Below are 72,089 nucleotides of genomic sequence, written 5' to 3' on the forward strand. Positions count from 1 at the left end.
TCCAATCCCTCAGCCACGCATTTATCCTCCACCTCATCACATTCCTACTCTCACTGTCGCGTAGCACAGGCAGTAATCCCGAGATTACTACCTTTGCGGTCCTTTTTCTCAACTCCCTTCCTCGCTCCCTATATTCTCCTTTCAGGACCTCATCCCTTTTCCTACCTATGTCATTGGTACCTATATGTACCACGACCTCTGGCTCCTCACCCTCCCACTTCAGGATATCTTGGACACGATCAGAAATATCCTGGACCCTGGCACCAGGGAGGCAAACTACCATCCGGGTCTCTGGACTGCGTCCACAGAATCGCCTATCTGACCCCCTTACTATCGAGTCCCCTATCACAACTGCCCTCCTCTTCCTTGCCCTACCCTTCTGAGCTACAGGGCCAGACTCTGTGCCGGAGGCATGGCCACTGTCGCTTCCCCTGGGTAAGCTGTCCCCCCCAACAGTACTCAAACAGGAGTACCTGTTGTTAAGGGGCACAGCCACCGGGGTACTCCCCATCACCTGACTTTTCCCCTTCCCCCTCCTAACCGTGACCCACTTGTCTGCCTCCCGTGGCCCCAGCGTGACCACCTGCCTTCCACTCCTCTCTATCACCTCCTCACTCTCCCTGACCAGACGAAGGTCATCGAGCTGCAGCTCCAGTTCCGTAACGCGGTCCCTTAGGAGCTGCATCTCGATGCACTTGGCGCAGATGTAGACGTCCGGGAGGCTTGGAGACTCCAGGGCCTCCCACATCCGACACCGAGAACAGCAAACTGCCCTCACAGTCATAATGCCCCTCTCCTCAAATAACAGCAGAAAATGAATGTCAAACCTTCCTCGCCTCGCCCGCTTCCGCCTTAGCCCGTTGAGCCGAAGCCCTTAAGCCTTCACTCTGCTCCCGGCTCACTCCGCCACCCGCAAACTACGCTGCCCGCTCTATGAGGCTTTGTTCCTTCTAAATCTGCCGCGCTGCACAGCCCGACGTCACACGCCTGCGCAGTCCCGCCTCTCAGAAAGCCGTTGGAGGAAAAAAAATAACAAAAATTTCAAAAATATCTTTCTCGGCACTCCCACTCAGACTCTCAGACTCCTTCGAAATGTTTAATCACATCTGATAATGTTACAGCAGAATATCTTTTATTGCTTTCAGTACAGTCACAAGCAGATAGTTGGACTGTGAAAATATCCATTTGTCATAAACTGTGAGAAACAGAGACAGATGATTCCATTACTGTTACTGTCCTCATGGTAATAATGACGATCCTTTTAGTTGTGACATTCTGGATTTCTACATTTTAAATTTGTTCTGTGCCTTGCTATTCTGTATAAAATACACCCGCAGGTGCAAAAGCATATTTCCTGTGGAAATCCGCCTGATGTCCATGTCAATCCTTACGGCAAAAAACCATCTTTCTAACCGTAAATAGTGAGATATTATGATTGAATACTCATGTTTGTTAGGGGAAATATTCTGCTTTGGAGCCCTGAAGTGTAGGCGTTCGTTCTTATTGGGGCATGACTTTCCTCTTAAAATGAAGCAATGGTTTACGACATCCTATCAATATCCCAAACAGCATTCTCTCTAACTTTCTTTTACAGCTTCACGGACCAACCATTGCACTGAGCAGGAAATTTTTACACGGCCTGAAATCTGTGCGTCACTTTAAATGTGTTTTTTTTTTCCTTTAGTAATGCACACTATGAACATTTAGAATGAAAACTGAAAAATCAATAGTTTTGATTTTATTTATTAACTGAAGGGAATAATGAAATACAGTACAACAAAGAAAAATACTTCATGTTTCGTAAACTCTTTCTCATGTCTTTATTCCAGCTGTGCGGCGGCAAAGGCTATGTACACGGGAGCATTTCAGTTACTGTGTGGTCGCACACTCCCGCAGCTTAGAGGGAACAGTGAAAAGAACAAGATAGATTAAAATTGCTCCCAGATCCACCCTGTTATATTGTTTATCCCAATGCAAAAATAATGTCTTATCCACAATGGCCCCTTTATTGATTTGTCTACTCCTTATTGCCGTACACCTCACAGGTAGAAGCTCTTCATTGACAATGGACAGAAGACACAGATAATTTTTATTTCAAAGGATGAGGTTCAACATCTTATTAAAGTATGATCCCCAGTGGATTTACCTTAAATGTTTCCTAAATTGGTGCGTGGCTAAGTGGTTAAGGCATTTGTCTAGTGATCTGAAGGTTGCTAGTTCAAGCCTTGGCTGAGGCAGTGTGTTGTGTCCTTGAGCAAGGCACTTAACCACACATTGCTCTGTGACAACACCAGTGCCAAGCTGTATGGGTCCTAATGCCCTTCCCTTGGACAACATCAGTGGCATGGAGAGGGAGGGACTTGCAGCATGGGCAACTGTCTTCCATACAACCTTGCCCAGGAAACCTTCCAAGGTGCAAATCCATGTTCTCACGAGACTAACGGATGCCTATAGAAGATGGCTAATGATGATGTTGTTAGTCCAACAGGAGAGGCCAGCTGAGGTGGTGTGAGGGTTCATGCAGATGGACAGTGGGAGGGTTTTAAATGGCCAGCTCTATCATGGTCACTAGCCTCCCCACCATCGAGGACATCCTCAAAAGGCAGCATCCAAAAATGTGGTCTCCAGCATTAAGGACCCTCACTACCCAGAACATGCCCTCTTCTTATTGTAACCATGAAGGAGGAGGTATAGGAGCCTGAAGACACAGCCAATGATTCAGGAACAGTTTCTTCCATTCCACTATCTGATTTCTGAATGGACAATGAACCCATTTAACACTACATCACGATTTTGCTCTCTTTCTGAATTATTTATTTCACAAACTAGGTATTTATTTTAACTCAGTATATTTTATGCAGTACACAAATTGTACGACATTTGTCAGAGATATTAAACCTGATTCTGACTCTGTTTCTGACTTCTGAAGCTGGCATTTGGCAGGAGGGTTAGTTGGGGTGGGGAGTGATATTTTGATGATAGGGTCTTCAAAATGCAGAGTTAGATGGAGTAAATACCTTTAAGTTAAAGGCTGGCCATTTCAGATAAGATGAGGTATGATTCTGCCAAAGCAGCTATTTGGAAATTCATTCAGTTTCAAGCATTCATGAACGTTCAGGGTTGTCGCAGTCCTAAGAAATTGATTTAGATTCTACAACCCCTTATCCCCACCCCCCCCCACCACACACACTGACTCTCCCCTCCCTCTTGCCAAGGGGCTCCCAATCAGGGGTCCATGGACCCTTGCTTAATGGTATTGTTCCATGCATAAAAAGGGTTAGGAGTCTAGCTGGATGTCATGACCACAACGGGGGAGGTAAAAAGGATAGATTCACAACAAATCACTGGGACAGAGGATTTTTGCATAAAATGGAAGAGGTAATTGTCACAAGTAATATAAAGTAAATTTTGGGAAAGCCAACAAAATAAATATTTTTCACTTCATCGTGAAGGACATGAAAATAACAAAGAAAAGAGTTCATTGGTGACAAAAAGGGTTCACAGGCGATGATAAAGGTCCACTGGTGATGATAATGTCCACTAGTGATGATAAATGTCTATTGGTGATGATAAATGTCTATTGGTGATGATGGAAGTCCACTGGTGATGATAAATGTCCAATAGTATCCACTTTTCGGCACGGACTAGAAGGGCCTAGATGGCCTGTTTCCGTGGTGTAATTGTTAATTGTTATAGTGATGATGAAAGTCCACTAGCGATGATGAAGGTCCATTGGTGATGATAAACGTCTGCTGGTGATGATAAATGTCTATTGATGATGATAAAGGTCCACTGGTGATGATGAAGGTCTGTTAGGGATGATAAAGTTTTATTGGTTTTGATAAACGTCTTTTGGTGATGATAAATGTTTATTGGTGATGATGAAGGTCCACTGGTGATCATAAATGTCCATTGGTGATGGTAGATGTCCACTGGTGATGATGGAGAGCCACTGGAGATGATAATTGTCTATTGGTGATGATGAAGGTCCACTACCGATGATAATAGCTCTCTAGTGTTCAATTAAGAGTCCTGGTTCAGGATCTCCATGGTTACCTTGCAACAGTGATACTCTGATTGTCTCTCTGGTCCCAACTATGGTGCTGGGGACCAGAAGATCGATGCTTATGGGGAAAATGTCATCATTTTAAGGAACACATCCTTATTTACTGCAGTAGCATCTTTTGAAAATGTAAAATAAATGGCCAGAGAGGCCAGTTGGCTTCATCATATGAAGCATGATAATTTAGGGCAGATTAAGTGAGAAAGTAAAAGGAAAGTGGCAAAAGCAAAGCCAGACTGAATGAACTGTGTGGGGGAGAGGTTCCATTGGGGTCAGTGTTTTACATGGACTGTTAAATGTTACACGTAGGCTCCCTCAATCCAGAATCGTTCCCTTCCGCGTCCTGTGGTGAATCAGCATTTTTGCCATTCCCGTGGCATTTGACTATTTTTCACGAGCTGAGGATGAGTTGCTAGCTTGACACTCAACCCAGCACAGATGGAAAGCGTGCATGGGGACACTGCTTCCAAGCCCAGTGCTGATGCCACTGCACCGCCGGATGGTGATTTAACTCAGACTATCGTGGTGAAATGGACTTCAGCTGCGGTTCACATCGAGGACAGCCAATATCGATGGCTTGGCCCTCTGACTGGGCTCACAGGTGGCAAGCAGAGACCAGTCTGGGTAGTGACTGGACTCACAGGTGGCAAACAGAGACCAGTCCGGGTAGTGTGGGGGTTGCATTGGGTGGGGGGGGGGAATATAAGGTCAGGGTAGTGTGGGGGTTGCATTGGGTGGGGGGAATATAGGGTCAGGGTAGTGTGGGGGTTGCATTGGGTGGGGGGGATAGAAGGTCAGGGTAGTGTGGGGGTTGCATTGGGTGGGGGGGGAATATAAGGTCAGGGTAGTGTGGGGGTTGCATTGGGTGGGGGGGATAGAAGGTCAGGGTAGTGTGGGGGTTGCATTGGGTGGGGGGGGGAATATAAGGTCAGGGAAAGTGTGGGGGTTGCATTGGGTGGGGGGGAATATAAGGTCAGGGTAGTGTGGGGGTTGCACTGGGTGGGGGGAATATAAGGTCAGGGTAGTGTGGGGGTTGCATTGGGTGGGGGGAATATAGGGTCAGGGTAGTGTGGGGGTTGCATTGGGTGGGGGGGCAATATAAGGTCAGGGTAGTGTGGAGGTTGCATTGGGTGGGGGGAATATAGGGTCAGGGTAGTGTGGGGGTTGCATTGGGTGGGGGGAATATAGGGTCAGGGTAGTGTGGGGGTTGCACTGGGTGGGGGGAATATAAGGTCAGGGTAGTGTGGGGGTTGCATTGGGTGGGGGGAATATAGGGTCAGGGTAGTGTGGGGGTTGCATTGGGTGGGGGGGCTATAAGGTCAGGGTAGTGTGGAGGTTGCATTGGGTGGGGGGAATATAGGGTCAGGGTAGTGTGGGGGTTGCATTGGGTGGGGGGAATATAGGGTCAGGGTAGTGTGGGGGTTGCATTGGGTGGGGGGGCAATATAAGGTCAGGGTAGTGTGGGGGTTGCATTGGGTGGGGGGGAATATAAGGTCAGGGTAGTGTGGGGGTTGCATTGGGTGGGGGGAATATAGGGTCAGGTAGTGTGGGGGTTGCATTGGGTGGGGGAATATAAGGTCAGGGTAGTGTGGGGGTTGCATTGGGTGGGGGGGAATATTAGGTCAACGATGTTTGGAATAACTGAACATGAAGGCTGGAGGGAGATCTGACAGGGGTTTATAATATTATCAGAGATATAGATGGAGTAGACAGGGAGTATCTGTTTCCAGGGTTGAAATGTCTAATACCAGAGGGATTACATTGAAGGTGAGAGGGGGCAACTTCAAAGGAGATGTGAGGGGCAAGTTTTTTTTTAAGAGAGTGGTGGGTACCCGGAGCACGCTGTCTGGGGTGTGACAGAGGGAGATACATTAGGGATTTTTAAGAGACATTTAGACAAGAACATGAATATGAGGAAAATGGAAGGATGTGGACATGATGTGGACATTTTGTGGACACTGTGATAAGACTGCTGAACGGATCCTGACCCGGATCTGGGCCGTACCCTCCAAATATCCGGACCTGCCTCGGTTTTTTTGCACTAACTTACTTTCCCTTTTCTATTTTCGATTTATGATGTATAATTTAATTTAAATTTTTAATATTTACTATCAATTTGTACTCCAGGGAGCACGAAGAGCAGAATCAAATATCGCTGTGATGATTGTATGCTCTAGTATCAATTGTCTGGCAACTATAAAGTATAAAGTATAGAAGGGATTAGTTTAGTTGTCCATGTGGTTACTAACTTAGGGGCTCAGCATAACATTGTGGGCTGAATGGCCTGTTTCAGGGCTGTACTGTTCCATGTTCTAACAAATAAATGGGAGTAATGGAATGTGTAAGAATAAATATGACACACAGGACACGCCGCGATCTGGCCACAGAGCGCTGGATCTGGGGGAGAGCTGCCTCGGGGATCTAACGGTGCTGACGGAAGCTGGACTGTAGAGCCTTTTCTCAGTCTGTGACACTAGAACTACACCCCCTACCTCCCCGCCACCACTCCCAGTCCCGTCTATGCACCATTCTCCCTTTATGTCCCAGGTCTTCCTCACATCTTTCCCTCTCTGTCCTTTTACTCTCGTTTTTCTTTTTCTCTTCCTTCTCAACCGATTCGCCCATCTTCTTTTTATTTGGTTTAGATGGGCGGTGGTGTGGAGATACATCTGTAGCAAATGAGCTGTAAGGCACTCCTTCCCTCCGCTAGTCCGCAGGTCACCCGTGGGCAAGGTGTAGCACTTGCTTAGCCCCCCCGATCAGGGTCACGTGAAGCTGAAGGATCGGACAGTGGATGGTCATATGAGCTGCCAGTGCAGACCACAAGTCCTGGTTATGTGACCACAGGCGCCAGGCAGACAATCCCTAAAGAGCATTGTTAATGGCTGGGGTCACCTATCTTGTAAAGACACTGCCCAGAAGGCGGCAATGGCAAACCACTTCTATATAAAGATTTGCCATGAAAGACCACAATCGCCTTTGTGAGGTACATAACAAAAGAACAGTGCGGAACAGGCACTTACGGCCCATCGAGCCACATCATCCATCATCCCACTCATTTAATCCCATCCTAATCACAGGACAACTTACAATGACCAACAGGCACATCTTCCGACTGTGGGAGAATACTGCAGCACCCGGAGGATGCTGAATGGAAGGATTTCTCACAGAGGATGCTGGAATTGTACTCCGAGCTCTGACAGCTCGAGCTGACTGCCATGCTAGTGTGGTGTCTTCTCACTGTGTTCAGCCTGTCCCTGCTTTTCATCCCAGGGTCCTCCATTTGTGCAATTGTACATTTGTTATAAGTCCAGAGGGAGCATTTCCACCCAACTTCTCCAAGTAACATTCCGACTAGTTCTCTGGCGGAAGCCGCAGATTTCCCACCAGTCTTGTCCTCCCAGTTTTCCCTCCTCTCCACGAAACCCCCTCTTGAAGACCTGGGTGAATTGTTTATTCCTTCTCGCAATCGAGTCCCCAGTCTTACGACAAGAGCGTGGAGTTCTGAATCTCACCCAGAACTTGTCACGGTGCATGAACTTTTACATGAAACACCAGGAAAAGTGGAGATTTGAATTTCACACAGGCTTAAGGAATCCAGGTCTTAGTTGAAGCTATTGCCAGACTTGGGGGGATTTTTAAGGTTGATTTTTAAGGTGGATAGGGTCTTTTAAGAGACTTTTGGATAGGTACATGGAGCTTAGAATAATAGACGGCTATGGGTAAGCCTAGTAATTTCTAAGTTAGGGACATGTTTGGCACATCTTTGTGGGCCGAAGGGCCTGTATTGTGCTGTAGGTTTTCTATGTTTGTATGTTTTGATTATTGTATTTATATTCTGATTTGTCACCAGATCAAAGTTTAAGCAACATCAGCAACTTATAGCACAAACAGGCTGTTCTTGTCTGCAATTTCAGTTTCTGCTGTGCTTGCAAGATGGGCTATTTGGCCCATCGCGCCTCTGTCATCCAAACAAGAGCCTCCCAACCCGCAGTCCTTCACATGGTCACCCTGAACCTGCTTCACTGCGGCAGGGTTCGTGCCCCCGTTCAGGACCTGCAGACCATCACCACCCACAACCACCCCCCCCCCCGGTTAAAGGGAACTGGTGGCCGGATTTACAGTGGTTACACAGGGCTGCACACTCCCACCCCTTAGAGCAGGGGGTTCCCAACCTCTGGTCCACAGACCCCTCAGTCAATGGTAGGGCTCCGTGGCACAGAAAGGGCTGGGAACCCCTGCCTCACAGATTCACCAGCAGGCATGACTGCAGGTGGAGACGGGAGCCAAGCAAAACAGCTCCGACTCCTCTCGTGTCAGGAGGGTGTGCGTGAGCTGGGAGGGAGAAGGGAGAGCTGGGGTGGGGGGACAAAAACAGTGGTGGAGCCTGGAGCGCAGAAACTGAATGATTTTAGGTTTGGGATTATCACACAGAAACACCAGCAGGTAAAACAGCGCCGAAGGCTTAAACAGTGATTGGTGAGTGGCTGTTAATGGTTTTTGAACTGAACGATAGTTAGAGGCTCGGAGTTTTTCCTGTCCTCGTTTGTCCCAGGACTGAAGTAAGGGTACACTTTGCCCGTGAAATTGTCAATGAATGTGAAGAGGGGATTCATGTTGCTCGCGTTATAGAAGGACAACTGTCCACCTTCATAGTCCAGATAGATCCCAACCTTCTTGGGTTTGGAGCTGACGGAAATGCGAGTGGGCGTAGCAGTGGAAAGCCAATATTCACTCCCATTCTTCAAGGTCAAGACCCAGTATCCGGTGTCCTGCGCTGACCTGGAGCCGCGCTTTCGAATGACGTCTTTGACCACACCCAGATCCCACGTCGTCTTGTTACCCACGTGCACCTCCCAGTAGTGGCGCCCCGACGAGAATCCCATGGCAGCCAGGACACTTGGCTCGCGGTCGGATGCTTCCAAGCCTTCCGACATTGAGCGGGCCTTGTCTACCAGCTTGACGCTGGTGCGGTCGTCGGACAGGATGAGCAACGGGTGGGCGGTGCTCGGGTCCAGGGTCAGAGAGGCTGGTGCTGGGGAAAGGATTAGATGCAGAAGATTGTCAGTCAATTGGACCTGGATAACGGTAACTGGTATCTGGGTGCTTGCTGACTGAAGACAGGCATAGAGTCATAAAACATTACAGCACAGAAACAGGCCATTCGGCCCATCGAAGCCATGCCAAACTGGTATTCTGCCCAGTCCCATCTACCCGCATTTGGACCATAGCTCTTCTTACCCTACCGGTCCGTGTACTTATCCCAGCTTATTTTAATCGAACACAAATCTACCAATTCCATTGAGGGAAAGAGCACATCTTTCCCTCCCCCCCTGTTTTCCGCAGGGATCGCTCCCTACGCGACTCCCTTGTCCATTCGTCCCCCCCATCCCTCCCCACCGATCTCCCTCCTGGCACTTATCCTTGTAAGTGGAACAAGTGCTACACATGCCCTTACACTTTCTCCCTCACCACCATTCAGGGCCCCAGACAGTCCTTCCAGGTGAGGCGACACTTCACCTGTGAGTCAGCTGGGGTGATATACTGCATCCGGTGCTCCCGATGTGGCCTTCTATATATTGGCGAGACCCGTCACAGACTGGGAGACTGTTTCGGTGAACACCTACGCTCTGTCCGCCAGAGAAAGCAGGATCTCCCAGTGGCCACACGCTTTAATTCCACGTCCCATTCCCATTCTGATATGTCTATCCATGGCCTCCTCTACTGTAAAGATGAAGCCACACTCAAGTTGGAGGAACAACACCTTATATTCCGTCTGGGTAGCCTCCAACCTGATGGCATGAACATTGACTTCTCTAACTTCTGATAATGCCCCACCTCCCCCCCCCCGTACCCCATCCATTATTTATTTATATACACACATTCTTTTTCTCTCTCTCCTTTTTCTCCCTCTGTCCCCTTGCCCATCCTCTGGGCTTCCCCCTCCCCCTTTTCTTTCTCCCTGGGCCTCCTGTCCCATGATCCTCTCATATCCCTTTTGCCAATCACCTGTCCAGCTCTTGGCTCCATCCCTCCCCCTCCTGTCTTCTCCTATCATTTTGGATCTCCCCCTCCCCCTCCCACTTTCAAATCTCTTACTAGCTCTTCCTTCAGTTAGTCCTGACGAAGGGTCTCGGTCTGAAACGTTGACTGCACCTCTTCCTAGAGATGCTGCCTGGCCTGCTGCGTTCACCAGCAACTTTGATGTGTGTTGCCTGAAATTCCATTGGCAGCTCGTTCTACACTCACACCACCCTCCGAGTGAAAAAGTTCCTCCTCAGGTTCCCCTTACATATTTCACCTTTCACTCTTAACCTGTGACCTCTAGTTCTAGTCTCACCCAAACTGAGTGGTAAAAAATTGCTCACATTTACCCTATCTATACCCTCTATCAAATCTCTTACGCTCTGTGGAATAAAGTCCTAACCTATTCAGCCTGTCCCTATCATTCAGGTCCTCAAGTCCCAGCAAAACCTCTGTAAATTTTCTCTACACTCTTTCAATCTTATTGATATGTTCGCTGACCAGAACTGAACACAATACTCCAAATTAAGCCTCACCAATGTCTCATACAACTTCAACATAACATCATACTCTTGTACTCTAAACTTCGATTTTGAAGGCCAATGTTTGAAAAGGTCTCTCCGACCCAATCTACCTGTGAAAACACTTTCAAGGAGTTCCTTCTATTCCACAGTCTGGGCAGTGAACCATGAAACAGTGGGAAGCGTGCATCAAGATCATTGCTATAACATTTCTGTACTGACCTTGAAAAGCTTGACATCATTGGGATCAGATTTAGTGACGATCAGATCGCCAACCCAGATCCAACTTTCTCTCTTCTCCTGTTTACACCTTGTCTGGACCCATCTTAGCCAGCACCACCCAACTCTGCCATTCAGAGTCTCCTGATATCCATGGTACCCCAACATCTCCTTCTCTTCTCTCTGCCACAGTTAATTCCCCAGAAAAAGCAAGAGAATTGGGTTGGTTGCAAAATTGGCCTTTCTTTAAAACAAACTGATTACGGAATCATTTTGTGATGGTCTCGTTAAAGATCAGCTTGCTTCACCCTTCGCCAGAGTTCCTTTACCTGGTAACTGTTCTGCTTGGACTTTGCAACAGACATACACCTTGTGTGACCTGTCAGGAAAGTTTCACCAATGGAGACAGGAAGGTTTAGAAAAAACTCTTGCATTTACATAATCCTTGTCCGGGATGTCCTGATGCACTTAACAAAAAAAAAATAATAAATGCAAGAGATGCTGCACGTTCTGGAAATCTAGAGCAACACAGGCAAAGTGCTGGAGGAACTCAGCAGGTCAGGCAGCGTCTACGGAGGGAGATAAAGAGACATTTCAGGCCGAGACCCTTCATCAGGACCTGCTCATCCCCCTCCATCGAAGCTTCCTGGCTTGCAGCATTGTGTGTGTGTTGTAACGGGGGTAAAAAAAAGTGGCTTTTATCTGTCCACAGGGTGCCCTGCAATTTCTCGTTAATCTCCGGGCTCAGTCACACAGGCAGTTATATCAATAGACAGAGGCCACAGCCTCAGAATAGAGTGACGTCCATTTAGAACAGAGATGAGGAGAAATGTCTTTAGCCAGAGGCTGTGAATCTGTGGAATTCCTTGTCACAGACGGCTGTAGAGGCCAAGTTTAAAGCGGAAGTCGATAGGCTCTCAATTAGTCAGGGTGTCAAAGGTTACAGGGAGAAGGCAAGAGAGCAGGGTTGAGAGGGATAATAAACCAGCCGTGATGGATTGGTGGACAGACTTGATGGTCAAAGGTCTGAGTTCTGCTCCCATGTTTGACGGTCTAACTGATGTTGAACCTTCACAAGTCACCAGTTTTGATCGCCACGCTGTTGACCTTGTGACAACAAGAAAACTGAAAGGGAGGTTCACATCAAGGAACAAAGAACTGTCACATGGAGAGGCTGGAGAGGATGCAGTGGTGTTCCTTAAAGAAAAGAAAATTAAGTGGATATTAATTAAGGCCTTCAGTATCATGAACTGTTTTGACAAAGTATGAGGCAGAATTTCTAATGGCATAATGGACCTGGACAAGTCGGGCAACATTTAAGGAAATTAGTAAACAGTCGATGATTAGGGCCAAGACACTTCACCAGGGCTGGAAAGGAAGGGGGGGGGAGGGCAGACGAGCACAAGCTAGAAGGTGATAGGTGAGATCAGGTGAGGGGGAAGAGGTGATGAAGTAAGATGCTGGGAGGTGACAGGCGGAAAAGGTAAATGTCTGAAGAAGACGGAATCTGATAGGGGAGCAGAGTGGACCAATAGGCGGAGAGGAGGGAGGAGGGAAATCAAAGGAAGGTGCCAGGTGGGTCATGAGGGATGGGACAGAGAAGACAAGGGGTGAGAGGGTCACCAGAATGGTGCAAAGGAGGTGGGAGGGTGCTGGCAGAGGGAAGTAGTCACCTGAGGTTAGAACATTTGATCTTCACACCATCTAGTTGGAGACTACCCAGATTATTTTGCCAGATGGGATGGGACACCTGCCTTTCCTGTCCTGATGAAGGGTCTCAGCCTAAAACGTTGACTGTTTTTTTCTCCTCCATAGATGCTACCTGACCTGCTGAGTTCCTCCAGCATTTTGTGTGTGTGTGTGTGTGTGTGGCTCAGGACTACCAGTGTGAGCAGAATCACTGTGTATGAGGCATCTCACCAGTGGCCATTGCCCTTATGGGGCAGCCGATCCAACATCACAATGCTCCAGTGACGGAGGCAGGCTAGCACCTTCGTTTTCAGAGTTTGCTCCATTGGTGCACAGAGGGGACTTTGAGAGCTACGGGGAGCAGATCGAATAACTCGCCGCTGGGAGAGTGGGGTGAACTGGATTAATGGGACTGTGCCATCAGAATGCCAACACAGCATGGACCGAATGGCCTTGCAGTATCGTTGTAAAACTTTAGAAACACTTCTACATGAAGTATATATTATGAGTGCACCAGCCAGATGACTCCAACACGCTAATTTCGGTGCCGTCACCTTCGTGTTTATGACAACTGACAATGTATTTAGCCGGTTGACCCTCAGGTCTGGGCACAATAGGTGCTCGCGGTTCTACTTGTGCCCTGCACTGCTCCAGTGACAGGGTAATCTTGCACGGTGGTTCTTTCATTTCCTGTATAAAATTAAGCATACAAGTTTGAAAATGTGACGTGAGGAGAAGGCAGGAGATTGGGGTTCGAGAGGGGACAATAAATCAGCCACGTTGGCAGAGCAGACTCAATGGGCCAATTCTACTCCTAACTCTCATGGTCTTACAGGACCTGGCTGGCGTTTCTGTTGTCCTGGCAACGCTATGCCGGCCTGAACCCCTGTGGTTACTCTGCTGGAGGTAAGCCCAGTCCGTTGTGGAAGGAAGTCCAGAAAGTGAACGCAGCAGTGAAGGAAGGTGTGTGACTGGGGAATATGCTGACTCCTGGAGATGGAAGAAGTAACACTGTCAAAGCAATTGGAAATATTTGTGGATATTTAATCCTTCCTACTTATTTATTTTAGAAATACAGTGAGGAACAGGTCCTTCTGGTCAACGAGCCGTGCTGTACCGATTTAAACCTAGCTCAACCGCAGGACAACTTACAATAACTGAATAACTAAAAAGCTGGTATGTATCTGGACAGTGTGGGAAAACCAGAATAACAGGAGGAAACGCACACAGTTCACCGGGAGAATGTACAAACTCCTTAGAGATGGTGCCAGATTTGAACTCTAATCTTCATTACACCCTGAGCTGTAATAGTGTCGCTACTCACTATGTTACCATTACTCCAAAACCCGGAACAACCTGAACTGTAATAGTGTCACACTAATTGCTACGTTATCAGTACTTCAAACCCTGGAACACACTAAACTGGAATAGTGTCACTAATCGCAATGTTACCATTACTCCAAACCCCAGAACACCCTGAGGTACCATGATACTGACGTGCAATTGTATTGGCCTTCATCAGTCGTGGAATTGAATTTAGGAGCTGAGAGGTAATGTTGCAGCTATATAGGACCCTGGTCAGACCCCACTTGGAGTACTGTGCTCAGTTCTGGTCGCCTCACTACAGGAAGGATGTGGAAACCATAGAAAGGGTGCAGAGGAGATTTACAAGGATGTTGCCTGGATTGGGGAGCATGCCTTATGAAAACAGGTTGAGTGAACTCGGCCCTTTCTCCTTGGAGCGACAGAGGATGAGAGGTGACCTGATAGAGGTGTATAAGATGATGAGAGGCATTGATCCTGTGGATAGTCAGAGGCTTTTTCCCAGGGCTGAAATGGCTGCCACAAGAGGACACAGGTTTAAGATGCTGGGGTGTAGGTACAGAGGAGATGTCAGGGGTAAGTTTTTTCACTCAGAGAGTGGTGAGTGCGTGGAATGGGCTGCCAGCAAAGGTGGTGGAGGCGGATACAATAGGGTCTTTTAAGAGATTTTTGGATAGGTACATGGAGCTTAGAAAAATAGAGGGCTATAGGTAACCCTAGTAATTTCTAACGTAGGGACATGTTCGGCACAACTTTGTGGGCCGAAGGGCCTGTATTGTACTGTAGGTTTTCTATGTTTCTGTGTTTCTACTCCAAACCCCAGTACACCCTGAGATGCAATAACAGGGTGCAATAATAACAGGGTTGTTCTGATGGGAGATTTTAACTTCCCAAATATTCATCATCTCCCTCGAGCAAGGGGTTTAGGTGGGGTGGAGTTTGTTAGGTGTGTTCAGGAAGGTTTCCTGACACAATATGTAGATAAGCCTACTAGAGGAGATGCTGTGCTTGATCTGGTATTGGGAAATGAACCTGGTCAGGTGTCAGATCTCTCAGTGGGAGAGCATTTTGGAGATAGCGATCATAATTCTATCTCCTTTACAATGGCATTGGAGAGGGATAGGAACGGACAAGTTAGGAAAACATTTAATTGGAGTAAGGGGAAATATGAGGCTATCAGGCATGAACTTCGAAGCATAGTTGGGAGCAGATGTTCTCAGGAAAATGTATGGCAGAAATGTGGCAAATGTTCGGGGGATATTTGTGTGGCATTCCAATGAGACAGGGAAATGACGGTAGGGTTCAGGAATCATGATGTAAAAAGGCTGTTGTAAATCTAGTCAAGAAGAAAAGAAAAGCTTATGAAAGATTCAAAAAACTAGGTAATGATAAAGATCTAGAAAATTATAAGGCTAGTAGAAAGGAGCTTAAGAATGAAATTAGGAGAGCCAGAAGGGGCCATTAGAAGGCCTTGGCAGACAGGATTAAGGAAAACCCCAAGGAATTCTACAAGTACGTGAAGAGCAAAAGGATAAGATGTGAGAGAATAGGACAAATCAAGCATGACAGTGGAACTGGAGGAAATAGCAGAGATACTTAATGAATACTTTGCTTCAGTATTCACTACGGAAAAGGATCTTGGGGATTGTAGGGATGACTGATAGCGGACTGAAAAGCTTGAGCATATAGACATTAAGAAAGAGGATGTGCTGGAGCTTTTGAAAAACATCAAGTTGGATAAGTCACCAGGACCGGACAAGATATACCCAGGCTACTGTGGGAGGCACGGTAGGAGATTGCTGAGCCTCTGGCAATGATCTTTGCATCAACAATGAGGATGGGAGAGGTTCCGGAGGATTGGAAAGTTGCAGATGTTGTTCCCTTATTCAAGAAAGGGGGTAGAGATAGCCCAGGAAATTATAGACCAGTGAGTCTTACTTCACTGGTTGGTAAGTTGATAGGGAAGATCCTGAGAGGCAGGATTTATGAACATTTGGAGAGGCATAATAGGATTAGGAATAGTCAGCATAGCTTTGTCAAAAGCAGGTTGTGCTTTACAAGCCTGATTGAATTTTTTGAGGATGTGACTAAACACATTGATGAAGGAAGAGCAGTAGATGTAGCGCATATCGATTTCAGCAAAGCATTTGATAAGGTACCCCATGCAAGGCTTATTGAGAAAGTAAGGAGGCATGGGATCCAAGGGGACCTTGCTTTGTGGATCCAGAACTGGCTTGCCCACAGAAGGCCCACAGAAGTGGTTGTAGACGGGTCATATTCTGCATGGAGGTCAGTGACCAGTGGTGTGCCTCAGGGATCAGTTCTGGGACCCCTTCTCTTTGTGACTTTTATAAATGACCTGGATGAGGAAGTGGAGAGATGGGTTATAAATTTGCTGATGATGGGTGTTGTGGATAGTGTGGAGGGCTGTCAGAGGTTACAGCAGGACATCGATAGGATGCAAAAACTGGGCTGAGAAGTGGCAGATGGAGTTCAACCCAGATAAGTGTGAAGTGGCTCATTTTAGTAGGTCAAATATGATGGCAGAATCTAGTATTAATGGTAAGACTCTTGGCAGTGTGGAAGATCAGAGGGATCTTGGGGCCTGAGTCTATAGGATGCTCAAAGCAGCTGCACAGGTTGACTCTGTGGTTAAGAAGGCATATGGTGTATTGGCCTTCATCAACCGTGGGATTGAGTTCAAGAGCCAAGAGGTAATATTGCAGCTATATAGGACCCTGGTCAGACCCCACTTGGAGTACTGTGCTCAATTCTGGTCGCCTCACTACAGGAAGGACGTGGAAACCATAGAAAGGGTGCAGAGGAGATTTACAAGGATGTTGCCTGGATTGGGGAGCATGCCTTATGAGAATAGGTTGAGTGAACTCGGCCTTTTCTCCTTGGAGTGACGGAGGATGAGAGGTGACCTGATAGAGGTGTATAAGATGATGAGAGGCATTGATCATGTGGATAGTCAGAGGCTTTTCCCCAGGGCTGAAATGGCTAGCACGAGAGGGCACAGTTTTAAGGTGCTTGCAAGTAGGTACAGAGGAGATGTCAGGGGTAAGTTTTTTATGCAGAGAGTGGTGAGTGTGTGGAATGGGCTGCCGGCGATGGTGGTGGAGGCGGAGGTGGATACGATAGGGTCTTTTAAGAGACTCCTGGATGGATACATGGAGCTTAGAAAAATAGAGGGCTATGGGTAACCCTAGGTAATTTCTACAGTAAGTACATGTTCGGCACAGCATTGTGGGCCAAAGGGCCTGTATTGTGCTGTAGGTTTTCTATGTTTCCATAATATTGTCGGGCTGATCACTACCTTCACAATATTCAAACTCCGCAACACCCTGAGCTGTAACAGTGTCACCATATTACCATTACTCCAAACCCCAGAACACCCTGAGCTGTAATAATGTTGTGGTTGTCGGTACGCTAACGTTACCTCAAACCCTGCAACACCCTGAGCTGTAATTGTGTGGTGATAATTGCTACATTACCGTTACTGCAACCCCGGTACACTCTAAGCTGTAATAATGCCACACTAAATGTTACATTACTGTTACTCTCGGCATAGCTCAAACACCATCTGTAAATTTGCTGATGACACAACCATTGTTGGTAGAATCTCAGGTGGTGACGAGAGGGCGTACAGGAGTGAGATATGCCAACTAGTGGAATGGTGCCACAGCAACAACCTGGCACTCAACATCAGAAAGATGAGAGAGCTGATTGTGGACTTCAGGAAGGGTAAGACGAAGGAACACATACCAATCCTCATAGAGGGATCAGAAGTGGAGAGAGTGGGCAGTTTCAAGTTCCTAGGTGTCAAGATATCTGAGAAACTAACCTGGTCCCAACATATTGATGTAGTTATGAAGGCAAGACAGCAGCTGGACTTTATTAGGAGTTTGAAGAGATTTGGGATGTCAACAAATATACTCAAAAAGTTCTATAGATGTACTGTGGAGAGCATTCTGACAGGCTGCATCACTGTCTGGTATGGAGGGGCTACTGCACAGGACTGAAAGAAGCTGCAGAGGGTTCTAAATCTACTCAGCTCCATCTTGGGCACTAGCCTACAAAGCATCCAGAACATCTTTAGGGAGCAGTAACTCAGAAAGGCAGCGCCCATTATTAAAGACCTCCAGCACCCAGGGCATGCCCTTTTCTCACTGTTACCATCAGGTAGGAGATACAGAAGCCTGAAGGCACACACTCAGTGATTCAGGAACAGCTTCTTCCCCTCCGCCATCCGATTCCTAAATGGACATTGAATCTTTGGACACTACCTCACTTTTTTAAAATTTACACAGTATTTCCGTTTTTGCATGTTATTTTTCAACTATTCAATATACGTAATTGATTTACTTGTTTATTTTTCTTGCTAGATTATGTATTGCATTGAACTGCTGCTGCTATGTTAACAAATTTCACGTCACATACTGGTGATGATAAACCTGATTCTCATTCTGATCCAAACATGAAAATGCCCTGAGCTGTAATAGCGTTGTGCTAATCACTACCTTAACGTTACTCCCACCTCGGAAAACACTGAGGTAGGAATAGTCTCGTGCTATTTGCTACATTAATGTTACTCCAACCCTGGAAAATCCTGAGGTGTAATTGTGACATGCTAATCACTACATTAACGTTCCTCCAAACCCCCTGAACTGTAATAGTGTCACACTAATCAGTACGTTACCATCATTACAAACCCCGGAACACACTGAGCTGGAATACTTTCGTGATAATCACTACGTTACCATTACTCCAACCTGGAACACCCTGAGGTGTAATAGTGTCCCGTGAATCATTACATTACTGTAATTCCAAATACTGGAACGCACTGAATGGTAATATTGTCACAGTAATCGCAACATTACCATTACTCCAAACACCAGAACACCTTTGAACACCCACAGCTGTAACAGTGCCATGCAACTTACAACGTTATCATTACTCCAAACCACACAACACCCTGAGCTGTAATAGTTTTGCACTAATTGCTACGTTACCATTACTCCAAACCCTGGAACACATCAAGCTGTAATATTGCTGCGGTAATCACTGCATTATCGTTATTCCAAACCCTAGACCACCCTGAACTGTAATACAGTCACGATAATCCCGGCGTTACCATTACTCCAAAACCCAGGAAATCCTGCGTTGTAATAGTGCTGCAATAATCAATATGTCACTGTTGCTCCAAACCCTGGAACACCCTGTGCTGTAAGTGTCGTGCGAATCACTACATTATCGATTCTCTAAACCCCAGAACACCTTGAGCAGTAATAGTATCATACTATTAGTAACATTGCTGTTACGCCAAACCCTGAAACACACTAAGCTGTAATACTGTTGTGCTAATCAATACGTCACTGTTACTCCAAACAACAGACACCCTTAAGTGTAATAGAGTCATAGTAATTACTACATTACTGTTACTACAACACCCTGAGCTGTAATAGGGTCATGCTAATTGCTACATTAATGATACTGTAAACCCCTGGACACCTGGAGCTCTAATATTGTCACACAAATCACTACGTTAACACTACTCCAAACCCCAGGACACCCTGAGCTGGAATGGGTTCGCACTAGTCACTACCTTACTATTACTCCAAACAGCGGAACACCCTGAGGTGTAATACTGTCACGCTAATCACTACGTTACCATTACTCCAAATCCCACAACACGCTAAGCTGTAATGGTGTCATGCTAATCAGTATGTTAATCAGTATAGTGTCCTGCAAATCGTTTTGTTACCATTGCTCCAATCACCAGAACACACTGAACTGCAATATCGTTGCAGTAATTGCAACATTATCGTTACTCCAAACACCGGACCACCGTGAGCTGTAATAGTGCCATACTAATTGATATGTTACCCTTACTCCAAACACCCTGGGTTGTAATAGAATCCTCTGATTTGCTGCATTACAATCAGTCCAAACCCAAAACAAAGTGAGCTGTAATATTGTTGCGCTAGCCGCTACATTGCCATTACTCCCAAACCTGGAACACCCTGAGCTGTAATAGTGTCGTGATAACGCCATGCTACTGTCACTCCGTACACCAAAACACACTAATACTATAGCACTAAGCGGTACGCCACCATTACTCCAAACTCTGCAACACCTTGACTGTAATACTGTCACTGTAATCATTACGTTACTCCAAAGCACAGAACACCCTGAGCTGTAATAACATCAGACTATTCACTACATTACCAGTACTCCAAATCTACAACACCCTGACTGTAATAGTATCACACGAACTGCTTTGTTGCCACATTCCAAACCCTAGAACGCTCGCAGCTGTCATGCTGCCATGTTAATCGCTATGTTACCGCATTCCAAACCCCGAAACAGCCGGGGCTGTTCTAGTGTAACACTAATCGCTATGTCAACATTACTACAAATCCTGGAACACCGAGAGCTGTAATAGTCTCGCATGAGTCAGTACATTACCATTACTTCAAGCACCGGAAACCCTGAACTGTAATAGTGTCATGTCAATCACTACTTTAACATTACTCCAAACCCCAGAACGTCCTGAACTGTAATAATTTCACACTATTCGCTGCATTACTGTTACTCCAAACCCCACAAAACCCTGAGCTCTAATGGTGTTGCACTAATCGATACATAGAACATAGAAATTTACAGTACATTACATGCCTTCAGCCCACAATGTTGTGCCGATCATGTAAACTACTACATTACTGTTACTTTAAATACTGGTACACCCTGAGCTGTAATAGCGTCACTGTAATCATTACGTTACTCCAAAGCCCGCAACACCCTGAGCTGTAATAGTGTCACTGTAATTATTACATTACTCCAAAGTCCGCAACACCCTGAGCTGTAATAGTGTCACTGTAATCATTACATTACTCCAAAGCCCAAAACACCCTGAGCTGTAATAGTGTTGTGCTACATTACCATTTCTCCAAACCCCAGAAAACTATGAGTTGTCATAGTGTTGGCCTAATCACATTACTGCTAATCCTAACCCCGAAACACCCTGCGCTGTAATAGTATCAGGCTAATCACTACACCACCATTACCATGATGCCCACAATAAATTAACCCTCTGGCTGGACTTGGGTTCCGGTGTTGACATGTCAGCACTGTCCCGTGTTGGAGTTTATTGGACCTGGAGCAAGGAGACATCGCCTTACCTGGGTTGATAACCTCCATTATGTCCCGCCACACTCTGTACTGGATCGGCCCTTTGAATGACCCCAGGGGGAGTTTGCCCTCGGCCACTGTCGTCTGATAACTGTTGTCACTGAAGGTGGAAACGCGATGCATTAGAACGCGAGGGCTTGAGTGCACTAACAGATTCATGCAGAGTTCAGTGAGTGGAGGTGCCTACCTCTTGCCTTTGTCCGGATCTTCCTGAAAGTGAACAGACAACAGGTTGGATTTCTGAAGACAGATTCTTCTTTGCCGGTTGGGAAATGTCGGGCAGTCCGGGGACACGCGGCGTGCGATGAGCGCGATTGTCTGAAGCACCCTCCACCCCTAGCACGGGAGGGATCAAAAATCACAAGCTCCATTGTGGCCAATTGCCAAACCAGGAATCGGATTTATACCCAGGTTAAATATTCCAGACCCTCTCCAGCTCCTCATCAGGCTGAAAACCAGTGAGCGTATCAGAGGGGTGGTCTTGCCAAGGAGGGGCTGAGGGAGCATCCTGGGGGAGAGGAGCTGAGGGAGCCTTATGCTGAGGGAGGAGCTAAGGGAGCCTCACACTGAGGGAGGGTCACGCTGAGGGAGGGGTTGAGGGAGCCTTATGCTGAGGGAGCCCCATGCTGATGGAGGGGCTGAGAGGAAGTGTCATGTTGATGAGGGCTGGAGAGGGAGTGTCATAATGAGGGAGGGCCAGAGAGGGAGTGTCATGTTGAGGAGTGTCATGTTGATGGAGTGTCATGTTGAGGAGGGTCAGAGAGGGAGTTTCATGTTGAGGAGGGCAAGAGAGGGAATGGCATGTTGAGGGAGGAACGGAGAGGGAGTTTCATGTTGAGGAGGGCTAGAGAGGGAGTGTCATGTTGAGGGAGGGGCGTAGAGGGAGTGTCCTGTTGAGGAGTGTCATGTTGAGGGAGGGACGGAGAGGGAATGTCATGTTGAGGAGGGACAGAGAGGGAGTGTCATGTTGAGGGAGGAACGGAGAGGGAGTGTCATGTTGAGGAGGGTCGGAGAGGGAGTGTCATGTTGAGGGAGGGACGGAGAGGGAGTGTCATGTTGAGGGAGGGATGGAGAGGGAGTGTCATGTTGAGGGAGGGACGGAGAGGGAATGTCATGTTGAGGAGGGACGGAGAGGGAGTGTCATGTTGAGGAGGGACGGAGAGGGAGTGTCATGTTGAGGGAGGGCCGGAGAGGGAGTGTCATGTTGAGGGAGGGATGGAGAGGGAGTGTCATGTTGAGGAGGGTCAGAGAGGGAGTGTCATGTTGAGGGAGGGTCGGAGAGGGAGTGTCATGTTGAGGGAGGGACGGAGAGGGAGTGTCATGTTGAGGGAGGGTCGGAGAGGGAGTGTCATGTTGAGGGAGGGACGGAGAGGGAGTGTCATGTTGAGGGAGGGTCAGAGAGGGAGTGTCATGTTGAGGGAGGGTCGAAGAGGGAGTGTCATGTTGAGGAGGGTCGGAGAGGGAGTGTCATGTTGAGGAGGGTCGGAGAGGGAGTGTCATGTTGAGGAGTGTCATGTTGAGGGAGTGTCATGTTGAGGGAGGAACGGAGAGGGAGTGTCATGTTGAGGGAGGGACGGAGAGGGAGTGTCATGTTGAGGAGTGTTGGAGAGGGAGAGTCATGTTGAGGAGTGTCATGTTGAGGGAGTGTCATGTTGAGGGAGCGACAGAGAGGGAGTGTCATGTTGAGGGAGGGACAGAGAGGGAGGTCATGTTGAGGAGGGACAGAGAGGGAGTGTCATGTTGAGGAGGGACAGAGAGGGAGTGTCATGTTGAGGGAGGGACAGAGAGGGAGGTCATGTTGAGGAGTGTTGGAGAGGGAGAGTCATGTTGAGGGAGTGTCATGTTGAGGGAGGGACAGAGAGGGAGGTCATGTTGAGGAGTGTTGGAGAGGGAGAGTCATGTTGAGGGAGGGACAGAGAGGGAGTGTCATGTTGAGGAAGGACGGAGAGGGAGTGTCATGTTGAGGGAGGGACGGAGAGGGAGGTCATGTTGAGGAGGGACAGAGAGGGAGTGTCATGTTGAGGAGGGACAGAGAGGGAGTGTCATGTTGAGGGAGGGACAGAGAGGGAGGTCATGTTGAGGAGTGTTGGAGAGGGAGAGTCATGTTGAGGGAGTGTCATGTTGAGGGAGGGACAGAGAGGGAGGTCATGTTGAGGAGTGTTGGAGAGGGAGAGTCATGTTGAGGGAGTGTCATGTTGAGGGAGGGACAGAGAGGGAGGTCATGTTGAGGAGTGTTGGAGAGGGAGAGTCATGTTGAGGGAGTGTCATGTTGAGGGAGGGACAGAGAGGGAGGTCATGTTGAGGAGTGTTGGAGAGGGAGTGTCATGTTGAGGGAGGGACAGAGAGGGAGTGTCATGTTGAGGAAGGACGGAGAGGGAGTGTCATGTTGAGGAAGGACGGAGAGGGAGTGTCATGTTGAGGGAGGGACGGAGAGGGAGTGTCATGTTGAGGAAGGACGGAGAGGGAGTGTCATGTTGAGGGAGGGACGGAGAGGGAATGTCATGTTGAGGGAGGGACAGAGAGGGAGGTCATATTGAGGGAGGGACGGAGAGGCGATGTCATGTTGAGGGAGGGACGGAGAGGGAGTGTCATGTTGAGGGAGGGACGGAGAGGGAGTGTCATGTTGAGGGAGGGCCAGAGAGGGAGTGTCGTGTTGAGGGAGGGATGGAGAGGGAGTGTCATGTTGAGGAGTGTTGGAGAGGGAGAGTCATGTTGAGGGAGTGTCATGTTGAGGGAGGGACAGAGAGGGAATGTCATGTTGAGGAAGGACGGAGAGGGAGGTCATATTGAGGGAGGGACGGAGAGGCGATGTCATGTTGAGGGAGGGACGGAGAGGGAGTGTCATGTTGAGGGAGGGACGGAGAGGGAATGTCATGTTGAGGGAGGGACAGAGAGGGAGGTCATATTGAGGGAGGGACGGAGAGGCGATGTCATGTTGAGGGAGGGACGGAGAGGGAGTGTCATGTTGAGGGAGGGCCAGAGAGGGAGTGTCGTGTTGAGGAGGGACAGAGAGGGAGTGTCGTGTTGAGGGAGGGCCAGAGAGGGAGTGCTGTGTTGAGGAGGGACAGAGAGGGAGTGTCATATTGAGGGAGGGATGGAGAGGGAGTGCTGTGTTGAGGAGGGACAGAGAGGTAGTGTCATGTTGAGGGAGGGTCAGAGAGGGAGTGTCATGTTGAGGAGGGTCATGTTGAGGGAGTGTCATGTTGAGGGAGGAACGGAGAGGGAGTGTCATGTTGAGGGAGGGACGGAGAGGGAATGTCATGTTGAGGAGGGTCATGTTGTGGAGTGTCATGTTGAGGAGGGCTGGAGAGGGAGTGACACACTGGGCAAGGGACAGAGCCAAGTGAGGACAAAGGGAACCTAGGTTAGATGGGAGGAGGGAGGGGGCAGGTTCGAGGATACAATTTCAGAGGGTTGGTTTTCAATGAGGGCAGGATATGTCTGAAAATGCACAGCATTGCGGGCAGTCACATTGCAACATGAAACCAAAACCACCCTTTTCTCAGACAGACAAGCAATTCGGGCACTGTTCTCTCTGAGCTGTGCGGGGGCCTGGCCATGCAGTAAATGCTCCGTTCATTGCTGCACAGCTGGAATTTTCTTTTATATAATGTTAGTTTAACGTGCCGCAGAGTTTTCAGGCTGTGTAAAATTTTCCCGTTCAGAGCAAAGGCTGGTCTGCGCAGCTGTAAAAAAATTAGCGGGAATGTTGTTCAGGAGCCTGATGGCAGAGGGGTAATAACTGTTCCTGAACCTGGTGGTGTGGGTCCTGGGGCTCCTGTACCTCCTGCCTGATGGTGGCAACAGTGAGACAAGAGCCTGGCCTGGGTGGTGGATCCTGCTGGTTGAGGGCTAGTGTGGGGTAGATTCTGTGGACATGAACGGGACACCTGGATGATATGTTGTCTCCTAGGTGCCAGGGTCGGGGATGTCTCAGATCACGTCCACAACATTTTGAAGAGGGAGGGGGAGCAGCCGGATGTCCAGGTACATATTGGTACCAATGACATAGGAATGAAAAGCAATGAGGTCCTGAAAAGAGAATTTACAGAGCTAGGTAGAAAGCTGAGAATCAGGACCTCCTGGGTAGTAATTTCTGATTGCTGCCTGTGCCCCACACCAGTGAGGGTAGAAACAGGATGATTTGACGGATAGATGTGTGGCTGAGAAGTTGGGGCAGGGGGCAGGGCTTCACGTTCTTGGATCATTGGGATCTCTTCTGGGGGAGGTATGACATGATCAATGGTGATGGGTTGCACCTGAACCCGAGGGGGACCAATATTCTCGCGGGCAGGTTTGTTGGAGCTGTTGGGGAGGGTTTAAACTAATTTGGCAGGGGGGTGGGAACTGGAGTGAACGGACTCAGGACAGGACGGATGGTAAAAATGTAAAGACAGCATGCAGTCAGGCTGTCAGGAAGGGCAGGCAGGTGATGAGACTCAGTTGCAGCCAACAGGCTGAGTATCAAAACATTAGGGATGCAGAATCAGAAAGGACAGCAAATACGGTCCTCAAGGTGTTGTATCTTGTTGCACGATTACAGTTTGCCAGGTATGATGTTGTGGCCATCACTGAATTGTGGTTGAAGGATGGTTGTAGTTGGGAGCTGAATGTCCAAGGTTACACATTATATCGGAGTGATAGGAAGGTAGGCAGAGGGGGTGGTGTGGCTCCACTGGTAAAGAATGGCATCAAATCAGTAGAAGGAATTGACACAGGATCGGACGATGTTGAATATTTGTGGGTTGAGTTTAGAAACTGCAAGGGTAAAAGGACGTTGATGGAAGTTATAAACAGGCTTCCCAACAGAGCTGGGAGGTGGACCACAGATTACAACAGGAAATAGAAAAGGCGTGTCAAAAGGGCAATGTTATGGTAGTCATGGGAGACTTTAACATGCAGGTTGATTGGGAAAAACAGGTTGGTAATGGATCTCAAGAGAGTGAGTTTGTTGAATGCCTAAGAGATGGCTAATCTGTGGAATTCTCTGCCCAGGGAAGCAGTTGAGACTTCTTCACTAAATATATTTAAGATACAGTTAGATAGATTTTTACATAGTAAGGGAATCAAAGGTTATGGGGAAAAGGCTGGTAGATGGAGCTGAGCTTACAGACAGATCAGCCATGATCTTATTGCATGGCAGGGCAGGCTTGATGGGCCGGATGGCCGACTCCTGCTCTTATTTCTTATGTTCTTATGTTTTAGAGTACTTTGTTGTTGAACCTGCTAGGGGATCAGCCATACTAGATCGGGTATTATGCAATGAACCGGTGGCGATTAGGGAGCTTAAGGTAAAAGAACCCTTAGGAACCGGTGATCACAATATGATTGTGTTCAACTTGAAATTTGGTCGGGAGAAAGTAAAGTCTGATGTTGCAGTATTTCAGTGGAGTAAGGGAAATTACAGTGCTATGACAGAGGAGTTGGCCAAAGTAAACTGGAAGGGGCTGCTGGTAGGGATGGGGTTAACCATTAGCATTCTCAGATCCACTGCATCAGTTCCAGCACATGCACGGAGATGGTGCTTGAATCGTATACTATGCTCCCAGTTTAGCTCCGTCCCTGGCACGACGTGTCTGGTAAACGGGTGAGCAGTGAATCGGGGCTCCAACTGATGTGGATAATGGAGTCGATGGCTTTGTGACAAAGTTTGCAGATGATAGGTGGAGGGGTAGGTACTGCTGAGGAAGCAATGCAATTGCAGCAGGACTTAGACAAATTGGAAGAATGGGGAAAAAGTGGCAGATGGAATACAGTTTTGGAAAATGTATGATAATACATTTTGGTAAAATGCAGACTATTATCTAAATGGGGAGAAAGTTCAAATATGTACAGAGGAACTTAGGAGTCCTTGTGCAAGACTCCCAGAAGGTTAATTCACAGGTTGTGTCTGTGGTAAAGAAGGCAAATGCAATGTTGGCATTTATTTCAGGGGGAATAGAATATAAAAACAAGGAGCCAATGCTGAGAACAAACAAGAAAATATCTGCAGATGCTGGAAATCCAAGCAACACACACAAAATGCTGGAGGAACTCAGCAGGCCAGGCAGCATCTGTGGAAAGGAGTGGAAAGTCAACTCCTCGGCCCGAAACACCGACAGTGCTCTCTTCAATAGACGCTGCCTGGCCTGCTGAGTTCCTCCAGCATTTTGTGAGATAATGCTGAGCCTTTATAAGACTCTAGTCAGGCTATACTTGGCGTATTGTGAACAGTTTTGTGCCCCACACCTCAGGAAGGATGTGTTGTCATCGGAGAGAGTCCAGAGGAGGTTCATGAGGATGATTCCGGGAATGAAGGGGTTAACACATGCGAAGCGTTTGGCAGCTTTGGGCCTGTACTCACTGGAATTTAGAAGATCGCAGGACTAGAAAGGGTGGATGTGGAGCGGATGTTTTCTCTGCTGGGGGTATCCAGAAATAAAGGGCACAACCTCAAAATTGAGGGGCGAACTTTTAGAACAGAAGTAGAGAGGAGTATTTTTAGTCAGAGAGTAGTGAATCTGTGGAATGCTCTGCCACAGACTGTGGTGGAGACCAAGTCCGTGAGTATATTTAAGGTGGAAGTTGATGGTTTCCTGATCGGTCAGGGCATCAAAGGATATGGCGAGAAGGGAGGTGTGTGGGGTTGAGTGGGATCCGGGATCAGCCATGATGGAATAGCAGAGCATACCTGATGGGCTGAATGGCCTAATTCTGTTCCTATGGCTTATAATCTTACAGCTTCCACACTGCAGGATATACCTGATAATCGGGTCAGCATGTTAGCATAGTGATTTGCATAACGCCATCACATCATCAGCGGCCACGGTTCAACTTCTGTCACCATCCGTACAGAGTTTGGCTCTTCCCTGGGGTTTGTCTCACGCCCCAACGACGTACGGGTTAGCGGTAGTGGCACGCTACATTGGCGACACACGTGAGCCGCCTCAGACTGTGCTGGTCGTGACACAAACGACGCATTTCACTCTGTGTTTCGACGTGCCTGTGACAGATAAAGGTCATCACTCATCAGGAGGTGGTGAGATTCTGTGGCTACGACCCGATGTCGTTACATCCTGAATGCCCCGGCCATCACCTCTGGTTTCCATCCCTCTACGTTTGCGGCATCACTCGCCCCAGAAGAGTTCCCCTCTCCAAGAGGCACTTTGTGACTTCATCATTTCCTGTCGAGTCGTCTTCTGTTCAGATTCTCGAATCACTTTACTTATGTACAATCCATCTGTAAGCTAATCGTATAGCCACACTCTAACAGTGAGGCATTTACAGGATTAGATTAGATTAGATTATGAGAACACTCAGTCCTCTTTTATTGTCATTTAGAAATGCATACATGCATTAAGAAATGATACAATGTTTCTCCGGAATGATATCACAGAAAACAAGACAGACCAAAGACTAACACTGACAACACATAATTATACCATATAGTTACAGCAGTGCAAAGCAATACCAGAATTTGATGAAGAACAAACCATGTGCACGGTAAAAATAGTCTCAAAGTCCCCAGGTCAATCGACTCCCGAGTCCCCAATAGCGGTGGCAAAAAGGAGAAACTCCCTGCCATAAACCTCCAGGCACCATCAACTTGCCGATGCCTTGGAGGCAGCCGATCACAGCCGACACTGAGTCCATCCATCTGAAAACTTCGAGCCTCCGACCAGCCTCTCCGATACAGCCTCCCGAGCGCCATCGTCTGCCGAGCACCTTCGACCTCGCCTCGGCCGTTGAAACAGGCAAAGCCGAGGATTCAGGGCCTTCTGCTCTGGAGATTCCGGTTACCACACAGTAGCAGCGGCAACAAAGTGGGCATTTCAGAAGTTTCTCCAGATGTTCCGCCGCACGCTCACGTCTGTCTCCATCAAATCAGAATTGTGCACGGTCCCCTACTTGACAGATTACAGACATCATTCACCGGAGAGGCCGCGCGCCCTGCCATCGCGCCGCCATCTTCTCCTGCTGTTCACCTTTATATTTCTGTTTATTGTGTTTTTATGCCTTGGGAAAGGTAAAGGCTAAGGGAGTAATCCCCTATAGAAACTCCGGAGAGCATGGAGGTAGATGAACGGCTTACTACTTTACCTTCAGGCAACTCCTGTAGCAGCGACGGCACCCACTATATTGTTTCCTCCTTCCCACTACAAGGCTCTGGATGAGGCAACATCCAGAAACCCAAGCACTGAAGGGTACTACCCGCTGGGAGAGTTCAATGCTGGAGCTCGAACTGACCATGAACCATGGCCTTCTTGCCTTGGCCATCGTGGCGTCGGAAGATGAACGAGAACGAGCAGAGGCTGCCCGAGCTGTGCTGCCATCGTGGACTGTGCCTCACCAACACGTATTTTCAGTGTAAGGGATCCTGGAGACATCCACAGTCTGCTTGACCTCATTATCACCTGAACAGTGTCCTTGGCACTCGCAGGTACCACAGAGCAGACTGTGACACAGACCACTCCTAGACCAAAGCTAGGACAGCCCTCATCCAAGAGGTGCTGCTCGTAGATTAGATTAGATTAGATTATGAGGACACTCAGTCCTCGTTTATTGTCATTTAGAAATGCATGCATTAAGAAATGATACAATGTTCCTCTGGAGTGATATCACAAAAAAAAAACAGGACAAACCAAAGACTAACACCATCAAGACCACATAATTATAACATATAGTTATAACTGCAGCTTTAACGCCACACACTGAACGCGAACTCCAACAACTGATTAACTGTTTCACTCATGCCTGCAAGGAGCTTGGGTTAACTTAACCATCAGTCTGAAGAAGGCAAACGTCATGGCCTAGAATCTCCCCCAAACATCACCTTTGATGGCTGCTCTCTTGATGCAGTCAACTCCTTCGCCTGTCTTGGGTCGACCATCACCAGCTCCCCATCCCTCGAAGCAGAGGTGGGCAACGGGATTGCCAGAACTGCAGCTGTCATGGCCGGACTGAACAAGAGAGTGTGGAGCAAGAAACGGCTGACGAGGACGGTAAAACCGCGTGCGTACCAGGCGCGTGCACTCAGTGCACTCATCTATGCTAGCAAGGTTTGGACGCCAGACATCAGCCAAGAGAAGAGGCTACACTTGTTCCACCTACGCTGCCTCAGGCACGTCCTGCACGTCTCCTGGCGGGGCAGACTCACCAACACGGAGGGTGTGCGTTGGGCTGCAGTACGGTACTCAGCCCCAGGCCTCAGCTGGTTGGGCCGTGTCAAACAGATGGACCAGGGACACATTCCCAAGGACATGGTGCATGGCGAGCTGAGTGAGGGTCTCCGCCCACGAGGAAGACCACGCCTCCGTTACAGGGATGTCTGCAGCCGGCAGGCATCAACCTCCACGCATAGGAGGCAGTTCAAGATTGGACAGCATGGAGGGCCGCAGTCACAGGCGCTGTACAATCTGCCGAGGTAGCAAGGACCAACGCGCTCGTCGACAAGACAGCCAGAGCTGCATCACCCACAGCCGCTGTGAGAGAGACTGTCACTCCAGAGTGGGGCTGGACAGCCACCCCAGAATCTGCAAATAGCCCCAAGCCTACAGCCCCAGGAACCAGCAGAGAAAGTGTCACACCATCGTCTCTCAAGACGTACGGATGCTGACGATGAAGCTGATTGTGATTTTTTTTAATCGCTGAATCGTATCCAGAATCATTTCAATTCTACTTCCTGTTCCCATTCCGACGTGCGAATCCACGGCCTCCTCTACTGCCGTGACGAGGCCACACTCGGGTTGGAGGAGCAACACCTTATATTCCGTCTGGGTAGCCTCCAACCCGATGGCATGAACATCGATATCTCAAACTTACGGTAATTGACCCCCCTACACCTTCATTCCCCATTCCTGTTTCCTTCTCTCACCATAAAGACTGATTTATACTTGTACGTCAACAAGATGCCGTAGGTACAGCGTTGCTGCGAACCTTACAGAGAGCCTACGTGAATCCCTACGCCATAGCCAGACACAAAATGTCTCCCGAAATGTAACTACACATCACAGCAACGCAGACCGCAACAACTGCGATTGGTCCGCTTGGTAGCATCGCATTTCCTCCTGCGCTGCAGTAGTTTCCCATTGGGCGACTGAAGGGCAGGGAAGGAACTCTGGCTGCAATGCTTTCCATAAACCTTTACAGACCTCCGAAATTATGGAGGACACATTTCGCTTTTACGAAAAAAGACGCTCACTTTAGACTTGCTGACCCCGAGAAGGACTACCATGACCGTGAAGGCTTGCACGGGCAGGTGTATGTGCACATGCGCGACGTGCACGAATTGCAGAGCGACGCAGACGCACCAACGCACAAGTATAAATGCTCACAACGTGCGCGGGCCACTTGCGTAGGTTACGGCGTCGAGTTGACGCACAAATATAGATCAGCTTTTACCTGCCCATCACCTCCCTCTGGTGCTTCTCCCCATTCCCTTTCTTCCGTGGCCTTCTGTCCTCTTCTACCAGGCTCCCCCTTCTCCAGCCCTGCATCACTTTCACCAATCGACTTCCCAGCTCTTTACTTCACCACTCCCCCTCTCCCAGTTCCTCCCATTACCTACTACCTTGTACCTCCTCCTCCCTTCCCCACCACCTTCTTACTCTGACTTCTCATCTCTTTTCTCCAGTCCTGACGAAGTCTCAGCCTGAAACGTCCACTCTTTACTCTTTTCCATAGATGCTGCCTGAGCTGCTGAGCTCCTCCAGTGTGTTACCTTGATTTGCAGATTTTCTCCTGTGAGTTACAATTATTTTGCCCTCCTTCACATGTGTGTATTGAAGAATGGCAATCAATATTCATGAGTCTTGAATTTACCTTCAACAGGATGAAGGCGTCTTGTTGGGTCAGCTGTGACTGGACATTGGACAACTTCTCCTCTGTCTCGTTCAGGTGCTCTTGAATGTCCCGGAGGTTGGTTTCCATCTTCTTCAGGATGTCCTCTTCCTGGTCAGCCAGTTCCTTGGCCAGCAAGTGTTCCTTCTCATCCAGGACGGAGCGCAGTTTGGCAAATTCTGATGTGATGTGCTTCTGCAGGTTGTTGGACTGTTCCTGAATGGAAAAGGAAGGGCAGGGAGTGACAGTAACTTCATTTAGTCCAAGAGTCAAAAATAGACACACACACACACACAGAACCACACACATACATACACACCCACACATGCACACAGAAACACAGGCTTGTTCACCCTCCCACCTTCCTCCATCCGCTCCTCCTGCCCTACACACAGGAGTGTCCCACCCCCACACATGAACGTGCGTAAACTCACCCTCCCAACGTCAGACACCAACAGGCCCCCTCCCCAAACATAGATCAACCACACGCGCACTCACTTACCCAAAGTCAGACACCAACAGGCCCCCTCCCCAGACACAGACCTACCTGGATCTCTGAGATGCTCTGCTGTTGCTTGAGGAGCACGTTCTGCACTGAGGTCTTCTTCTGGTTCAGGGACTGCAGGTTGGCTCTCATCTTCTCCTGCAGCGGGTTAATAGTTCACAATCACACAACCATGGCAACGAAGGAGAGCATGGGGCCCGTTTAATCTATGAAGCAACGTTCTGCTAGTTCCCACGCACCTGCCCTCTCCTGTTACCCAGCAAATCCCCTTGTCTAAGACATGACGTGCTGGCATTGGAGAGGGTCCAGAGAGGAGGCTCACGAGAATGATCCCAGGAATGAAAGGGTTAACATATGAGGAGTGTTTAACGGCTCTGGGCCCGTATGCACTGAAATTTAGAAGACTGAGGAGGATCTCACTGAAGGCTATCAAATATTGAAAGGCCTAGTTAGAGTGGATGTAGAAAAGATGTTCCCTATAGTGAGACTAGGCCCAGAGAGCACAGCCTCAGAATAGAGGGACGTACATTTAGAACAGAGATGAGGAGGAATTTCTTTAACCAGAGGCTGGTGAATCTGTGGAAGTCATTGCCACAGACGTTGTGGAGGCCAAGTCATTGGGTATATTTAAACCCCAGGTTGATAGGGTCTTGATTCGTCAGGGTATCAAAGGTTACAGGGACAAGACAGGAGAATGGAGTTGAGGGGGATAATAACTCTTGCAGTCAGGGATCCTCTTGGAAAGAGTGATTATAGTATGGTTGAATTTCGCACTCAGATGGAGGATGAAATAGTTAGATCTAAAACTAGTGTATTATACTTGAACAAGGGAGACTACAATGGGATGAGGGAGGAGTTGGCTAATATGGATTGGGAGCACAGGCTATTTAGTAGGACAGTTGAGGAACAGTGGAATACTTTCACAGAGATTTTTCACAGTGCTCAACAAAAGTATATTCCAATCAAAAGTAAGGACAGTAAGTGTGGGGAGAGCCAGCCTTGGATAACTAAGGAAATAAAAGATAGTATCAAATTAAAAGTTTGTGTACAAAGTCGCAAAGAGTAGTGGGAGACTGGAGGATTGGGAAAACTTTAAGAAGCAACAGAGAACAACTAAACAAGAAATAAGGAAAGGGAAGATAGAGTATGAAAGTAAATTTGCATAAAATATAAAAACAGATAGCAAAAGTTTTTATATATACAGTGGCATGCAAAAGTTCGGGCATCCCGGTCAAAATTTCTGTTACTGTGAATAGCTAAGCGAGTAAAAGATGAACTGATTTCCAAAAGGGATAAAGTTAAAGATGACACATTTCTTTAACATTTTAAGCAAGAAAACTTTTTTATTTCCATCTTTTACAGTTTCAAGTAACAAAAAAGGAAAAAGGTCCGAAGCAAAAGTTTGGGCACCCTGCATGGTCAGTACTTAGTAACACCCCCTTTGGCAAGTATCACAGTTTGTAAACACCTTTTGTAGCCAGATAAGAGTCTTCCAATCGCAAACACGAGGAATTCTGCAGATGCTGGAAATTCAAGCAACACACATCAAAGTTGCTGGTGAACGCAGCAGGCCAGGCAGCATCTCTAGGAAGAGGTACAGTCGACGTTTTGGGCCGAGACCCTTCGTCAGGAAGCAGCACCAATGCAGTCTTTAATATAGCGTAGGGAAAGTGCGGGACGGTCACCCGTGTGGGCTTGGAACATCGATATCTTGAACTTCCGGAACTTCCGGTGCACAGCCCTCCGGTGGAAAATGACATCGTATCCGTTAAATAGGGGCTGTGGACAATTCTGATTTGATGGAGACAGACGTGAAAGCACAGAGGAACATCTGAAGAAATTTCTGAAACGCCCGTTCGCTGCTGTTGTTACTGTGCTGTCCGGAAACTTCCGGAGGGAAGGCCTCAAAATCCCCGGCTTTGCCTGCTGTTGGCGACCGAGATTGAGGTCGAATCGTTCGGACAGAGATGGCGCTCATTACTCGGTGTCGGAGAGCTGATCAGAGCTCGAAGTTTTCGGATGACTCAGTGTCGGACCGTGGTCGGGTATGGCAGGGAGAGTTTTTCTTCCTTCTCCCGTCTGCGTGAGGTGTGGGACATTTGAGAGACTTAGAACTTTTTACTGTGCTCACGGACTTCTTCAAGTTATGGTATTGTTGCACTGTTGTAACTATATGTTATAATTATGTGGTTCTGTTAGTTTTTTCAGTCTTGGTCTGTCCTGTGATTTGTGATATCACACCGGAGGAAATATTGTATCATTTCTTAATGCATGCTTTACTAAATGACAATAAAAGAGGACTGCGTGTCTTCATAATCTAATCTAATCTAATCTAGTACCTCCCCCGACAACCATTCCCCATTCCCTTTTCTCTCTCTCATTTTATCTCCTTGCCTATCCATCGTCTCCCTCTGGTCTCTGTCCTGGTATCAGGAATGATAGTTGACGGGTGAAAATTACTGCCGAGGAATGTGAAATGCTATAGAAAGAAAGCAAAGAGGCAATTGTAAAGGAACAGGAAACATAGAAACATAGAAAATAGGTGCAGGAGTAGGCCATTCAGCCCTTCCAGCCTGCACCGCCATTTATTATGATCATGGCTGATCATCCAACTCAGAACCCGGCCCCAGCCTTCCCTCCATACCCCCTGACCCCCGTAGCCACAAGGGCCATATCTAACTCCCTCTTAAATATAGCCAGTGAACTGGCCTCAACTGTTTCCTGTGGCAGAGAATTCCACAGATTCACCACTCTCTGTGTGAAGAAGTTTTTCCTCATCTTGGTCCTAAAAGGCTTCCCCTCTATCCTCAAACTGTGACCCCTCGTTCTGGACCTCCCCAACATCGGGAACAATCTTCCTGCATCTAGCCTGTCCAATCCCTTTAGGATTTTATACGTTTCAATCAGATCCCCCCTCAATCTTCTAAATTCCAACGAGTACAAGCCCAGTTCATCCAGTCTTTCTTCATATGAAAGTCCTGCCGTCCCAGGAATCAATCTGGTGAACCTTCTTTGTACTCCCTCTATGGCAAGGATTTCTTTCCTCAGATTAGGGGACCAAAACTGCACACAATACTCCAAGTGTGGTCTCACCAAGGCCTTGTACAACTGCAGTAGTACCTCCCTGCTCCTGTACTCGAATCCTCTGGCTATAAATGCCAGCATACCATTTGCCTTTTTCACCGCCTGCTGTACCTGCATGCCTATTTTCAATGACTGGTGTACAATGACACCCAGGTCTTGTTGCACCTCCCCTTTTCCTAATCGGCCACCATTCAGATAATAATCTGTTTTCCGTTTTTTGCCACCAAAGTGGATAACTTCACATTTATCCACATTAAATTGCATCTGCCATGAATTTGCCCACTCACCCAACCTATCCAAGTCACTCTGCATCCTCTTAGCATCCTCCTCACAGCTAACACTGCCACCCAGCTTCGTGTCATCCGCAAACTTGGAGATGCTGCATTTAATTCCCTCATCCAAGTCATTAATATATATTGTAAACAACTGGGGCCCCAGCACCTAGCCTTGCGGTACCCCACTAGTCACCGCCTGCCATTCTGAAAAGGTCTCGTTTATTCCCACTCCTTGCTTCCTGTCTGCTAACCAATTCTCCATCCACATCAATACCTTACCCCCAATACAGTGTGCTTTAAGTTTGCACACTAATCTCCTGTGTGGGACCTTGTCAAAAGCCTTTTGAAAATCCAAATATACCACATCCACTGGTTCTCCCCTATCCACTCTACTAGTTACATCCTCAAAAAATTCTATGAGATTCGTCAGACATGATTTTCCTTTCACAAATCCATGCTGACTTTGTCCGATCATTTCACCACTTTCCAAATGTGCTGTTATCACACCTTTGATAACTGACTCCACCAGTTTCCCCACGACCGACGTTAGGCTAACCAGTCTATAATTCCCCGGTTTCTCTCTCCCTCCTTTTTTAAAAAGAGGGGTTACATTAGCCACCCTCCAATCCTCAGGAACTAGTCCAGAATCTAATGAGTTTTGAAAAATTATCACTACTGCATCCACTATTTCTTGGGCTACTTCCTTAAGCACTCTAGGATGCAGACCATCTGGCCCTGGGGATTTATCTGCCTTCAATCCCTTCAATTTACCTAACACCACTTCCCTACTAACATGTATTTCGCTCAGTTCCTCCATCTCACTGGACCCTCTGTCCCCTACTATTTCTGGAAGATTATTTATGTCCTCCTTAGTGAAGACAGAACCAAAGTAATTATTCAATTGTTCTGCCATGTCCTTGCTCCCCATAATCAATTCACCTGTCTGCAGGGGACCTACATTTGTCTTTACCAGTCTTTTCCTTTTTACATATCTATAAAAGCTTTTACAGTCCGTTTTTATGTTCCCTGCCAGTTTTCTCTCATAATCTTTTTTCCCCTTCCTAATTAAGCCTTTTGTCCTCCTCTGCTGAACTCTGAATTTCTCCCAGTCCTCAGGTGAGCCACTTTCTCTGGCTAACTTGTATGCTTCTTCTTTGGAATTGATACTATCCCTAATTTCTCTTGTCAGCCACGGGTGCACTACCTTCCTTGATTTATTCTTTTGCCAAACTGGGATGAACAATTGTTGTAGTTCATCCATGCAACCTTTAAATGCTTGCCATTGCATATCCACTGTCAATCCTTTAAGTGTCATTTGCCAGTCTCTCTTAGCTAATTCACGTCTCATACCTACAAAGTTACCCCTCTTTAAGTTCAGAACCTTTGTTTCTGAATTAACTATGTCCCTCTCCATATTAATGAAGAATTCCACCATATTATGGTCACTCTTACCCAAGGGGCCTCTTACGACAAGATTGCTAATTAACCCTTCCTCATCGCTCAAAACCCAGTCCAGAATAGCCTGCTTTCTAGTTGGTTCCTTGACATGTTGGTTCAAAAAACCATCCCGCATACATTCCAAGAAATCCTCTTCCTCAGCACCTTTACCAATTTGGTTCACCCAATCTACATGTAGATTGAAGTCACCCATTATAACTGCTGTTCATTTATTGCACACATTTCTAATTTCCTGTTTAATACCATATCCGACCTCACTACTACTGTTTAGGTGGCCTGTACACAACTCCCACCAGCGTCTTCTGCCCGTTAGTGTTACGCAGCTCTACCCATATCGATTCCACATCTTCCCGGTTTATGTCCTTCCTTTCTATTGCGTTAATCTCTTCTTTAACCAGCAACGCCACCCCACCTCCCCTTCCTTCATGTCTATCCCTCCTGAATATTGAATATCCCTGAACGTTGAGCTCCCATCCTTGGTCACCCTGGAGCCATGTCTCTGTGATCCCAACTATATCATAATCATTAATAACAATCTGCACTTTCAATTCATCCACCTTGTTACGAATGTTCCTTGCATTGACACACAAAGCCTTCAGGCGCTCTTTTACAACTCTCTTAGCCCTTATACAATTACGTTGAAAAGTGGAATAGCGAGAGCAGGGGAGGAGGGGTATGTGCTCAATCTGTTGAATGTGAATAATAACTTAGTACAGAGCTCTTTTCATGCAGATAAAGTGCTTTACAATGGGATAAAGTGCAAACATGAAAATAAAAGACAAAAAGAGGTCTGTTAAAAGTAAGTTTAAACATATAGGTTTTGAGCTGGTGTTTAGAGTCTACATCCCTTATTGCTTTCGGTATTGAATTCCATTGTTTAGGAGCATAGTTTAAAAAAGTTGACCTGCCAATTAAACTTTGAGGGAGATTGTTTAAATTTAAGACCTGAGAACTCGAGTAGGATTATAAAACAATAGCGATTCTGTGATGTACTCCAGTCCCAGATCCTTGAGAGTAAAAGAACTTTAAAATCAATTCTACAATTTACAGGAAGCTAAAGCAGACTAGTTAAGATGGGAGTGATATGTTCCCTCATTCTGGTTTTGGTTAAAAGTCTAGGAGTGGCATTCCAAATGAGTTGAAATTTGTCAACAGATCGTTTTGACAGGTCAGGAAAAAGTGCATTGCAGTAATCTGATCTATTCTGTATAAAGGTGTGAAATAGTTTTCTGCATTATTATGAGACAGAAACAAATATACCTTTGAAATGTTTCTTAAGTGTAGAAATGCTGCTCTGGGCATGTGGAATTTAAAATTCAAGTGTGAATCAAAGATAACACCCAGGCTTGTTACTTCTGATTTTTCAAGGGGAGACAAATTCCCAAGTTTATCCAATCACAAACAAGAGAAAACTGCAGATGCTGGAAATCTCAAAACGAGGTATCAACACATGAAGTCAAATCTGAGTTCTAAAAAGCTCAAGTTTTATTTTGCCACATGTCATATAGCTGGCACCCATACAACTTTTGATTGTTCAGAACGCTGTCTACACTGGGGTTGTTTGCTTTGAAAGTCAGATCTGGGCATGGCGTTAATTTTATGTACTGCCAGTTGGTGTTGTTATGCAGCCTTTCCTGCAAACTTCATCCTGGTTTCAATACGTCCTATCCTGAGGTAGACACAGCTAAACCCAGTTTCAAACCTGATGCTCATTCTCAAAAGTGTTAAGGAAAATAAAGATGAGCTTTATTTGTCACATGTGCATCATTCACGTCAAATTAAATCAGCAAGGATTGTGCTGGGCTACCAGCAAGTGTCGTCACGTTTCCAGCATCAACATAACATGCCGTAACGCACTAACGCTAACCTTCAAACCTTCGGAACTGGGAGGAAACCAGAGCCTCTGGAGGAAAGCCATATTGTCACAGGGAGAACACGCAAACCTCTTACAGACTGCAGCGGGAACTGGTACCCACACTGCACTGACCACTACACCATCACGCTGCCTTCCGCGTTGTCGGATAGTTACGAGTTGAAATATCGTCAGCAGTTAACACATTAGTTCAGAGCAAACAAAATGAACAGGGAAAGTTAAAGCTGAAAGTGAAGACTAAATAGTGACGCAACACACATCAAAGTTGCTGGTGAACGCAGCAGGCCAGGCAGCATCTATAGGACGAGGTACAGTCGACGTTTGGTTTTGGTTTCCATTGCGATAGGATGCAGAGCTGGCCTGAGGAATGGAAGATGGCGTTCAATTCAGAAAAAAAAATGAAGTGATTCACTTTAGAAAGTCAAACATGAAGACAGAGTAAGGGTTAATCTCAAGATTCTTAGCGGTGTGGAGGAACAGAGGGTGTGGGAGGAGAAGATGGCGGCGCGACGCAGCGCACGCAGCCCTCCGATGAAATGATATCGTATTTGTTAAATAGGGGCCGTGCACAATTCTGATTTGATGGAGATGGACATGAGAAGCACAGAGGATCATCTGGAGAAATTTCTGAAATGCCTGTTTCGCTGCCGCTGTTACTGCGCGATCCAGAATCTCCGGAGGGAAGGCCCCAAAATCCCCGGCTTTGCCTGCTGCTGGCGATCGAGGCTGAGGTCGAAGCGTTCGGACAGAGATGGCGCTCGGTACTCAGTGTCGGAGGGCTGATCGGAGGCTCGAAGTTTTCGGACGACTCAGAGTCAGACTGTGGTCGGGCATGGCAGGGAGAGTTTTCTTCCTTCTCCCATCTGCGTGAGATGTGGGACTTTCGAGAGACTTTGAACTTTTTTACTGTGCCCATGGCCTGTTCTACATCAAGTTATGGTATTGTTGCACTGTTGTAACTATATGTTATAATTATGTGGTTTTAGTTAGTTTTTCAGTCTTGGTCTGTCCTGTGTTTCTGTGATATCACACTGGAGGAATATTGTATCATTTCTTAATGCATGCATTACTAAATGACAATAAAAGAGGTCTGCGTGTCCTCATAATCTAATCTAATCTTGGGGCCCACGTCCACAGATCCCTCAAAGTCGCCACGGCTAAGAATCCGTACGGTGTATTGGCCTTCGTTAGTCAGGGGATTGAATTCAAGAGCCATGAGGTAATACTGCAGCTCTACAAAACCCTGGTCAGACCACACTTGGAATATTGTTCAGCTCTGGTCGTCTCATTGTAGGATGTGGAAGCTTAAGAGAGGGTGCAGAGGAGATTTACCAGGCCGCTGTCTGGATTAGAGAGCAGTTCCTATGAGGAAAGGTAGAGCGAGCTATGGTTTTTCTCTTCGGAGAGAAGGAGGATGAGAAGTGGCTTGATAGAGGTGTACAAAATGTTAAGGGGCCCAGCCAGAGGGACAACCAGCGACTTTTGCCTAGGGCAGAAATGGCTAACAGGAGGGGCTCATAATTTTAAAGTGATTGGAGAAAAGTCTAGGGATGCTGTTTTTTTAATGCAGAGTTGTGGGTGGAACACGCTGCCAGGGGTGGTGGTAGAGGAAAATACATCAGGGCCATTTAAGAAATTCTTAAAATCTCTCTAATTAAGACTTTTATAGAAATAGATACATAGATGAAAGAAAATGTGCGGGGAAGTTAGATTGTTGTCAGAGTGCAGAGCATGGCGGATAGAAGGCCCTGTTGTGTGACTGTAATGTCCTGTGATCTTTGACCCGGGATGTCCCACAAAGCTCTGGCTGGAAGATTTCTCACTGCTCCGGCGAACCACGGAGTTGGCTGCCCCGCAGGTGTGCTGGGTCACCGCTGTAACGTCGGCGCGAGTTCTGCTCCGGGACGGTTCAGGGCCCGGAATGGGAGAGTTAACGCTGCGTGCCAACCCCTTTGGTTCCTGCGGCGCGGTGCTCAGGGAACTGGGAGAGGTGACAGCACGAACCCCGTTTGACCGATCCCTGTTACGTGAGATTGTCTCGCTGAAAGTGAAGCCGAGGGGATGTGAGGTCAGGAGACTAACGTTAACGTTAGCATTCAATAGTTACGGTCACAGCCTGGCCGCGCTATGGTTATGACTTCCTCTATTACGCCGTTTCAGTCTGCACCCGCCCCTGCCCGCTTTCTCTCTCTCTATCTTTTATTCTTTAATTTTACCCATTCATCCCTCAGGTCTCTCTCTCACTCGCGCTCTCTTTACCTATCCATCTTCCTTTCTCACTCTATATTGTCTCTCTCTCTCTCTCTCCGTTTTTGCCTGTCTTTCTCCATCACGAAGATTATGGATGAACTTCTTTGGTTAGACGTACAGTACATCAAAACGTGGCAGCGAAATGCGCCTTTTCGCGTCAACCACCAACACAGTCGTCAACGGTCTCGCAGGGGTCGCCACGCTTCCGGAGCCAACAACTTGCCCACAGTTCATTAACCGTAACATGGAGACTAGAAGCTGGAGCACCCGGACCAATCCCACACGGTCATTGAGACACGTACGAACTCCTTACGGAACTGAACCCCGGTCTTACGGCCAGCACTGTAAACCGTGCCCCTAGCCGCTCCCGCCCGAGAACTCCGCAGTGGTTATGCCTAGTTTCGACCCAGGGATTTTTCGCGGTGACCACTTCACTGCAGAAACGCGGTCCAATCACTTATACACTTGCCGAGTGTTGCTGTCTTGGATTGAGCTCCAAGCAGGAGAGACCTTGTAGATCTCCACCGCCTCGCTGATGAGCATGAAGTTGTGCGCCTTGTGGCTCCGGCCGTCGCGCCGGTCCAGGCACATCACGCAGATGACCTTCTTGTCCGTCTCGCAGAACAGTTTCAGCTCCTCTTCGTGGTCAGTGCAGTAAGGCCTGTTGCTCTTGACTTTCATGCTGAGGGAGACATTCCGGGTCTTCTTCACCAGCTTGCTCAGGGCTCGGTTGGAGTTCGGGCTCCAGTCCCGGAAGATCTGGACGCGCTATGTGCTCCGCGCCACGACCAGAACTGAACACAATATTCCTACTGTGGTCTAACCAGGGTTTTATAGAGCCACAACATTACCTCACGGCTCTTGCACTCGTCCTCCGACTAATGAAGGCCGATATCCTATAGGCTTCCTTAACCACCCGAACACCTTTGAGGGATCTAAGGGCGTATAACCGCACCCTCTGTTCCTCCAACCTGCCCAGAATCCTGCCTTAACACTTCAAATTCCACCTTCCAATGTACGTCTCTCAATTCTTCTCCAGCCAGAACTCCGTCTGCCACTTCTCAGCCCCATGTCCCGTCGTAACCTACGGCAACCCGCACCAGCAACCTCCGAGTCGCCTTACCTTGTAGATCTCCACCGCCTCGTTGATGAGCATGAAGTTGTGCGCCTTGTGGCTCCGGCCGTCGCGCCGGTCCAGGCACATCACGCAGATGAGCTTCTTGTCCGTCTCGCAGAACAGTTTCAGCTCCTCCTGGTGCTCCTCGCAGAAGGGGTTGAAAGGCTTGTTGGGGTCCGCCGGCTCCCTGGTGTTGAGGTTGCGGATCTTGTTGGAGAGCACGCCCAGCGCACGGTTGGCCTTGAGGCTCTTGTCGCGGAAGACCTCGCCGCACTCGGGGCAGAAGGCTTTCTTCTCCCTCTCCCAGCACTGCAGGATGCACTGCCGGCAGAAGTCGTGGCCGCACTCCAGCATCACCGGGTCGATGAAGATGTCGAGGCATATCGGGCAGTTCAGCTCATCCCCTAAGCTCAGGCTGGAGGAGCCCGCGGCCATTCTCGGCTCCGGCCGCGCCCGGCGCAAGCTGTGGCCGCCGCTCCTGTTGCTCGGGTCTCAGCGCCTTCCCCCGCACTGACGCCGAGGCGCACAGAGCCGCGCCTGGTCACTCCGCAAGGCTTCCTGCCTATCGCGGGATTTCCGCGCAAACACCGGAGAAGCGAGACGACTTTCGGACTCCCAGGAACAACCGAACCATTCCGCTCTCTGCCGTTCGCGGAGAGATGGGGGGGGGGGTGGGGGGAGAGTTGTTCGCTGGAAAGCACAAGCTGGGGCTGCCCACACCGTCCCACAACAGGACACAGCCTTACAGAGTTAGAATCCGCCTGCGAGAATTACACCCAGCCAGAAGTGTGGACTGAGTTTCGACGCGTTCACAGGTCACCCCTGCCCCCTCCCCCACTGGACACTCCCAACTATCATTTCGCAAAGAGTTAGAAACTGCTATCGTGCCAGACCAAAGGCTTGGACCCTCCTATAGACGCTTGACAAGCTGGGATGAACGTCAAGACGTTTGGCACGGAGGATAGGAAAATGATGCAAATTCGGCCAGCTCCGTCACGGGAACTGGCCTCCCCAGCATCGAGAACAGCTTCAAAAGGCTTTACTTCAAAAAAGTGGCGTCCATCATTAAGGACCCCCACCACCCAGGACAGGCCCTCTTCTCCGTAGGATCCAAGACATCATCCGGGAGCAGTGCCATCGGAAGGCGCCGTCCATTATTATAGACCCCCAGCACCCAGGCCGCGCCCTCTTCTCACTGTTACCATCGGGAAAGAGGTACAAAAGTCTGAAGGCACACTCAACATTTCAGGAACAGCTTCCTCCCCTCTGCCATCCGATTCCCAAATGGACATTCAACCCATGAACACTACCCCACTTTTTAAATTCTGTTATTTTGCACGACTTATTTTAAATGAACTATTTAATAGACAGGAAAGGTTAAAAGTTTGAGAGAGCCATGGTTTTCAAGGGATACAGGTATAGGAATCTTGGTTCGGAAAAAGAGACATATCTACAATAAATATAGGCAGCTTGGAGTAAATGAGGTGCTCGAGGAATATAAAGAATGTAAAAAGAATCTTAAGAAAGAAATTAGAAAAGCTAAAAGAAGATATGAGGTTGCTTTGGCAAGTAAAGTGAAAATAAATCCAACAGGTTTCTACAGTTATATTAATAGCAAAAGGATAGTGAGGGATAAAATTGGTCCCTTAGAGAATCAGAGTGGACGGCTATGTGCGGAGCCAAAAGAGATGGGGGAGATTTTGAACAATTTCTTTTCTTCGGTATTCTCTAAGGAGAAGGATATTGAATTGTGTAAGGTAAAGCAAACAAGAAGGGTAGTTATGGAAAGTATGACGATTAAAGAAGAGGAAGTACTGGAGCTTTTAAGGAATATAAAAGTGGATAGGTCCCTGGGTCCGGACTAGATATTCCCTAGGACCTTGAGGGAAGTTAGTGTGGAAATAGCAGGGGCTCTGACAGAAATATTTCAAATGTCATTAGAAACGTGGATTGTGCTGGAGGATTGGCGTATTGCTCATATTGTTCCACTGTTTAAAAAGGGTTCTAAGAGTAAACCTAGCAATTATCGGCCTGTGAGTTTGACGTCAGTGTTGGGTAAATTGATGGAAAGTATTCTTAGAGATGGTATATATAATTATCTGGATAGACAGGGTCTGATTAGGAACAGTCAACATGGATTTGTGCGTGGAAGGTTATGTTTGACAAATCTTGTTGAATTTTTTGAGGAGGTTACCAGGAAAGTTGACGAGGGTAAAGCGGGGGATGTTGTCTATATGGACTTCAGTAAGGTCTTTGACAAGGTTCCACACGGAAGGTTAGTTAGGAAGGTTCAATCGTTAGGTATTAATATTGAAGTAGTAAAATGGATTCAGCAGTGGCTGGATGGGAGACGCCAGACAGTAGTGGTGGATAACTGTTTGTCAGGTTGGAGGACGGTGTGTAGCGGACTGCCTCAGGGATCTGTACTGGGTCCAATGTTGTTTGTCATACATATTAATGATTTGGATGCTGGGGTGGTAAATTGGATTAGTAAGTATGCAGATGATACTAAGATAGGTGGCGTTGTGGATAATGAAGTAGGTTTTCAAAGCTTACAGAGAGATTTGGGCCAGTTAGAAGAGTGGGCTGAAAGATGGCAGATGGAGTTCAATGCTGAAAAATGTGAGGTACTACATTTTGGTAGGACTAATCAAAATAGGACATACATGGTAAATGGTAGGGCATTGGAGAATGCAGTAGAACAGAGGGATCTAGGAATAATGGTGCATAGTTCCCTGAAGGTGGAATCTCATGTGGATGGGGTGGTGAAGAAAGCTTTTGGTATGCTGGCCTTTATTAATCAGAGCATTGAGTATAGGAGTTGGATGTAGTGTTGAAATTGTATAAGGCATTGGTAAGGCCAAATTTGGAGTATTGTGTACAGTTCTGGTCACCGAATTATAGGAAAGATGTCAATAAAATAGAGAGAGTACAGAGGAGATTTACTAAAATGTTGCCTGGGTTTCATCTCCTAAATTACAGAGAAAGGTTGAACAAGTTGGGTCTTTATTCTTTGGAGCGTAGAAGGTTGAGGGGGGACTTGATAGAGGTGTTTAAAATTATGAGTGGGATTGATAGAGTTGACGTGGATAGGCTTTTTCCATTGAGAGTGGGGAAGATTCAAACAAGAGGAAATGAGTTGAGAGTTAAAGGGCAAAAGTTTAGGGGTAACATGAGGGGGAACTTCTTTACTCAGAGAGTGGTAGCTGTGTGGAACGAGCTTCCAGCAGAAGTGGTTGAGACAGGTTCGATGTTGTCGTTTAAAGTTAAATTGGATAGATATATGGACAGGAAAGGAATGGAGGGTTATGGGCTGAGTGCAGGTCAGTGGGACTAGGTGAGAGTAAGCGTTCGGCACGGACTAGAAGGGCCAAGATGGCCTGTTTCCGTGCTGTAATTTTTATATGGTTATGCGGTTACATACATACTTACTGTAACTCAGTTTTTTCTCTATATTTATTTATCACATATTTCGTTGTACTGCTGCCGTAAAGTTAACAAATTTCATGACGTATGCCGGTGATATTAAATCTGATTCTGATTCTTTTAAAGGAGGAGATACAGGAGGCTGAAACACACACACACACACACACACACACACACACACACAGCTTTAGTAACAGTGTCTTCCTCTCCACCATCAGATCTCTGAACAGACAATGAACCCATGAACTCATTTTTGCTCGCAAACATGAGGAATTCTGCAGATGCTGGAAATTCAAGCAACACACATCAAAGTTGCTGGTGAATGCAGCAGGCCAGGCAGCATCTCTAGGAAGAGGTACAGTCGACGTTTCGGGCTGAGACCCTTCGTCAGGACTGACTGAAGGAAGAGCGAGTAAGAGATTTTTGCTCTCTTTTTACATCATTTATTTAATTCCATTTAAAAATATATTTCCTGTTGTAATTTATGGAAAAAAGTATAGTCGATGTTTTGGGCTGAAACCCTTTGGCAGGTTTTTGGCCAAAACATCGACTGTGCTGTTTTCCATATGCTGCCTGGCCTGCTGAGTTCCTCCAGCATTTTGTGTGTGTTGCTTCGATTTCCAGCATCTGCAGATTTCCTCTTGCTTGTTCTTATTGTAGTTTATAGTTTTTATGTGCTGTGATGTAACTCTGCCGCAAAACAACAAATTTCACGACATATGTCAGTGATATTAAACCTGATCTGATTCCTAATGGAGTTAGATGCTCTAATTGTCATGGTCCAGTCCGTGACGTCCGTGTTCCGGTTCACAGTCCAGTCCATGGTTCCTTGTTCCGGGGTTTCTGGTTTTCCCCAGCTTCTGTTGTGGGCACATGATTCTCGTTTTGGGGCTGAGACATAAATTCCTCTGCAAACCAGCGATTCCCGGCTGGACTATTCTGTTCCTCTCCTTGTCTTTTCCCCCCTCGCCTGACTCTCTGCCTGGATACCTCACCTGACTCTCTGCCTGCTCACCTAGCTTGGATACCCCAACTGTATACCCTGCCTGTACCACTGAAGTTTTACCGCCGGAGCAAGACTGGAGCCTTGTTAGGTCAAGATAAGGAACTGTCTTTCGTTGTGTGGAATTGTTTCTCTGTGTCCATGCCTTCGCTAGGTAGGTCTGGCTGTTTGCCGCTACCTAGTATTGGGAACTATCTCTGTGTCCTCGCCTTCGCTAGGTGGGTCTGGCTGTTTGCCGCCACCTTGTGTTGGGATCCGTCTCTTCATGTTCAGTGTTCTGTGCATGAGTCCCAGCCCTACGTCCTGTTCCCAAGGAGGGGTCCTGGCTCTGTGTTATGTGTGTGATCTTGGCCCTACATCCTGTTCCCAAGGAGGCGTCCTGGCTCTGTGTTCCGTGCTCCTGTCCCTTCTCGTCCAAGGCTCCGTGCTCCTGAAGGTCCTCATCAAGTCTGTGCCTAGTCCAGTTCTATCGGAGTACTGTCCATGTGCCTTTACCTGTCCTTGTGTCTCGCCCTACCCAGGAGTTCCTCACCCAAGCCATGTCCAGTCCTGTAGCCTTGTCTTGTCCTCGCCTAGTTCTGGAGTCTGAGCCCGAGTCAAGTCCCAGGTTCTAAGTCCTTGTCCAGTCTCTGGCTCGGAGTCCATACCCAAGCCTCGAAGTACCCTAGACCCAAGCCCCAAGACCCCAGGCCTGTCTCCAAGCCTCAAGCTCCAAGACCCCAGGCCTGTCTCCAAGCCTCAAGCCCCAAGACCCCAGGCCTGTCTCCAAGCCTCAAGCCCCAAGACCCCAGGCCTGTCTCCAAGCCTCAAGCCCCAAGACCCCAGGCCTGTCTCCAAGCCTCAAGCCCCAAGACCCCAGGCCTGTCTCCAAGCCTCAATCCCCAAGACCCCAGGCCTGTCTCCAAGCCTCAAGCCCCAAGACCCCAGGCCTGTCTCCAAGCCTCAAGCCCCAAGACCTCAGGCCTGTCTCCAAGCCTCAAGCCCCAAGACCCCAGGTCTGTCTCCAAGCCTCAAGCCTCAAGACTCAAGACCCCAAGCATGTCTCCAAGCCTCAAGACCCCAGCGTCCAGTCCTGCAGTCATGTCATGTCCATGCCTGGTTCTGGGGCCCGATCCCGAGGCAAGACCCAGGTTCTGGATCCGTGTCCAGTCTCTGGCTTGGGGTCCAAGCCCTAGTCTGTGTTCTTGTCCCTGCTGCTTGTCTGTATTCTGTCACATCCCTACTCTAGTCACATCCTGTTCCTTGTACTTCAGTGTCTGTGTCTTGCATTGGGGTCCGTTCCCAATGCCCCCACTGTGACACCAATAGATTTAAGAATTTTATACTGAAGGACCCTTCCAAGGATATAACTACTCTGTAGTGAGGCCTTTCAGTTGGGAGACACATCTGTAGGGGTACATCTTCCAATGCAGTCAAACTTTCCTGAAGAATCACACTCTCACGTGGGGAGTAGAGATAGACACTCCTGTAGAGTTAAAACTGCAGATCTTTTAGGAACTCCAAAAACCTTAGACCTACATGAAGTGTTAGTAATCGATACAGTGGTGGACACAGCCCAATCCATCGCAGGTAAAGCTCTTCCCACCATTGAGCAGAGCTACACAGAGCACTGTCGCAGGAAAGCAGCATCCATCATCAGCCCATGCTCTCTTCTCACTGCTGCCATCAGGAAGGAGGTACAGGAGCCTCAGGGCTCACACCAGGTTCAGGAATAGTTATTACCCCTCAACCATCAGGCTCTTGAAGCAGGGGGAGAACTTCACTCGACCCATCACTGAACTGATCCCTCAGCCTATGGACTCAGTTTTAAGAAGTCTACAAGTCATGATCCCATCTCCATTTTTATTGATTTATGCTTACTTAGTGATACAGTGTGAAACAGGCCCCTCCAGCCCTTCGAACTGTGCTGCCAGCAACCCATCAATTTAACCCCGGCCTAATCACAGAATAATTCACCTACTAGCCGGTATGCCTTTGGACTGTGGGAGTAAACTGAAGCACCCGGAGGAAACCGGCACATTCCGCGGGGAGGACGGACAAACTCCTTGCAGAGGATGCTGGGATTGAACTCCGAAGTCTGACATCCTGAGCTCTGATAGTGTCATGCTAACCACTATCCTACTGTGGTGATATTTGTTGCTGCTTTATTATTATTATCATATATTTTTCAGCTCAAGCAGGTAAAGCCTGAGCTACGGGAATAGCCAAGCACACTCATTTCTCAATTGCTAGGAACTTTCAGACTATTCTAGTGATGGTTAGTATTGTGGCTTCTGGAGATTGACAGAGATATTACTGTGTAGCCCTAGTTGTTTAATGTTATTGTGTAATGACTTTGGGATGATACCAGTTGTAGATATTGCTATTGAGACAATGTATACCCTCTTCATGTTCCATAGTCTTTCAATTCAGCCTGTTTCTGGTGTTTTTCACAGAGATTTCTGGATGTTATGTGTGTTTGGAGTTGTTATATCTATTAAATAAGTTGTTCTTACCCGTTTATTCTGTATTATCCAATCCAGACAGTTGATATGGAGTGTCCTATCTATAATAGCAGATGGGTTGCGATATAATGTTGCAGCTATATAGGACCCTGGTCAGACCCCACTTGGAGTACTGTGCTCACTTCTGGTCACCTCACTACAGGAAGGATGTGGAAACCATAGAAAGGGTGCAGAGGAGATTTACAAGGATGTTGCCTGGATTGGGGAGCATGCCTTATGAGAATAGGTGGAGTGAACTCCGTCTTTTCTCCTTGGAGCGGCAGAGGATGAGAGGTGACATGATAGAGGTGCATAAGATGATGAGAGGCATTGATCGTGTGGATAGTCAGAGGCTTTTTCCCAGGGCTGAAGTGGCAAACATGAAAGGGCATAGTTTTAAGATGCTTGGACGTAGGTACAGTGGGGATGTCGGGGATAAGTTTTTTACTCAGAGTGGTGAGTGCGTGAAATGGGCTGCCGGCAATGGTGGTGGAGGTGGAAACAATAGGGTCTTTTAAGAGACTCCTGGATAGGTACATGGAGCTCAGAAAAATAGAGGGCTATGGGTACTTGGTAGTGGCAGGATACTTGGTAGTGTGGAGGAGCAGAGGGATCTCGGGGTACATGTCCACAGATCCCTGAAAGTTGCCTTACAGGTGGATAGGGTAGTTAAGAAAACTTATGGGGTGTTAGCTTTCATAAGTCGAGGGATAGAGTTTAAGAGTCGCGATGTAATGATGCAGCTCTATAAAACTCTGGTTAGGCCACACTTGAAGTACTGTGTCCAGTTCTGGTCACCTCACTATAGGAAGGATGTGGAAGCATTGGATAGGGTACAGAGGAGATTTACCAGGATGCTGCCTGGTTTAGAAAGTATGCATTATGATCAGAGATTAAGGGAGCTAGGGCTTCACTCTTTGGAGAGGAGGAGGATGAGAGGAGACATGATAGAGGTGTACAAGATAATAAGAGGAATAGATAGAGTGGATAGCCAGCGCCTCTTCCCCAGTGCACCACTGCTCAATACAAGAGGACATGGCTTTAAGGTAAGGGGTGGGAAGTTCAAGGGGGATATTAGAGGAAGGTTTTTTACTCAGAGAGTGGTTGGTGCGTGGAATGCACTGCCTGAGTCAGTGGTGGAGGCAGATACACTAGTGAAGTTTAAGAGACTACTAGACAGGTATATGGAGGAATTTAAGGTGGGGGCTTATATGGGAGGCAGGGTTTGAGGGTTGGCACAACATTGCAGGCTGAAGGGCCTGTACTGTGCTGTACTATTCTATGTTCTATGTTCTATGTAACCCGAGGTAATTTCTAAAGTGCGTACATGTTCGGCACAGCATCGTGGGCTGAAGGCCCTATATTGTGCTGTAGGTTTCTATGTTCCTATAATTTTTAGAACTCTGACTCTAAAACTGGTCAGGCATGTATTTATAGTAAAGTATGGTGTCTTTCCTGAGTTTGTATTTTAAAGCAAGATTTTGGTAAATGATGTTTGCCACTTGTTTGTGCCTGTGTAAGTAATCTGATTGAGTTAAACTGCTGCAGGATCCTGTAATGTGTTGACATGGTCTCTCTTGGCATTCTCTGCATTTCTGGTCTTGAATTTGTTGGTCTTTTATGTATTTTGGTAATTTTTGTGTGAACCAGCTGGTCCTGTTTTGCCACAAGGAACCCTTCTGTCTCTAGGAAGAGATCTCCAACTCTGAGCCAGGCTTTTGATGCTTCCTTGTCAACATCTAGTCTGCTCAGACCATGGGGATGTCTTCCATGGAGGGTCCTGCTTTTCCATGGTCCTCTTCTCCTTCCAGAGTGATAATTTCTTCACTTTTCTGGGTTGTGCTTTCATTTAAGTTTAGTGGTGTATACAACTTATCAGTATTGCATATACTCGCGTGGTGTTGAATCCTGTTTTATTTAATGAAAGTATATCCTTAAAGTTTTATCTGACTGTTGTGAAGATTTTTGATGTCTGTTATTCCTCTTCTTCCTTCTGCCCCAGATAGAATTAGTCTCAGTGCTTTCTAACATACATAGTGTTTTCTGAAATTTGTCATTTCAGTTCTTATTCTTCTTTGTAAATTTTCCAGATCGGTTTTGGACCAAAATGTTATGCCAAAAGGATACCTCAATATGGGTTTAGTGAAACTGTTTATTGCCTTTGTTTTTTTTTACTGTTGAGATCTGTTTGGCAGATTTTCTTATGCCTTGAAGTAAATTATGTCAAAAGTTTTCCATTTATCGCACTCTGCTCTATTGACTTTGCTTGTTGATATCCCAGAGACCTTCATATTCATTGATCGGTTGTATTGTATCATCCTGCTTGGTTTTACATTCTGTTAGCTCTCTTGCACCTTCGTTATGTTTAAAGTTCTGAAATTATCCTGTCCAAAGTTCATGTTTATATCTTTCAAAAATAGTTCTGCTATTTGAATTAATTGCTTTTGATTTACTGATAAAGGAGCATATAATTTCAAATCATTCATATATAAAAGGCATGTAGTTCATTTTGTTGTTTCTGATTTTCTGACTTTACTGATTCAGTAAATTGGAGAGCGGGTTTAAAGCCAGACAGAACCATAGTGGACTTAGAGAGTGGCCTTGGAAAATGCGACTATTCTGGTGGTTATTCCTTTTTGGTTGTTAGTAGATAGGGTGATTACAGTACGCCAATGTTTTATCACTTCTTGCAAGAATTTCACAAGTATATATTAAGAACTTCTGGTAACCATGAGTGTGGGACTATCAAATCTCCTTTCATTCTCCTAGTATCAAATCTGCTTTCATTCTCCTAGTATCAAATCTGCTTTCATTCTCCTAGTATCGAATCTCCTTTCATTCTCCTAGGCTCCAGGGAATAAAGGCCAAACCTATTCAACCATTTCCTAAAACTCAAGCCCTCATCACGGCAACATCCCTGTTAATTTTCTGTGCACTCTTTCAATCATATTGCTATTGCCTGAACTGTATTGCACACAATACTCAAAATATGGCCTCACCAAACTCTTACACAATTTCAACATAACAACACAACTTCTGTACTCAATAATCTGAGTTATGAAGGACATTTTTTCAATACTGGAGTGAAAGAAGACAAAGTTAACTCAGGAAACGAGCTGTGACCCTGGTGGTACAATTAACTTGCGTAGCAAGGTCAATTTTGCCTCAAAGTAACTGTATTGTAACAGAATGTGTATTTGGAACAATTGTTACTGAGAAATTGCAAGGACATTTTCAAGTGCAGAGGAACAGGAGAGTTCCGATGAACACTGATTGTAACAGACTATTTCGGAAGAATGTGTTATTTCACAGATTTCAGGACACCCACAAATGTCCCAAACTCCCCTCCATGACTCCAAACTTCGGGTAGCTTTCTGTCCAGCCAGAGTCAGCGTGCTCTGGAATCTACACCCAGCGGACTGGGACGCCACAGCAGCATAGCTGTTAACACTTATTACAGCTCGGTGCGACTTACTCGAACTTATGAAGGATTACTGTATCGAAAGAAGATGAAGTTCGAAGTACAAAGTAAACTTATTGTTTATATGTCACCATATACAACCCTGAGATTCACTTTCTTGCGGGCATTCCCAGTAAATACAAGAAAGGCCGCCCCCCCCCCCCCCCCGCCGCCCAACAGGGTGCGGACAAAAAAAAACACACAAGGAAGTCTGCAGATGCTAGGAATCTAAAGCAAGACACACAAAGAGATGGAGGAACTCAGCCGGCCAGGCAGCATCTATGGAAGAGAGTAAACAGTCATCGTTTTGAGCTGAGATCCTTCTTCAGGACTGGAAAGGAAGGGGGAAGATTCCAGAATAAGACAACCGGGAGAGGAGAAGGTGGGCAAGATAGAAGGTGATAGGCAAAGCCAGGTGGCTGGGAAAAGTGAAGGGCCGGAGAAGACCGTAGGAGAAAGAGAAGGAGGGGGGGACCCAGGATAAAGTGATAGGCAGGGGAAAGTAGGTGAAAGTCCAGGGTGGTGAATAGAGGAAGTGGGGAGGGGGAGGGAATTTTTATTTTTTACCGGAAAGAGAAATCAATATTCACGACGTCAGGCCGGAGGCTGCCCAGACAGATTTAGGGTTTTGCTCCCCCACCCTGCGGGGAGCCTCACCGTGGCACAAGAGGATGCCATGTTGGAACGGGTTGGCAATCGAAGTTCTGCTTGTGGCGGGACAAAAAAAAACAATGTCTAAAAGACAATGAACTGTGCAAAAGGAAAAACAAAACAAGCTAACAAAATAATAATAAACATATAACCAATAGATATCAAGAGCATGAGATGAAGGGTCCTTGAAAGTGAGTCCATAGGTTGTGGGAACAGTTCAGTGATGGTGAGTGAAGTTGAGTGAAGTTTATTTCAAGACCCTGCTGGTTGAGGGGTAATAACTGTTCCTGACCCTGGTGGTGTGGGTCCTGGGGCTCCTGTACCTCCTGCCTGATGACAGCAGTGAGACGAGAGCGTGTCCTGGGTGCTGGTTGCTGCTGGTTGAAGGGTAATAACTGTTCCTGAACCCGGTGATGTGGGTCCTGAGGCTCCTGTACCTCCTGCCGGATGGTGGCAGCAGTGAGACGGAGCGTGGTCCGGGTGTTGGCAGTCCTTGATGATTGGTGCTGCTTTCCTGCGTATAGTTCTGCTCGGTGGTGGGACAGGTTTTACCCATGATGGACTGGGCTGTACCATTACTATTTGCAGGCCTTTTCGTTCAAGGGTGTTGGTGTTTCCATACCAGGCCATGATGCAACCAGTCAGTATACTCGCCATCACACATCTGTGGAAGTTTGTCGGAGCATCCTCTCTTTATAACTCAAGGCCTCTGGCCTCTGCAATGAACTTTCTGCATGCTTACTACTTTAAGGACATTCCTCCTACAGCTGGCCAACTGGAATTGCGCCCCTTGGTGGCATGTAACAACTTTGTACAGCTGTGACAAGACGTCCGAGTTCCTGTGCTCAAGGACACCGAAACTTTCATCACTACACTGTCTACCGGCAGCGTCACGGTGAGGGAAACGTGCCGCTGGGTCAGTTATTTATTTAGATACACAGCATGAAACCAACCACCAACCCACCTAATTAACCCCAGCTCAATTACAGGGCAATTTACAACGACCAGTTAACCTACTGTAACCTTTGGACTGTGGGAGGAAACCGCCCAAACTTCCTGACAGAGGACGCTGGAATTCCAGTTCCGGGCCCCCAGCTGCAGCAGTGTCGCATTAACTGCGACACTGCACTGGTGCCCCCTTCACCACTTGCAGAAATCCCGTTCCTGGAAGCAAACAGCCACACAGAGAGTCATACAGTTCCGCCACGCAGGAACAGCTACGGCACGGTAACGTAGTACTTGGCGTAACGCTTTACAGCAGCCAGCTGTAAAACACAGTTTCAATTCTCGCCGCCGTAAAGAACTTGTGCATTCTCCCAGTGGCCGCGTGGGTTCCGGTTTCCTCCCACACTCCAAGGATGATCCGTTTATTACACCGTTGCTGCCTCGGGAGTGGCGCCGGAGGTGAGGGAGAAGGGCCGGTGTCCTGGTGAGGTTGAGACTGTTGCTCCCTCATGTACTCCAGACTAATATTCAGTCCCTGGACAACAGGCTGGGTGAACTGAGAGCCAGGATCTCCTACCAGCGGGGAACAAAAAAAAAAGTAAGGTTTTGTGCTTTATGGAGACCTGGATGATGGAGGAGATACGGGGAGCAGACAGGTCTAAAAGCCTCTCTGGGAAGAGTAAAGGGGGTGGGGTGTGCTTCATGGTCATTAATGCTTGGTGCGACCCCCGGAAAGAATCCTACGGTAGGAAACTCTGTCACATGGTATGAGCAGAATTATCTGCAGCTTAATGTGGAAAAGACTATGAGGAGAGCTAAGGCACCAGTGACCCCTGTTTCCATCCAGGGGGTCAGTGTGGACGTGGTGGAGGATTACAAATACCTGGGGATACGAATTGACAATAAACTGAACTGGTCTAAGAACACTGAGGCTGTCTACAAGAAGGGTCAGAGCCGTCTCTGTTTCCTGAGGAGACTGAGGTCCTTTAACATCTGCCGGACGATGCTGAGGATGTTCTACGAGTCTGTGGTGGCCAGTGCTATCATGTTTGCTGTTGTGTGCTGGGGCAGCAGGCTGAGGGTAGCAGACACCAACAGAATCAACAAACTCATTCGTAAGGCCAGTGATGTTGTGGGGATGGAACTGGACTCTCTGACGGTGGTGTCTGAAAAGAGGATCCTGTCCAAGTTGCATGCCATCTTGGTCAATGTCTCCCATCCACTACATAATGTACTGGGTGGGCACAGGAGTGCATTCAGCCAGAGACTCATTCCACCGAGATGCAGCACAGAGCGTCATAGGGAGTCATTCCTGCCTGTGACCATCAAACTTTACAACTCCTCCCTTGGAGGGTCAGACACCCTGAGCCAATAGGCTGGTCCTGGACTTATTTCATAATTTACATATTACTATTTAACTATGTATGGTTCTATTACTATTTATTATTTATGGTGCAACTGTAACGAAAACCAATTTCCCCCGGGATCAATAAAGTATGACTATGACTATGGAATGTGCATGCTCTCAAATCCTTCCGTTCTCTGGATCCGGAGTATCTGGTGCTGCTGTGTAGACCTTTCTGACTGCCTAGGGAGTTCACGGCTGTTAATATCATGGCGGTGGACATGCCGCCGCAGGCGGGTACTCAAGGAACTGTACGAGGCCACCAGCACCCTGGAGACTGCAGACCCAGAGGCTACCTTCATCATTGCTGGTGACTTTAATCAAGTGTCGCTGACGGAAGTCTCTCTGAAGATTTGTCAGCACACGGGGAGACTGCATACTCGGCCACTGCTACTCTCCCTTCCGCAACGCTCACAAAGAGTTCCTCCGTCCACCGCTCGGGAAGTCTGACCACTCCTCCATCCTTTACAGATAGAAGCTGAAACGAGACAGCCGTTTAAAACCGTCCACTGTTGGTCCGACCAATCGGTCTCGGTGCTACGGGACTGCTTGGATGATGTCGACTGGAATGTCTTTCTGATGAGGTTGTCTCTGGGTTTGTGGAAGGGGTCACAGGTTTCATCCGGAAGTGCATCGAGGATGTTGCCCCCAGAAATCGGTCAGGGTCTATCCAAACCAGAAACCGTGGATCAATCGTTGCATGCGCGCTTCACTCACTGTGCGAGACAGAGCTTTCGCCACCGGGAACCACCGGGAACTCAAGGAATGCAGCTACCATCTGCACAGAGTCATCAGGGCAGCGGAACGACAAGACGAGGACAAGTTCTCCACCAGCAACACACACAGCTTATGGCGAGGTCTGCACACCATCGCAGACTTCAAAGCTAAACGCAGATGAGCTAAATTTTTTATCACACTCGGTTCGATGTCGCCAACACTGAGCCCGAGGAGAGCCGCCAATGGACCTGCAGCTTGGTCATCTGTGAGGCTGAAGCACACGGGTGTTTCCAACGAGTGGACAGTGGCAAGGCTGCGGGACCGGACGGCATCCCAGGGCAGATACTCAGAGTGTGCGCGGCGCAACTGGCCGGTATGTTTGCAGACATTTTTAATCCCGCCCTGTTCCAGTGTATAATGCTCTGCTTCAAAACATCCACCATTGTCCCTGTATCTAAAAACACCGAGGTAACATGTCCGAACGACTGGTGTCCTGTCACACTCAACTCAATAATAAGCAAATGCTTTGAGAGTCTGGTCAAGGATTACATCTGCAGCTTGCTACCACCCACACTGGACCCCTTATAATTTGCCTACTGACACAACTGATCAACAGACGATGCAATAACCACTGCTCTACATACAGTCCTTACACATCTGGGGAAGAAGGATGCTTATGTGAGAATGCTGTTCTTGGACTGCAGTTCAGCATTCAACACCATAGTTCCCTCCAGGCTCGACAAGAAGCTCAGAGACCTCGGCCTTCACCCTGCCTTGTGCAGCTGGATCCTGGACTTCCTGTCAGATCGCCAGCAGGTTGTAAGAGTGGGGTCCCTCACCTCTGCCCCTCTGACTCTCAACACAGGAGCCCCTCAGGGCTGTGTCCTAAGCCCCCTCCTTCACTATCTGTACACCGATGACTGTATCACCACCCACAGCTCCAATCTGCTAATTAAATTTGCTGATGATACTACACTGATTGGCCGAATCTCAAATAATAATGAGTCAGCCTACAGAGAAGAAATCAGCACCCTGACACAGTGGTGTCAAGAAAACAACCTCCTCCTCAATGTCGCAAAAACAAAGGAGCTGGTTGTGGATTACAGGAGGAATGGAGATGGGCTAACCCCTATTGACATCAATGGCTCTGGGGTTGAGAGGGTAAACAGCTTTAAGTTCCTCAGCATCCACATCACTGAGGACCTCACGTGGTCTGTACATACTGACTGTGTGGTGAAAAAGGCACAACAGCGCCTCTTTCACCTCAGACAGTTGAGGAAGTTTGGTATGGGGCCCCCATATCTTAAGAACTTTCTACAGGGGCACAATTGAGAGGATCCTGACTGGCTGCATCACTGCCTGGTACGGGAACTGTACCTCACTTAGTCGCAGGACTCTGCAGAGAGTGGTGCAGACAGCCCAGCGCATCTGTAGTTGTGAACATCCCACCATTCAGGACATTTACAAAGACAGGTGTGAGATAAGGGCCCGAAGGATCATTGGGGACCCGAGTCACCCCAACCACAAACTGTTCCAGTTGCTACCATCCGGGAAGCGGTACCGCAGCATAAAAGCCAGGAGCAACAGGCTTCTTCCACCAGGCCATCAGACTGATTAACTCACACTGACGCAATTTTATTTCTAAGCTATATTGACTGCTCTGTTGTATATCTTACTGTTTAAACTAAGTAGTGCGGGGGGGGAGGGGATGAACTGGAAATATAAGAATGGAGTTAAAGGGAAAGAGAGAATAAGGAAAGTTAAGAAAGACAACAGAATTAAAGGGGCAGAAAGCTCAGGAAGGGATCGGAGAGTATGGCCAAATGCAATAGGAATTGATGTGAAAGGTGAGGGGATGAAAGTATTACTTTAAAAGGATTTAAAGTATTGTATATGAATGCACGGAGTATAAGAAATAAAGTGGATAAGCTTGAGGCTCAGTTGGAAATTGGTAAGTATGATGTTGTGGGAATAACAGAGACATGGCTTCAAGTGGACAGGGCCTGGCAAATGAATATTCAAGGGTATACGTCCTATCGAAAAGACAGGCTGATGGGCAGAGGGGATGGGGTGGCTCTGTTGGTGAGGAATGAAATTCAGTCACTTGCGAGGGGTGACATAGAATCAGGAGGTGTAGAGTCAGTATGGATAGAACTGAGAAACTGTAAGGGCAAAAAGACCCTGATGGGAGTTATCTACAGGTCCCCAAATAGTAGCCTGGATGTAGGGTGTAAGTTGAATCAAGAGTTAAAATTGGCATGTCGCAAAGGTAATACTACGGTTGTTATGGGGGATTTCAACATGCAGGTAGACTGGGAAAATCAGGCTGGTACTGGACCCCAAGAAAGGGAGTTTGTGGAATGCCTCAGAGATGGATTCTTAGAGCAGCTTGTATTAGAGCCTATCAGGGAGAAGGCAATTCTGGATTTAGTGTTGTGTAATGAACCGGATTTGATAAGGGAACTCCAGGTAAAGGAGCCATTAGGAGGTAGTGACCATAATATGATAAGTTTTAATCTACAATTTGAGAGGGAGAAGGGAAAATCGGAAGTGTCAGTATTACAGTTGAGCAAAGGGGACTATGGACACATGAGGGAGGAGCTGGCCAAAGTTGACTGGAAAGATACCCTAGCAGGGATGACAGTGGAACAACAATGGCAGGAATTTCTGGGAAGAATGCGGAAGGTGCAGGATCAGTTCATTCCAAAGAGGAAGAAAGGTTCTAAGGGAAGTAAGGGGTGACCGTGGATGACAAGGGAAGTAATGGACAGTAGAAAAATAAAAGAGAGGAAGTATAACATAGCAAGTATGAGCAGGAAGCCGGAGGATTGGGAGACTTTTAAGGAGCAACAGAAGATAACTAAAAAGGCAATATCGGGGTGAAAGATTAGGTACGAAAGTAAGCTAGCCAAGAATATAAAGGAGGGTAGTAAAAGCTTCTTTAGGTACGTGAAGAGGAAAAAATTAGTTAAGACCAAAGTTGGGCCCTTGAAGACAGAAACGAGTGAATTTATTATGGGGAACAAGGAAATGGCAGACCAGCTGAACAGGTACTTTGGATCTGTCTTCACTAGGGAAGACGCAAACAATCTCCCTGATGTAATAGTGGCCAGAGGACCTAGGGTAACAGAGGAACTGAAGGAAATTTGCAGCAGGCACAAAATGGTGTTGAGTAAACTGATGGGACTGAAGGCTGATAAATCCCCAGGGCCTGATGGTCTGCATCCCAGGGTACTTAAGGAGGTGGCTCTAGAAGTTGTGGACGCATTGGTAATCATTTTCCAATGTTCTATAGATTCAGGATCAGTTCCTGTGGATTGGAGGGTAGCTAATGTTATCCCACTTTTTAAGAAAGAAGGGAGAGAGAAAACTGGCAATTATAGACCAGTTAGTCTGATGTCAGTGGTGGGGAAGATGTTGGAATCAATTATAAAAGATGAAATAGCGGCATATTTGGATAGCAGTAGCAGGATAGGTCCAAGTCAGCATGGATTTATGAAGGGGAAGTCATGCTTGAATAATCTTCTGGAATTTTTTGAGAATGTAACTATGAAAATGGACATGGGAAAGCCAGTGGATGTAGTGTACCTGGACTTTCAGAAAGCCTTTGATAAGGTCCCACATAGGAGGTTAGTGTGCAAAATTAGAGCAAATGGTATTGGGGGTAGGGTACTGACATGGATAGAAAATTGGTTGGCAGACAGGAAACAAAGAGTAGGGATTAACTGGTCCTTTTCTGAATGGCAGGCAGTGACTAGTGGGGTACCGCAAGGCTCGGTGCTGGGACCACAGCTATACACAATAGACATTAATGATTTAGATGAAGGGATTAAAAGTAACATTAGCAAATTTGCAGATGACACAAAGCTGGGTGGCAGTGTGAAATGTGAGGAGGATGTTATGAGAATGCAGGGTGACTTGGACAGGTTGGGTGAGTGGGCAGATGCATGGCAGATGCAGTTTAATGTGGATAAATGTGAGGTTATCCACTTTGGTAGCAAGAACAGGAAGGCAGATTACTATCTGAATGGTGTCAAGTTAGGAAAAGGGGAAGTACAATGAGATCTTGGTGTCCTTGTTCATCAGTCACTGAAAATAAGCATGCAGGTACATCAGGCAGTGAAGAAAGCTAATAGCATGTTGGCCTTCATAACAAGAGGAATTGAGTATAGGAGCAAAGAGGTCCTTCTGCAGCTGTACAGGGCCCTGGTGAGACCACACCTGGAGTGTTGTGTACAGTTTTGGTCTCCAAATTTGAGGAAGGACATTCTAGCTATTGAGGGAGTACAGCGTAGGTTCACAAGGTTAATTCCCGGGATGGCGGGACTGTCATATGTTGAAAGATTCGAGCAACTGGGGTTGTATACACTGGAATTTAGAAGGATGAGAGGGGATCTGATTGAAACATACAAGATTATTAAGGGATTGGACACGCTAGAGGCAGGAAACATGTTCCCGATGTTGGGGGAGTCCAGAACCAGAGGCCACAGTTTAAGAATAAGGGGTAGACAATTTAGAATGGAGTTGAGGAAAAACTTTTTCACACAGAGGGTTGTGGTTCTGTGGAATGCTCTACCTCAGAAGACAGTGGAGGCCAATTCTCTGGATTCTTTCAAAAAAGAGTTAGATAGAGCTCTTAAAGATAGCGGAGTGAAGGGATATGGGGAGAAGACAGAAAAAGGGTACTGATTGTGGATGATCAGTCATGATCACAGTGAAGGGTGGTGCTGGCTGGAAGGGCTGAATGGCCTACTCCTGCACCTATTGTCTATTGTCTGTTATTACAAATACTATTCTATTTGCTATACTATTTATTACAAATTACTAATTTGCACGTTGCACATTTGGTCAGAGACGTAACGTAGTTTTACTCCTCGTGTACGTGAAGGATTTAGGAACTAAAGTGAATTGAAGACGTACGGGTTCGGGTTGTGGACTTGCTATGTTGACGCCGGAAGCATGGTGACATTTGCAGACGCCCCAGTACAATCCTCTGACTGACCGTCATTGACCCAAATGACAAAATTCGATGTATGTGTGACAAATACAACTAATCTTTTATTTTCCCTCTCTCATAACCCACCCTCAAACCATGACCACAATGGTCCTGAATTAGATCTTTGAATTCTCCTTCTCGACTGGTTGCTGACCACAGGAGGAGGCATTTAAGACCCTCTGATGACGGTTGGCTGTGTGTGTGAAGTGTGGTAGGTGGAGTCGGTTGGAGTGCGTTCATTACGCAATCAAGTATCAATGGGCTGCGCTGACCGGGATTCGATCCTGACTCTGGGGATGGGGTGTGTGTGTGTGTGTGTGAGAGAGAGAGAAAGAGAGTGAGAAAGTATGGTGTGTGTATGTGTGTGCGCGTGAGTATATGTGTGTGTATTTAGTGTGTTTGTGTCTGTGTGTGTGTGTGGTTGTGTGCATGTTTTGTGTGTGTGAGTGTGCTTGTGTGTCTGCGTGCGTGTTTGAGTGTGTGTGTGTTTGTGTGTGTCTGTCTCTGTGTGTTCGTGTGTGTGTCTGTGTGTGTGATGTGTTAGTGTCTGAGTGTGTGTGTGTGTGTGTGTGTTTGTGTGTCTGCAGGTGTGTGTGTGCGTGCATGTTTATGTGTGCGTGTGTGATGTTCTGATTGTGTCTGTGTGTCTGTATATGCACGCACGCCTGTACGTTCTCCCTGTCTGCGACAGTTCGTTCTACGCTTCCTCTCTCATCCCCGCTTGCTCGGTCTGACTATACCTTACCACCACCCCCCCCACCCCCACAGTGGAGGTGAGTGACCGGTGGGGAACTGAGCAGGAAAGGGTTGGAAGAAATTGAGGGAAAATGTCTGATGGGTTTACTCTGAGGTAGGGCACGTGAAAGGACAGCTGTGAAATTCAGAACGGCTGGTGTCCTGTCACACTCAACTCAATAATAAGCAAATGATTTGAGAGGCTGGTCAAGGATTACATCTGCAGCTTGCTGCCACCCACACTGGAACCCCTACAATTCGCCTACCAGCACAACCGATCGACAGATGACACAATAGCCACAGCTCGACACACCGTCCTTACACATCTGGAGAAGAAGGATGCTTTTGTGAGAATGCTGTTCTTGGACTGCAGTTCAGCATTCAACACCATAGTTCCATCCAGGCTCGACAAGAAGCTCAGAGACCTCGGCCTTCACCCTGCCTTGTGCAGCTGGATCCTGGACTTCCTGTCAGATCGCCGGCAGGTGGTAAGAGTGGGCTCCCTCACCTCCACCCCTCTGACTCTCAATACAGGTGCCCCTCAGGGCTGTGAACTAAGCCCCTCCTTTACTCCCGGTAAACCCATAATGGTGTCGGCACCTACAGCTCCAATCTGCTAATTAAATTTGCCAACGACACCACTGATTGGCCTTATCTCAAATAATAATGAGGCAGCCTACAGAGAAGAAGTCATCACCCTGACACAGTGGTGTCAAGAAAACAACCTCTCCCTCAATGTCGCAAAAACAAAGGAGCTGGTTGTGGATTACAGGAGCAATGGAGACAGGCTAACCCCTATTGACATCAATGGATCTGGGGTTGCGAGGGTGAACAGCTTCAAGTTCCTCGGCATCCACATCACTGAGGACCTCACGTGGTCTGTACACACCAGCTGTGGTGAAAAAGGCACAACAGCGCCTCTTTCACCTCAGACAGTTGAGGAAGTTTGGTATGGGTCCCCAAATCCCAAGAACTTTCTACAAGGACACAATTGAGAGCATCCTGACTGGCTGCATCACTGCCTGGTATGAGAATTGTACCTCCCTCAATCACAGGACTCTGCAGAGAGTGGTGTGGACAGTCCAGTGCATCTGTAGTTGTGAAGATCCCACGATTCAGGACATTTACAAAGACAGGTGTGAGAAAAGGGCCCGAAGGATTATTGGGGACCCGAGTCACTCCAACCACAAACTGTTCCAGTTGCTACCATCTGGGAAGTGATTCTGCAACATAAAAGCCAGGACCAACAGGCTCTGGGATAGCTTCTTCCACCAGACAATCAGACTGATTAATTTATACTGACACAATTGTATTTCTATGTTATATTGACTGTTCCATTGTACATACTATTCATTATAAAGTGCCCATTGCACATTGAGACAGAGATGTTATGTAAAGATTTTTACTCCTCATGGATATGAAGGATGTAAGTAATAAAGTCAATTCAAATTCAAATCTGAAGGCTACAAGAAATAGGAGCAGAACTAGGCCATTCAGCTCATCGAGTATGCTGCACTATTCCATCATGTCTGATTTATTATCCCTCTCAACCCCATTCTCCAGCCTCCTGCCCGTTACCCTACTGCCCTGACTAATCAAGAAGCGATCACCCCCCCTCCCCGCCCTTCACTGCTATCGTGTTCACCTATGCTGTCTTGTCTCCCTTTGAGGGAAAACTCAAGCGATGGATTTACATTATATTCTTACCGGGAACTGCTTCCCCCAGCACCCCTAACCCATCTCACCCTCCCCGACTTCGTGTAAGTTTTCTGTCGCATCCGAGGACAACAGGAAACCTGTGCCGGAGAGTTTTTAAAGTGGAAAAGCTGTTGTAATGGGGCATTTCCGCTCTCTGGGCCTCGGAACTCCGGATCCAGTGATACGAGTAGTCGTCACAAAGTCCTTTTTGGCTGCAGTGGATGGGAGACCATGGTTTCTTCTGTGTCTTGCCACGCCCTTCGCTCTCCACGAAGCGTGGCCGTTGAATTTCACTGTAGATGTCATCTGCCCTGCCCGCCAGAGCTGCCTTCACACGCTAGGGCAGGCACGTTCCTATCTCGCAAACACCAGGAAATCGCCAGATGCTGGAATTTCAAGCAACACACGCAAAATGCTGGTGAACGCAGCAGGCCAGGCAGCATCTCTAGGAAGAGGTACAGTCGACGTTTCGGGCCGAGACCCTTCGTCAGGACTAACTGAAGGAAGAGCTAGTAAGAGATTTGAAAGTAGGAGGGGAGGGGGAGATCCAAAATGATAGGAGAAGACAGGAGGGGGAGGGATGGAGCCAAGAGCTGGACAGGTAATTGGCAAAGGGGATATGAGGCTGGAGAAGGGGGAGGGTCATGGGACGGGAGGAGAGGAGCACCAGAGGAAGATGGAGAGCAGGCAAGGAGTTATAGTGAGAGGGACAGAGGGAGAAAAAAGAGAAGGAAAAAGAAAGGGAAAGAAAATAAATAAATAATAATAAATAACGGATGCGGTAAGAAGGGAGGAGGGGCATTAACGGAAGTTTGAGAAGTCAATGTTCATGTCATCAGGTTGGAGGCTACCCAGACGGAATATAATGTGTTGTTCCTCCAACGTGAGTGTGGCTTCATCTTTACAGTAGAGGCGGCCGTGGATAGACATGTCAGAATGGGAATGGGATGTGGAATTAAAATGTGTGGCCACTGGGAGATCCTGCTTTCTCTGGCGGACAGAGCGTAGGTGTTCAGCGATCCCACCGGGGTGCGAGGCTGTGAGCTACCCCTGCCTCGTTTGGCTGGCCTCCTGAAGCGGTGTACCGGGGCGTGGCCGCTGTCACATGCAAGGAGCCACGGATGAGAGCTGAGTACCGGTGGGACCCAAGGTGAGTGAGCTGCCTCAGAACGGACACGACAAGCCCCGTCACCAGAGGTGCTGCCTCTCCTCTTTGAGAGACGCGGCTCTGGGCGGGACTCCGCTGGCAGTGCCAGCGCTCCGGGTGGCCCCGCCCTTCTGTGACTTGACGGGGAGAGATACCACGTCCCATATATGGGGACATATCATTTAAATGCCCGTGCGTCTCCCTCCCTCTCCCCGCCTCTTTCAGACAGCTGATGTTCAGGAGGGAGCGGCTCCCTAGGGCTTGCGAGTTGGACGGAGCGCTGGAACAGGGTCTGCACCGGCCATGGCCACGCGGGAAACCGGGCCATGTCAGCTGTGCGGCCGGGCGTCCACAGACCTGGTGACCTTCGGCTGCGGGCACGCCTACTGCGGCGACTGCGCTCCCCGGCATCGGGGTGCGGAGGGCGCCGTGTGCGCACGGTGCAGCATCGGACTGGGGCAGAGGCTTCGCTTTCCGTCGGAGGAGTCCGAGGGATTCGGACGCCGGGGCTCCGAGAAGCGGGAGAAGGCGGGCGCCAGGCCCCTGTGCGAAGAGCACCAGGAGGAGGTAAAACTCTTCTGCGAGACGGAGAGGAAAATGATCTGCGTGAACTGCCTGGACAGGAGAGACGAGCGCAGTCACACCTCCCACAACTTCATGCTTTTGAATGAGGCGGTGGATATCTATAGGGTAAGCGGTTCGGCCGCGGTCGTGCGTTCTCCCCACCCCCGCAACCCCGAATCCTGTCCCAGGGAGGGCGCGGAAGAGAATGCAGAGACCGCAGACCCAGCGGGGTGGGAATAATCAAGAGCCTGGGCTGACCCCTTGTCGGGAGGAGGCTGAGCGGATATGGATGTGGACTGGATCAAGGCTTGTTTGCACGGGGCGACCAGAAGGGAACTTTAAGACAAGAAAATAGCACATTACAGCACAGCATAGGCCATTCGGCCCACTATGTTGTGCTGTCTTTGATCAATCTAATCTTTCCCGTCCTACATAACTCTCCATTATCGTCCATGTTCCTAACCGGCTTCAGCACCACCCCTGGCTGCGCGTTCCTCACACCACACACCCACCACTCTCCATGTGAAGAAATTACCTCTGACATCCACCCTATTCCGCCCTCCCATCCATTCGCCTTAAAATTATGTTCCCTCCTATTGGTCTCGGAAAAATCACTGGCTGTCTCTGCCTCTGATCACCTTGTACAGCTCTATCCAGTCACCTCGCATCCTCCTTCCCTCCAAAGAGAAAAGCTCGAGCTCGCTCCACAGAAAACAGGCCTTGTAATCCAGCGGGCATCCTGGTGAATCTCCTCTGCACTCTCTTTAAAGCATCCACATCCCTTCCTATAATGAGGCGACCAAAACTGAGCACTGGCGTGATCATTGGCGGCGAGGAGCTGATTGTCAAAGACTTCTGAGCTAGATTCAGAAACCCGCCCCGGGGTTAAACCGTTCGTGGCCAAGGTTACTGAATAGCCACGATACGAGAGGCAGCTGACCGTGATCGGGGAAGGAAGCACGGAACGCGGGTAGAGGGACTACACATTTTTACATCATGTTAGCCACGGTACACGATACCGTGCCGGAGGGCCGGGCCGGGCCCGCCGAGTCGAAAGACGTACGCTTTCGAAAGCCCGCGTGAAACGGCAGAGCCGTCGACCCACAGGAGGCCCATTCTTGGTGGCGGTGTCGAAAGAAACTGTTTACAAGCTACAAACACGAGGAAATCGCAGATGCTGCAAATTCAAGCAACACACATCAAAGTTGCTGGTGAACGCAGCAGGCCAGGCAGCATCTCTAGGAAGAGGTGCAGTTGACGTTTCGGGCCGAGACCCTTCGCAGGACTAACTGAAAGAAGAGATAGTAAGAGATTTGTCCTGACGAAGGGTCTCGGCCTGAAACGTCGACTGTACCTCTTCCTAAAGATGCTCCCTGGCCCGCTGCGTTCACCAGCAACTTTGATGTGTGCTGTTTACAAGCTGTGGCCGTTTACAAGAAGGGGATGAGCGGTCTCTGTTTTCTAAGGAAGCTGAGATCCTTCAATGTGTGCAGCGGGATGCTGGAGATCTTTAATCATCTTCTTTGCGGCTTTACGTTGGGGGGAACAGCATCGGTACCGGTGATACAAAAAGACTAAATGAACTCATCGAAAAGGCTGGGTCCGGCCTTGGCTACAGCACGGACTCTTTTGAGTTAGTGGTGGAGAGGAGGTCACTAAACAAACTGTTATCCCTGGTGGACAATCTGACACATCCTCTCCGTGACCTACTGAATGAACAGCGGAGCGCCCTTTCGAACAGACTCATTCAGTTCCGCGGTCACAAGGGTCGTTACAAAAAATCTTTCCCATCAAATGCAATAAGCATTAGCAGTTCATCTCTGTGCGACAGGAGAACACACATCATAGTACAATAGTCTCTGCTTTATTATTTCATATACAGTATTAATATTGCTCATTGGTAAATTATTATTGTGTATATTATCATTCAGTACTTTATCATTAGTTAAGTCTGCACAGCGCATGTGTTTTCAAATGGTGCTGCTATAACGAGAGAATTTCCCACTCGGGATCAATTAAAGTATTTACTATTATTATCAATATTATTTAAAAAAAGAGAAACAGTCAAACCGGGATGACAGGGGGGAAATATAATTCATTGGGCTGCAAGGAATTGTTCTATAAGGGGGCCAACATAGAGCCAAGGGGCCGAATTACCTTCGCACGGTATCTGTTTTATGGTGTAATTTACTCGTTCTAACACATCTTTAATAAACGCTTCCGTCCCTTCGCTGTGAATCTTAGGACAAAATAAACAACATCATATACTCGCTCAAACAGAGGCAAACGACCTTCCAAGATTTCGAGCTAAAGCAGCTGGAAAGCATCTCGGGCATTAAGGTAATTTATTTCTATCTAAAGAGACGCCCTTCCGACGCTGCCCGATTTAACCCTATAGAGGAGCGTCCCTCTGCAACAGAAGTGAGGAGGGATTTCTTTAGCCAGAGGCTGGTAAATCTGTGAAATTCTTTGCCACAGACGGCTGTGGAGGCCAAGTCACTGGGTTTTATTTAACCGCATTTAAAGTTTTTTTTAATGTACCCAGTGACAGGAACAACACTATCACCGTGCTGTCGCTGTGGTGTTTCCGAGAATTTAGTGAACTCGAGGTACAGCGCGGAACAGACCCTTGGAACCGCGCTATGCCGCATCCCGCCAAGTTAACCCTTTTCTAATCACGGGACAATTACAATGACCAATTAACCTACTAACTGGTACATCTTTGGAACTGTGGGAGGAAACCGGAGCACCCGGAAGAAAAACACACACACACTCACACACACACACACACACACACACACACACACACACACACACAGGAAGAAACGTACAAATTGCTTATAGAGTACGCGGGAATTGAACTCGGAATTCTGATGACTCGAGCGGTAATAACGTCGTGCTGCTGTGGCACCCGTGTAGGCGGCCTGTTACCGGACCCTGGTGGAAAGATCAAAGTTGAAGGTAAATTTATTATCAAAGTACACGCATGTCACCATACACAACCCAGAGATTCATTTTCCTGCGGGCATTCTCAGTAACACCACAGAATCAAAAAAAGACTGCATCCAACAGGACAAACAACCAATGTGCAAAAGAAAACAAACTGTGCAAATACAAATAAATATATAACAATAATACATAAATAAATATCGAGAACAGGAGATGAAGAGCCCCTGAAAGTCAGTCCATAGGTTGTGGGAACATTTCGGTGATTTGGTTCCGGGCTCTGATGATTGGGGGGTAATAATTGTCTCGGAACCTGGTGGTGTGGGTCCTGAGGCTCCTGTACCTCCTGCCTGATGGTGGCAGCAGTGAGACGAGAACGTGGCCTGGGTGGTGGTTCCTGATGGTTGAGGGGGTAATGACTGTTCCTGACCCTGGTGGTGTGGGTCCTGGGACTCCTGTACCTCCTGCCTGATGGTGGCAGCAGTGAGACGAGAACGTGGCCTGGGTGGTGGTTCCTGATGGTTGAGGGGAAATAATTGTCTCGGAACCTGGTGGTGTGGGCCCTGAGGCTCCTGGACCTCCTGCCTGATGATGACAGCAGTGAGATGACAGCATGGCCGGGGTGGTGCGGGGAGTCTTGCTGATTTGATGCTGTTTTCCTGTGACAGCGCTCCATGTAGGTGTGTGCAGAGCTGGGGAGGGCTTCACCCGAGGTGGGCTGGGTTGTATGGTTTTGGGCATACCGACGGCGTGGCCGTTTGACATTCGGCTGTGCCTCAGTTCTGGGGGTGTCGGTAAGGGAGAGGTCACTGATATTGGTTTACTTATCGTTGCAGTCAGTTTGGAGGATATTTTACTTGCTGGCGTTCCACCAATGCTTTGAGGTCCCATCCCGTCCACGGATGCCCTGTCTCCCAAGCTGCTCAGCTTAGGCTTGTTATGGCCAACCAGTTGTAAACCCATGCAGCCAACGGAATTTTACAAATTTACAACACCCCAGCGGAGAAACAGCATCTAGCCCATGCTGAACTGTTATTCTGCACAGTATCATCAACACGCACCTGGACCATAGCCCTCCATATTGGTCCTATCTATGTACTGATCCAAACGTCTTCTAAATGTTAAAATTGAACCCTCATTCACCACTTCTGCCGTCAGCTCATTCCACACTCTCAGCACTCTCTGAGCAAAGAAACTCCCTTCCAGCTTTCTTTAATATTTCATCCCTTACCTTTCAGCTATGACCTCTAGATCTACTCTCGCCCAACCTCAGCGGAAAAGCATTTACTCTATCCATACGTCTCATTCTCCTACCTGCCAGGGAGTAAATTCCTGACTTATTCAATCTTTCCCTAAACCTCAGCTCTTCAAGTCCTGGCAACATCCTTGTATATTTTATGTACATTTTTTCAATCTTATTGATATCCTTCCCGTAGGCAGGTGATCAAAATTACACATACGTAATACTCCATTGTGGGTGAGCGCACATCTCACGCAACCTCTTGTGGTCCCAGAACGCATCCTATACAATCAGGAAAGCTCACCAACGCCTCCACATTCTGAGGAGGCTAATAAGAGCTCGACTTTGCACATCTATATTCGGGTCATTCTAGAGATGCACAGTAGAGAGCATCCCGACGAGCTGCATCACTGCTCGGTACGGAACCTCCACTGTGGCAGACAGAGAGGCACTAAAATGGGTAGTCAAAACTGCCCAACGCCTCACCGGCACCAGCCTACCCACCGTCAAGGCAGTATATACAGAGCAGAGCCGGTAACACAATGAACGATCCATCCCACCCAGATGGACAGATTGCTTGTCCCACACCCATCATGGAGGAGGAAACGTAGCATCCACCAGACCCAAAAACAGTCCCCAAGTGGTAAGGCAGGCCAAGACCTCCACCAACTAACCCATCCCTCTACACCCCAACCACCACTACTTTATCAGTTCCTGTTACACCCCAACCACCACTACTTTACCATTTCCTGTTACAACCCAACCACCATTACTTTATCAGTTCCTGTCTACACCCCAATCACCACTACTTTATCAGTTCCTGTCTACACGCCAACCACCACTACTTTATCATTTCCTGTTACACCCCAACCACCACTACTTTATCATTTCCTGTCTACACCCCAACCACCACTACTTTATCAGTTCCTGTTACACCCCAACCACCACTACTTTATCAGTTCCTGTCTACACCCCAACCACCACTACTTTACCATTTCCTGTTACAACCCAAATACCACTACGTTATCAATTCCTGTTACACCCCAACCACCACTACTTTATCATTTCCTGTCTACACCCCAACCACCACTACATCATCATTTCCTGTCTACACCCCAAACATCACTACTTTATCATTCCCTGTCTGCACCCCAACCACCACTACTTTATCAGTTCCTGTTACACCCCAAACACCACTACTTTATCATTTCCTGTCTACACCCCAACCACCATTACTTTATCAGTTCCTGTCTACACCCCAATCACCACTACTTTATCAGTTCCTGTCTACACGCCAACCACCACTACTTTATCATTTCCTGTTACACCCCAACCACCACTACTTTATCATTTCCTGTTACACCCCAACCACCACTACATTATCAGTTCCTGTCTACACCCCAACCACCACTACTTTACCATTTCCTGTTACACCCCAACCACCACTACTTTATCATTTCCTGTTACACCCCAACCACCACTACTTTATCATTTCCTGTTACACCCCAACCACCACTACTTTACCATTTCCTGTCTACACCCCAAACACCACTACTTTATCATTTCCTGTTACACCCCAACCACCACTACTTTACCATTTCCTGTTACACCCCAACCACCGCTACTTTATCATTTCCTGTTACACCCCAACCACCACTACTTTACCATTTCCTGTTACACCCCAACCACCACTACTTTATCAGTCCCTGTCTACACCCCAACCACCACTACTTTATCAGTTCCTGTTACACCCCAACCTCCACTACTTTATCAGTCCCTGTCTACACCCCAACCACCACTACTTTATCAGTTCCTGTCTACACCCCAACCACCATTACTTTATCAGTTCCTGTCTACACCCCAACCACCACTACTTTATCAGTTCCTGTCTACACCCCAACCACCACTACTTTATCATTTCCTGTTACACCCCAACCACCACTACTTTACCATTTCCTGTCTACACCCCAAACACCACTACTTTATCATTCCCTGTCTGCACCCCAACCACCACTACTTTATCATTTCCTGTCTACACCCCAAGCACCACTACTTTACCATTTCCTGTTACACCTCAACCACCACTACTTTATCATTTCCTGTCTACACCCCAAGCACCACTACTTTACCATTTCCTGTTACACCCCAACCACCACTACTTTATCATTTCCTGTCTACACCCCAAACACCACTACTTTATCATTTCCTGTTACACCCCAACCACCACTACTTTACCATTTCCTGTTACACCCCAACCACC

The 72,089-nt window shown here is 47.6% G+C and overlaps 1 protein-coding gene and 1 long non-coding RNA gene across 2 annotated transcripts in view; one reads left to right on the plus strand and one right to left on the minus strand.

The window, feature by feature from the left end:
- Positions 1 to 8,209: 8,209 nt before the first annotated feature.
- On the minus strand, positions 8,210 to 42,848 carry LOC134346420 (zinc-binding protein A33-like). The gene is made up of 6 exons (XM_063047790.1): positions 42,420 to 42,848; positions 32,399 to 32,494; positions 31,834 to 32,067; positions 21,221 to 21,243; positions 21,024 to 21,133; positions 8,210 to 9,098 (listed from the first exon to the last, which is right to left on the minus strand). The coding sequence occupies exons 1-6, from the start codon at positions 42,846 to 42,848 to the stop codon at positions 8,554 to 8,556; spliced, it is 1,437 nt and encodes a 478-aa protein (XP_062903860.1). The 3' UTR covers positions 8,210 to 8,553.
- A 22,859-nt stretch (positions 42,849 to 65,707) lies between these two features.
- The window catches only part of LOC134346083 (uncharacterized), a 17,753-nt gene continuing 11,371 nt past the window's right edge, over positions 65,708 to 72,089 (plus strand). Inside the window, exons 1-2 of the long non-coding RNA XR_010017823.1 lie at positions 65,708 to 65,769; positions 67,888 to 67,983. This is a non-coding gene — a long non-coding RNA (uncharacterized LOC134346083). The remainder of the gene's footprint in view (positions 65,770 to 67,887; positions 67,984 to 72,089) is intronic.

This window comes from Mobula hypostoma, chromosome 5, assembly GCF_963921235.1.
Source record: "Mobula hypostoma chromosome 5, sMobHyp1.1, whole genome shotgun sequence".
NCBI lineage: Eukaryota > Metazoa > Chordata > Chondrichthyes > Myliobatiformes > Myliobatidae > Mobula > Mobula hypostoma.

Coding starts and splice junctions, on each gene's coding strand:
- LOC134346420 (XM_063047790.1), bottom strand. CDS start 42,848: ATGGCCGCGGGCTCCTCCAGCCTGAGCTTAGGGGATGAGCTGAACTGC. Junction 21,244..31,833: donor ACGCCTTCATCCTGTTGAAG/GTAAATTCAAGA, acceptor GTTCACTTTCAG/GAAGATCCGGACAAAGGCAA. Junction 21,134..21,220: donor GATCCGGACAAAGGCAAGAG/GTAGGCACCTCC, acceptor TTCCACCTTCAG/TGACAACAGTTATCAGACGA.